At 45.0% G+C, this 70,871-nt stretch overlaps 3 protein-coding genes and 1 pseudogene across 9 annotated transcripts in view; 1 reads left to right on the top strand and 3 right to left on the bottom strand.

The window, feature by feature from the left end:
• Window positions 1-7,403: 7,403 nt before the first annotated feature.
• On the bottom strand, window positions 7,404-9,981 carry LOC131382228 (endogenous retrovirus group K member 19 Rec protein-like). Its single transcript, XM_058433109.1, has 2 exons — window positions 9,778-9,981; window positions 7,404-8,024 (listed from the first exon to the last, which is right to left on the bottom strand). The coding sequence occupies exons 1-2, from the start codon at window positions 9,979-9,981 to the stop codon at window positions 7,968-7,970; spliced, it is 261 nt and encodes an 86-aa protein (XP_058289092.1). The 3' UTR covers window positions 7,404-7,967.
• Window positions 9,982-18,797: 8,816 nt separating this feature from the next.
• Window positions 18,798-20,946, bottom strand: LOC116461270 (small ribosomal subunit protein uS5-like; annotated as a pseudogene).
• A 9,244-nt stretch (window positions 20,947-30,190) lies between these two features.
• Window positions 30,191-53,980, top strand: EIF2S2 (eukaryotic translation initiation factor 2 subunit beta). Its single transcript, XM_032142802.2, has 9 exons — window positions 30,191-30,363; window positions 37,273-37,450; window positions 39,272-39,375; window positions 44,620-44,755; window positions 45,744-45,844; window positions 46,458-46,606; window positions 49,398-49,454; window positions 52,813-52,898; window positions 53,506-53,980. The coding sequence occupies exons 1-9, from the start codon at window positions 30,349-30,351 to the stop codon at window positions 53,679-53,681; spliced, it is 1,002 nt and encodes a 333-aa protein (XP_031998693.1). The 5' UTR covers window positions 30,191-30,348; the 3' UTR covers window positions 53,682-53,980.
• A 9,203-nt stretch (window positions 53,981-63,183) lies between these two features.
• RALY (RALY heterogeneous nuclear ribonucleoprotein) overlaps window positions 63,184-70,871 on the bottom strand; it is an 89,515-nt gene continuing 81,827 nt past the window's right edge. For 4 of the 7 annotated variants that reach the window (XM_032142804.2, XM_032142803.2, XM_058432898.1 and 1 more), the window contains 6 exons: window positions 69,816-69,888; window positions 69,584-69,631; window positions 67,411-67,577; window positions 66,636-66,749; window positions 66,221-66,423; window positions 63,184-63,535 (listed from right to left, as the gene is read on the bottom strand). In XM_032142804.2, the coding sequence (XP_031998695.1) occupies window positions 63,239-63,535; window positions 66,221-66,423; window positions 66,636-66,749; window positions 67,411-67,577; window positions 69,584-69,631; window positions 69,816-69,888 (902 nt within the window). In that variant the 3' untranslated portion in view covers window positions 63,184-63,238. Of the gene's footprint in view, window positions 63,536-64,893; window positions 64,943-66,220; window positions 66,424-66,635; window positions 66,750-67,410; window positions 67,578-69,583; window positions 69,632-69,815; window positions 69,889-70,871 lie in introns of all 7 variants that reach the window. The other 3 variants (XM_032142808.2, XM_032142809.2, XM_032142805.2) reach the window with 3 other exon arrangements.

Consider the following 70,871-nt stretch of genomic DNA (forward strand, 5'->3'; position numbering starts at 1 on the left):
TAGTGTCCCACCAGCTCCAAGAAGCAGAAGAGAGGGGCAGACCCTACGCCCCTGGAGATCTAACCCTTGGTGCATTCCACCCCTATGGGAGGGGGGAACATGGCCTGCCAAAGCCCCCCTTGGGTCACAGGAAATGCAAGCTCAGCACCAGCTGCTGAAGGTAGTACCACCAAAGCCCATAAATAGACATGGAGAGAAGGTCACCTCTCTCCCCTTACCCTTGTCGTCAGTGCACTGTTGTGGACTTGACAGTGGCTGTTCCCAACAGGGCTGGGGAGCATGGGCTTAAAGAAACCACTTCTTGGGCTTCTCCAGCAGCTTCACCTTCACTGAGGATGAACACCCTGAAGGAAAGTGCTTTTTGTGATTCTCCATTGCTTCCACTCGCACGCCTCCCTGATGGCTCCTACTCTTAAACACCATCTACTGGATGGCAACTGAATTATACCACTGAACAAAAGTACATCACTACAACAAATAATCTTTGAGAAAGCCACTGCATGAACTTATCTACAACCAAGGAACCTGTACAGAGCCTTGGCACCCTGAAAACACCCAGAAATAAAGCCAATCAATCATAGTCAATGTACACCACAGTCATGCCAACAAGGGAAAAAAAGAATAAAAAGTCAAGAAGCCACCAGGTGCAGTGGCTCATGCCTATTATCCATCCTAGCACTCTGGGAGGTCGAGGCAGGTGGATCACCTGAGGTCAGGAGTTTGAGACCAGCCTGGCCAACATAGCGAAGCCCCATCTCTACTAAAAATACAAAAATTAACCAGGCATGGTGGCAGGTGCCTATAATCTCAGCTACTCGGGAGGCTGAGGCAGGAGAATTGCTTGAACTGGGGGGTGGGGGTGGGGGGCAGAGGTTGCAATGAGCTGAGATCACACCACTTCACTCCAACCTGGGCAAAAGAGCAAAACTCTGTCCCAAAAAAAAAAAATCAAGAAGCCCCATCCAAATGATAGCAAATTCAAAAAAAGGAAGTGTCAGTTCCTTCAGATGAGAAGGAACCAGGGCAAGAACTCCAGGAAAACAAAAAGCCAAAGTGTTTAGTCACCTCCAAAGGACCCCATTAGGTCTCAAGCAATGGATCCTAACAGATATAGAATTTAGAATATGAATAGCAAAGAAACTCAATGAGATAAAAGAGAAAGTTGAAATCCAACACAGGGAAGTCAGAAGAACAATTAAAGATTTGAAAGATAACACAGCTATATTAAGAATGAATGAAGCAATTTCTAGAATTAAAAATTCACTAACAGAATTTCTTTTTTTTTTTTTGAGACGGAGTCTCGCTCTGTCGCCCAGGCTGGAGTGCAGTGGCACGATCTCGGCTCACTGCAAGCTCTGCCTCCCAGGTTCATGCCATTCTCCTGCCTCAGCCTCTCCGAGTAGCTGGGACTACAGGCGCCCGCCACCACACCCAGCTAATTTTTTGTATTTTTAATAGAGACAGGGTTTCACCGTGGTCTCGATCTCCTGACCTCGTGATCCGCCCGCCTCGGCCTCCCAAAGTGCTGGGATTACAAGCGTGAGCCACCGCGCCCGGCCTCAGAATTTCAAAATATAGCTAGAAGCCTTAACAACACACTATACTAAGTAGAAGAAAGAATTTCAGAGCTCAAAGACTGGTCCTTTGAATCAACCCAGTCAGACAAAAATAAAGATAAAAAAATTTAAAAAAAAAAGAACAAAGCCATCAATAAATATGGGATTATATAAAGTGGCCAAATTTATGACTTACTGGAATTTCTGAGAGAGAAGCACAAGAAAGCAACTTGAAAAATATATTCAAGGATATAATTCAGGAAAATTTCCCCAATCTGGCTAGAGAGTTCAACATGCAGATACAAGAAATCTAGAGAATTCCTGTGAGATAGTATGCAAGATGACCATCCCCAAGGTACATAGTCATCAGACTTTCCAGGGTTAATGTGAAATAAAAAATCTTAAAGGCAACTAGAGAAAAGCATCATATTACCTATAAAGGGAAAGCCATCAGACTAACAGTGAATTTCTCAGCAAAGACTTACAAACAAAAAGAGACTGAGGGCCCATTTTTAGGAATTTTTTTTTTTAAGTAGAGACAGGATCTTGCTCTGTTGCCCAGGCTAGAGTACAGTTGTGCAATCATAGCTCACTGCAGCCTCAAACTCCTAGGCTCAAGTGATCCTCCTACGTCAGCTTCCCTAGTTGCTGGGATGATAGGTGCAAGCCACAATGCCTGGCTAATCTTTTTTAACTCTTTGTAGAGACAGGGTCTTGCTTTGTTGCCCAGACTAGTTTTGAACTCCTGGCCTCAAGCAATCCTTTTCATAAATGAAGGAGAAATAAGGTCTTTCCCAGACAAACAATTGCTATGAGAATTTGTCACCACCAGACCAGTCCTACAAGGGATGCTTAAGGGAGTTCTAATTGCAGAAACTAAAGAATAGTACTTGCTACCACAAAAGCACATAGCCCACGGACTCTATAAAGCAACTACACAATCAAGATTATAAAGCAATTAGCTAACAACACTACAATGGCAACAAAACTTAACATATCAATATTAACCTTGAAGTAAATGGTCTAAGCACTCCACTTAAAAGATATAGAGTGGTGGCCGGGTACGGTGGCTGATGCCTGTAATCCCAGCACTTTGGGAGGCCAAGGGGGTGGATCATGAGGTCAGGAGATTGAGACCATCCTGGCTAACATGGTGAAACCCTGTCTCTACTAAAAATACAAAAAATTAGACAGGCATGGTGGCATGCGCCTGTAGTCCCAGCTACTCAGAAGGCTGAGGCAGGAGAATCACTTGAACCCGGGAGCTGGAGGTTGCACTGAGCTGAGATCGTGCCATTGCACTCCAGCCTGGGCAACAAGAGCAAAACTCTGTCTCAAAAAAAAAAAAAAAAAATCTATCTATATATATATATATATATAGAGAGAGAGAGAGAGAGAGAGAGGCAAGTTGGATTAAAAAAAACAAGATCCATCCATTTCTTCTGTCTTCAAGAGATCCATCTCACATATAATGACACCCATAGGCTCAAAGCAAAGAGACAGAGAAAGATCTATCGTGCAAATGGAAATAACAAAAAAAAGCATAAGAATCGCTATTATTGTATCAGATAGAATAGACTTTAAATGAACAACAGTAAAAAAAGACAAAGAAGGGCATTACATAATGATGAAGGGTTCAATTCAACAAGAAGACCTAACTATCCTAAATATATATGCACCCAACATTGGAGCAGCCAGCTTTATAGAATAATTACTTCTAGACCTAAGAAAAGACTTAGACACACAATAATAGTAGGGGACTTCAACACACGTTTGATATTATTAGGCACATCACAAAGGCAGAAAACTAACAATTGTAATAGCAGGCACATCATATGGCAAAAGGAGGGGAGAGAGAGAGAAGGTATTTTTTTTTCCTGAGACGGAGTCTCACTCTGTCGCCCAGGCTGGAGTGCAGTGGTGTGATCTTGGCTCACTACAACTTCCACCTCCCGAGTTCAAGCAATTCTCCTGCCTCAGCCTCCCGAGTAGCTGAGATTACAGGTGCGTGCCGCCATACCCAGCTAATTTTTATATTTTTAGTAGAGACGGGTTTCACCATGTTGGCCGGGCTGGTCTCGAACTCTTGACCTCGTGATCCGCCCACCTCGGCCTCCCAAAGTGCTGGGATTACAGGCATGAGCCACCATGCCCAGCCGGCGCCACACATTTTTAAATGACCAGATGTTGTGAAGACAGCACCAAACCATGAGAGATCCACCCCCATGACCCAAACACCTCCCACCAGGCCCCACCTCCAGCATTGGGGATTACAATTCAATGTAAGATTTGGCCAGGGACAAATATCCAAACGATGTCAGTATCTTACAGGAAATATGATAATTTACACCTTATATTTTCCATCTTTCCAAATATTGTTATATCACAATATATTTTATTAAATCAATATTTCGTGTTAACCTTATTATGACTTTCCTATACTAGTGTGGTTTACTTCTGGATCAATTAGACATATTATGATCACATTTCCTTTCTCTCCTTTCTCTCTCTCTCCCCCTCTTTCTTTCTCTCTTTTTCTCTCCTCTTTCTCTCTTTGTCTTTCTTTTGATGGGATCTCTCTCACTCAGGCTGGTCTGAACTCCTGAACTCAAGTGATCCTCCTACCTCAGCCTCCTGAGCAGCTGGGGTTACATGTGCATGCCACCGTGCCCAGCTACATTTCCTTTCTTATACGATTTTTGGTTTTTCTTGGAATTAACAATTGCCTCAGTTTTTGTTTGCCAAATTTTCTGTCATTATCACTAATTCTTCCAGACTTTCCAACATAAATGTAAAAATGACTACATTATTTTCAACACAGTCAGACATGTCAGACACTCTATCAGGTTCACTGGAAACAATTCCCTAGAGCACTTCTTTCTCCAGTCTCTCTAAGTCTGCATACAGCTGTCCTCTTGGGACTTCCTTCTGCTTCCTTCCTAGGTTGATCCCACTTCCTAAAACCTATTATCTTTGTCTTTCTTTTGTACTGATACATAATATTGGTACATATTTATGGAGTACATATGATACTTTTTTACATACGTAGAATGTATAATGACCAATTCAGGGTATTTAGGATATCCATCACCTTCAACATTTACCATTTCTGTGTGTTCAGAACATTTCAAGTTGTCTCTTCTAGCTATTTTGGAATACATAATACACTGTTGTTTAATTATAGTCACTTTACTCTGCTATTACAAATCAGAACATATTCCTTCTATCTACCTGTATGTTTGTACCTATTAACCAACCTCTCTTCCTCCCCACTCACACACCCACACCCCTTTTAGCCTCTGGTAACTAACATTTTACTCTCTACTTTCATGAGATCAAATTTTATTAGGCTCCCACACAAGTGAGAATATGTCGTATTTGCCTTTCTGTGTCTAGCTTATCTCACTTAACATAATGACCTCCAATTCCATCCATGTTGCTACAAATTACATTATTTATTTATTTATTTATTTATTTTAAATTTTTTTTTTTTTTTGAGACAGGGTCTCACTCTGTCACCCAGCTAGAGTGCAGTGGCGTGATCATAGCTCACTGCAGCCTTGACCTCCCAGGCTCAAGCAATCCTCCCACTTCAGCCTTCCGAGAGTAGCTTCTGAGAGTACTTCCAAGAGTAGCTTGGACTACAGCACTCCACCACGCCCAGCTAATTTTTGAATTTTTTTGTACAGATGGGGTTTTGTCATGTTGCCCAGGCTGGTCTCAAACTTCTGAGCTCAAGTGATCCACCCACCTTGGCCTCCCAAAGTCCTGGGATTGCAGGCATGAGCCACCATTTCTGGCCTAATTCATTCTTTGCCCCCCGCCTTTTTTTGTATTTTTAGTAGAGACGGGGTTTCACCATGTTAGCCAGGATGGTCTCGATCTCCTGACCTCGTGATCTGCCCATCTCGGCTTCCCAAAGTGCTGGGATTACAGGCGTGAGCCACTGCACCTGGTCTCCCCACCTTTTTTTTGAACGGGCTGTTGCTCTGTTGCCCAGGCTGGAGTGCAGTGATGCAGTCATGGCACATGGCAGCCTTGAAATTCTAGGCTCAAGTGGTCCTCCTGACTCTGTCTCCTGAGTAGCTGGGACTAAAGGCACATGCTGCCATGCTCGGCTAATTTTTTATTTTATTTTTTGTAGAGACGAGGTCTCACTGTGTTGCCCAGGCTGGTCTCGAACTCCTGGCCTCAAACAGTCCTCCCACCTTGATCTCCTAAAGTGCTGGGATTACAGGCATGAGCCAACATGCCCAGCCTTCAGTCTTTTTTATTGCCACATAATATTCCATTATGTATATATATCACATTTTCTTTCTCAGTCATCCACTGATGCACACAAAGTTGATTCAATATCTTTGCTATTGTGAATAGTGCTGCAATAAACATATGGGTGGAGCTATCCCTTGATATACTGATTTCCTTTCCTTTGGATAAATACTTAGTAGTGAGACTGCTACATCACATGGTAGTTCTACTTTTAGTTTTTTTGAGAAATCTCCATACTGTTTTCCATAATGGCTGTACTAATTTACATTCCCACCAACAGTGTATAAGTTTCCTCTTCTCTGCATCCTGACCAGCAACTGTTTTTTTGTTTTTTTTTTAATCTTTTTCATAATAGCCATTCTAACTGGGATGAGACAATATCTCATAGTGGTTTTGATTTCCTTTTGTTTTTTTTGAGATAGAGTTTCTCTCTTGTTGCCCAGGCTGGAGTACAATGGCGCGATCTCAGCTCACTGCAACCTCTGCCTCCCGAGTTCAAGCAACTTTCCTGCCTCAGCCTCCCAAGTAGCTGGGACTATAGGCATGTACCACCACTCTGGCTAATTTTGTGTTTTTAGTAGAGATGGGGTTTCACTACGTTGGCCAGGCTGGTCTGGAACTCCTCACCTCAGGCCCACCTTGGCCTCCCAAAGCGCTGAGATTACAGGCATGAGCCACCACGCCTGGCCTTGATTTGCATTTCTATGATGATTAGTAATATTGAGCATTTTTTCATATACTAGATGGCCTTTGTATGTCTTCTTTTGAGAAATGTCTGTTCAGATCCTTTGCCCACTTTTAAAAATGGAATTGTTTTTGCTGTTGTGTTGTTTGAGTTCCATGTATATTCTGGATATTAATCCCTTATTAGATGAATGGTTTGCAAATATTTTGTACCATTCAACAGGTTATCTCTTCATTCTGTTGTTTACTTTGCTGTGCAGAAACTTTTTAGTTTAGTATAGTCCCATTTGTCTATTTTTGTTTTTGTTGCCTGTGCTTTTGAGGTCTTAGTCATAAAGTCTTTGCCTAGACCAATATCCTAGAGTGTTTCCCCATGTTTTCTTCTAGTAGTTCTATAGTTTGGAGTACATTTCAGTCTTTAATGCATTTTTGAAGGGAGCCTGCCCCTCCACGCCTGTCGGTATTTCTCGCAAGGTGGAGACGAGAGACTGAGAAAAGGAAATAAGACATAGAGACAAAGTATAGTGGAAGAAAAGTGGGCCCAGGGGACCGGCGCTCAGCAAGTGAGGACCTGCACCGGCGCTGGTCTCTGAGTTTCCCCAGTATTTATTGATCACCATCTTTACTGTCTTGATGAGGGGAATGTGGCGGGGCAATAGGGTAAAGGTGGGGAGAGGGCCAGCAGAAGAACATGTGAGCAAAGACTCTGTCATAAATAAGTTTAAGAAAAGGTGCTGTGCCTGGATGTGCACAATCGCTAGATTTATGTTTAAGCTTACATAAACACCTCAGTGCAGTATAAAGAGTAACAGAGCAGTATTGCTGCCATGATGTCTCACCTGCAGCCATAAGGTGGTTTTCTCCTATCTCAGTAAATAGAATGTATGGTCGGTTTTACGCCGAGACATCCAATCCCAGGGATGTGCAGGAGACAGATGCCTTCCTCTTATCTCAACCGCATAGAGTCCTTCCTCTTTCACTAATCCTCCTTAGCACAGACCCTTTATGGGTGTCGGGCTGGGAGGCTATAAGGTCTTTCCCTTCCCACGAGGCCATATCTCAGGCTGTCTCAGTGGGGGGAAACCTGGACAATACCCAGGCTTTCTTGGGCAGGAGTGCCTGCAGCCTTCCACAGTGCATTGTGTCCCTGGTTAATAGAGAATGGAGAATGGCGATGACTTTCACAAAGCATACTGCCTGCAAAAACATTTTTAACAAAGCACATCCTGCACAGCCCTCCCTTAAACCTTGAGTCAGTACAGCACATGTTTTTGTGAGCACAGGGTTGGCACAAGAGTTACAGATTAACAGCATCTCAAAGCAGAATAATTTTTCTTAGTACAGATCAAAATGGAGTTTCTTTTGTCTTCCTTTTTCTAGGTAGACACAGTAACAATCTGATCTCTTTTTCTTTTCCTCACACTTCCCCATTTTCTTTTGACAAAACTGCCATCATCATTATGGCCTGTTCTTGATGGTCGCTGTCTCTTCGGAGCTGCTGGGTACACCTGTAGACTAACAACAGACAGAACAGGCACACAAGGATTAATACGAAATTTACAATAGTGGAACTTCCGAGGGTTTTAACCCAAGTGACAGGGTTGAGATTTGTGAAGCCATCAGCAGCTCCCACGATTGCCTCAGTTCCTGGTACGAAATGTAAATGGGCTTTTGATACTTTGAAAATGTGCTCTTTTAATTTTAAAATGTCTAAAGTGAGATTATCTTCTCTTCCCTGTAGATGGCGTCTAACCATGTCCCAGTGATGCTCAGACTCATTATAGGCTCGGGGTGTAATACAAAAATCTGACGTATTCCAGTCACAGTGTAACTGCAAACGATTTCCAAGCTCATGAGCTTATCTCCCGTCCAAAAGACAGTTTGTCTAAGATCATTAATTGGTTTGCCAATTTTTGATCGATACCAGATTGTGAATTCCACAATCTCATAGAATTTTTTTGCCAATTGTTAACAAAGTGTACTGTCTGAACAGAAGAGTGCATGTTTAGACTGCCACAGCAGCCGTAGCTGTGACTGCAATTAATCCCATAATCACTGCAATCAAAGTAAAAATGAATCTTTTGGATCTATTTAGAACTCCTTTTAATACTTCAGTCAAAATATGGATGGATGGCGAAGCCTCCCAGGGTTGGTCCATGGACACAGGGATCCACACGCCCTCTCTTGCTCTCACTAGTAGAATACGGTGCTGCCAATTAAAAGTCTAATCAATGCAAGTAAACAATCTATAATTTTCACAGGTTATAGTTTGGGAATCTGGTTTAATAACTATGTTTGCTACAATTAGCATATAAGGGGGTTTTACACACCTTTCCAAAGGAATTGTCAGACTGGAATTTAGGTCAATGGTATAAGATGGCTTATGGTCTTTTGTTCCTATAACTTGATTTCCAGACCAAATTCCAATGTGGTGCGAGGCCATAGTAAGCCACCATAATTCTAGATGTTCAGGAGCAATGACAGGACTTATTATCTTTGGTCTTGGAGCAGAGATTACTTTTTCTCCCCATTCCCAAGGGTAGGGAGATTCTAACCTTTTGTACTTATTTTTATCTAAACCTTCTCTGAAGTCACTGTTCACAGCTGGACTCACATGTGCACTGGAACACGATTGAGTTTGTCCTGTGCAACTGTGGTAGAATTGACCTCGAGATGCCCAATCTATAATAGTTCTGAATTAATTGTTTTGTAATATCACTGCACTATCAGCCACACATTCTTCCCAAACGAAAACTTCTGGGCTTTTTGATCCTTTGAGAATTTCCTTGGGGCAAGGCTTCCCCTTAGGCCTAGATTATAATGATCTTTGATAAGAAGGGTCCTGTAAATAATTTACCTGTGGCCTGAGTGACATTCCACTTACCATGTGATAAGTAAGTCTACTGGTGGTACTGACAGTAGGTACTTCTACCAACCAATTTTGGGTTTCAGTCATTAAGCATCCTTATGCCCTCCCTAAGCAAATAGGAGGATAATGATACCCAATTGAAATATTCATCATCATTCCTTCTTCCTCGAGTTGGGCAGGGCAACGATCATCTATGGGGCCAGGTACCCATGCACTATTATTAACATACACTTCAATAGGATTATCCATCCGTGTGACTGCCCCAATAGAGGGCGGGAAAGGCACGTAGGCCTAGTAAGTATAATTATCTGCAGCTGCTCCTGCAGACATGGGGAGTCTTACCATCGTTGATACAATCATCAAAGCTGCAAGCAGCATACTCTCTGGAGTTTATGTCACCCTTGTGTTCTCCAGGCTTTTTTCGGAGAACTGTGTCCGCTTTTTAAATTGTGCCCAAGTCGGCGGCTCCGCTTTCTTGGTGGATGGCAACTTCATCTGTTCTTCTGATATCACCATTTTGTTCATCTGGCGAGTCAATGGTGCTTGACTGTGGTGTCTCCGTCTCTGCGGAGGTGATTTTCTTTGCATCTCCAATGGGTTCATTGTAGAATTTCAAATGTCTAGTTGATATCTAAACAGGAAGCTGATTTACCCCTGGTGAAACACAAACAAAACCTCTCCCCCATGTTCCCACCTTCCCTATTTCCCATGTTTTATTTTTGTTTTCTTTCCACCAAATTAGTTTTCCTTCATGTGGGCTGTTCTTTTTACCAGTAAGTTGTTGTTTTGCAGAGGTAGTAGTCTAATTTCTATAAATGTTAAAACAATTTAAAGTATAGAGTGCTAGATTAAGTTGCATCAGAGGAGTGGTATACTCCTTACTGTCTCCCCCTTCTTTTTTGTTTAACCAATTGAGTTTTGAGTGTTCTATTAGTTCTTTCAACTATGGCCTATCCTTGGGAATTACAGGGAATTCCTGTTGCATGTGTAATTTTCCACTGATTTAAGAACTTTTGGAATGTTTTACTACAGTATCCTGGCCCATTGTCAGTTTTAATTTTTGCTGGAACTCCCATGAGAGCAAAACAATATAATAAATGTCTCTTCACATGGGAAGTACTTTCTCCTGTCTCACAAGTTGCCTATATGAAATGTGAATAAGTATCAACTGTCACATGGACAAATGATAATTTTCCAAATGAAGATACATGTGTGACATCCATTTGCCATAACGCATTAGGACGTAGACCTCTGGGATTTGACTCTGGGTGCAATGTTGTATAATATTTTTTGCCTGTTTCCATGAGATATCAAATTTATTTTTTAATGCTGCTGCATTTACGTGAGTCAAAGGCATGAAGTTCTTGTGCTTTTATGAATGCAGATGATACCAGTAAGTCAGCTTGTTCATTTGCTTTAGTTAAAGACCCTGGTAAATTAGTGTGTGCTCGAATGTGAGTAATATAAAATGGGAAATTTCTTTTTCTCACAGTTTGTTGTAATAAATTGAACAGCTGGTTTAACTGATCATCCATACTATATTTGATTAGGGCTGTCTCAACATCCCTTGTAGCCTGTACTACATATGCAGAATCTGATACAATATTAATAGGCTGATTAAAACCTTGTAACACTGTAATGACTGTAACCAACTCTGCTCTTTGAGCCCAGTGATATTGAGTTTCGATGACTTGTTCTTTTGGCCCAATGTAAGCCACTTTTTCATTGCTGGAACCATCAGTAAACACTGTCAGAGCATTTTCTAAAGGTTTATGTCTGGTAATTTTAGGTAAAATCCAAGTAGTCAATTTTAAAAACTGGAAGGTTTTTGTTTTTGGGTAATGATTGTCAATAATTCCCACAAAATCAGCAAGACCAGTCTGCCATGTACAAGAATTGATAAAGCCTTGTCTAACCTGTTCCTTGTTTAAAGAACAATGATTTTGTCTGGGTCACTTCCACACAATTTTACTATTCATAACCTTGCCTGACCAATTAATATAGCTATTTGATGCAAGTACAATGTAAAAGTCTTAATTGTACTGTGAGGAAGGAATGACCACTCCACAAGATCAGTATTTTGAACAGTGATGCCTGTCAGAGAATGTGCAGTAGCAAAAATCAAAAGTTGGAGTGGGGCCAAGGGATCTAGTCTATTTACTTGTGCTGACCAAATTTCTTCTTCAACTAATTCAATTTCTTTTGCTGCCTCTGGGGTTAAGATTCTTTTACTATTTAAGTCCGGGTCCCCTTTTAAGATAGAGAACAAATTTGACATGGCATAAGTGGGAATGCCTAGAGTTGGCCGAATCCAATTAATATCTCCTAGCAATTTTTGAAAGTCATTTAACGTTTTTAATGTGTCTTTTCTTATTTCTATTTTTTGTGGTTTAATTTTTCTGTTCTTTACCTGCATCTGTGTTAACTGGGATTGGCGGCCCTATTTTTTCGGATCTATTGTTGTACCCCATCAATCCACCAGGTCTTAAATTGTAAAAATTGAGAAGGTGAGAGTGATAATTTGGCCAAAATTTCCCAGTCATAAGGAATAAGTCTATTTCCATGAGCAATGGAATCTAATAATGTTCTCACATAAGCAGAATTGAGTCCATACTGTTTTAATCCCTCTCTCATGTCTTTTAGCATTTTTATAGAAAAGGACTCATATCTGGCATCAGCTTGGGGAGGACCCTTCCCAGGTAGTATGGGCTCTAATATTACTAGAAATTAAAACGCCTCAGTCTCTCTCCTTGTTTTCTTGCCTTCTCAATAATTTCATGTAAGCACAAGCCTGTCCACTAGGTGGTGGTGTAGGATTAAGTCTCATAGTGGGCGGCTGAGGCTATAGCGTCGTGCGTGCCCTGTGGTGCTGGAAACCTTCCTGGCTGTCCATACTTATTTTCTGGGGGCGGCCGATACTGAAGTTCGGCTGGCGGCCAGTATTGGTAGGGTACCGGCGGTTGGGTCTTACTTTCTACTGGCTGATATTGTGAATACTGTGTCTGGATTGGCATTGCTGTGATAGAGACTCTATCCTTTTCTATCTGATATTCTCTTGGGGTTTGTACTTGTCTAACCTGCATTTGAGGTTGTAATGTTATGGGCATCTGAACTGCGGAAGGAGGAGTTGGCCATCATGGTTTAGACTCTGATGGCCCCAATAGTTCTAGACCCTTTCCTCCCAATTTTGATGGTTCATAATCTATTACCTCCTGTAATTGACTGTAGTCAACATTTTCCATTGACCGAGCCATTACAGACTCAGACTCTTCTACGCTTTTTTTTGTTTGTTTGTTGTTTTTTTTTTTTTTTTGATACGGAGTCTCGCTCTATCGCCCAGGCTGGAGTGCAGTGGCGCCGTCTTGGCTCACTGCAAGCTCTGCCTCCCGGGTTCACGCCATTCTCCTGCCTCAGCCTCCCGAGTAGCTGGGACTACAGGCGCCTGCCACCACGCCTGGCTAATTTTTTGTATTTTTTAGTAGAGACGGGGTTTCACCGTGTTAGCCAGGATGGTCTCGATCTCCTGACCTTGTGATCCATCCACCTCGGCCTCCCAGAGTGCTGGGATTACAAGCGTGAGCCCCCTCGCCCAGCCAGACTCTTCTACCTTTTTATACTGTGAACTTTCCGTTACTTTCTCGAATTCTGTCCCTGCCTCTTCTTCGCAATCTATTACACAGCTTTCAGGGGCATCAGAAACTGAAACGCTATCTTCTTCTGTTTGAAACGATTCTAAAGCTATTTTAATAATGGCCCAATCATTCCATACTGTAAGTGGGATGATTTTATCCTCCCTATTTGCTTGTTTTAATTCTTTGCCAATTTTTTTCCAGTCTTTTAGATCTAAAGTTCCCTGTTCTGGAAACCATGGGCAGAATTGTTCTATTGTTCGAAATAGCGTGATTAGATCTTCTGTAGAGGCTCTAACTCCCCCTCTTCTTAAATTAACTTTAATAAAGCTGAGATAAGAGGCATATTTGCTTTCCGTTTGACCCATTCTTACCCTGGGTTTCTCCGAGTGCACAAGCTTACCGCAAGGCTGACCGTGGAAGTCTTCGGGAATCTCTCATCGATTTGTCTTCAATGATCACGCTCTAGCGTATCTCACCTTAGAGAAAGGAACCCACATTGGGCACCAGATAAAGAGGGCCTGCCCCTCCACGCCTGTGGGTATTTCTTGCAAGGTGGAGACGAGAGACTGAGAAAAGGAAATAAGACATAGAGACAAAGTATAGCGGAAGAAAAGTGGGCCCAGGGGACCGGCGCTCAGCAAGTGAGGACCTGCACCGGCGCTGGTCTCTGAGTTTCCCCAGTATTTATTGATCACCATCTTTACTGTCTTGGTGAGGGGAATGTGGCGGGGCTATAGGCTAAAGGTGGGGAGAGGGCCAGCAGAAGAACATGTGAGCAAAGACTCTGTCATAAATAAGTTTAAGAAAAGGTGCTGTGCCTGGATGTGCACAATCGCTAGATTTATGTTTCACCTTACATAAACACCTCAGTGCAGTGTTGAGTAACAGAGCAGTATTGCTGCCATGATATCTCACCTCCAGCCATAAGGCAGTTTTCTCCTATCTCAGTAAATAGAACGTACGGTCGGGTTTTACACCGAGACATTCCATTCCCAGGGATGTGCAGGAGACAGATGCCTTCCTCTTATCTCAACCGCATAGAGTCCTTCCTCTTTCACTAATCCTCCTTAGCGCAGACCCTTTATGGGTGTCGGGCTGGGGGGCTATAAGGTCTTTCCCTTCCCACGAGGCCATATCTCAGGCTGTCTCAGTGGGGGGAAACCTGGACAATACCCTGGCTTTCTTGGGCAGAGGTCCCTGCGGCCTTCCACAGTGCATTGTGTCCCTGGTTAATAGAGAATGGAGAATGGCGATGACTTTCACAAAGCCTACTGCCTGCAAACACATTTTTTTTTTTTTTTTTTTTTTTTTGAGAGGGAGTCTTGCTCTGTCACCCAGGCTGGAGTGCAGTGGCTTGATCTCGGCTCACTGCAAGCTCTGCCTCCCGGGTTCATGACATTCTCCTGCCTCAGCTTCCCAAGTAGCTGGGACTACAGGCGCCCACCACCACGCCTGGCTAATCTTTTGTATTTTTAGTACAGACGGGGTTTCACCATATTAGCCAAGATGGTCTCGATCTCCTGACCTCATGATCTGCCCGCCTCGGCCTCCCAAAGTGCTGGGATTACAGGCGTGAGCCACTGCACCTCGCTGCAAAAACATTTTTAACAAAGCACATCCTGCACAGCCCTAAATCACTTAAACCTTGAGTCAATACAGCACACGTTTTTGTGAGCACAAGGTTGGGACAAGAGTTACAGATTAACAGCATCTCAAAGCAGAACAATTTTTCTTAGTACAGATCAAAATGGAGTTTCTTTTGTCTTCCTTTTTCTAGATCTGATCTCTCTTTCTTTTCCCTACACATTTTGAGTTGATTTTTTGCATATAGTAAGAGACAGGAGTTTAGTTTCATTCTTCTGGATATGGATATCCAGTTTTCCCAACAACATTTTTCCCCAGTGTGTGTGCTTGGTACCTTTGTCAAAAATCAACTGGCTGTACGTGGATTTATTTCTGGGTTCTCTTTTTGTTCTCTTGGTCTGTGTTTTTATATCAATACCATGCTGTTTTGGTTATTAGAGCCTTGCAATATATTTTAAAGTCAGGCGGTGTGATGCCTCTAGCTTTGTTCTTTTTGCTTATGATTGCTTTGACTATTTGGACTTTTTGTTCCATACAAATTTTAGGATTTTTTTTTTTCTGTCTTTCTTGTTTTACTAGAGCATATCCTCCAGTGGTTTCCTAAGAAAAGTTATGTGGGGATGAAGGGTAAATTTCTGATCCTTGCATGCCTAAAAATATACTTATTTATTCCTCATACATGACTGATAATATGGCTTAGTATAGGAGTTCTAGATTGAAAACGTAGTTTCTCTCAGAATTTTGAAAGCCTCCCTATATCGTCTTCTAGCCACTAATGTTACTACTGACAAATATGCTATTCCTATTACCTGCTCTTTCATAAGTAACCCGTTGCACTTTCCCTGCCCCCTCCTCACCTCCTATCACCAAGATTTTTGATTTTCTCTTTATCCTTTGTGTTAAAAAATTTCATGATGATGTGCCATGATGTTTTTCCTTTGTTTTGTTTTCTTTCATTATGCTGGGCACTCAGCAGGCTCTGCCACTCTGGAAACTCATAGTTTCTTTGATAATTTTCTTCCATTTCTTCTGTATTTCCAGAACTCCTGTTAATCTAATGGTCGACTTTATGGATTCATCCTCTAATTATCTTTTCTCTTTTATTTTTCCATTTGTATTTCTGTTCTACTTTCTGAGAGATTTCCTCAACTTTATATATAAAGACATATAAATTATTTTTCTATTATTATTATTATTTGAGAACAGGTCTTGCTGTATTGCCCAGGCTGGAGTGCAGTGGCATGATCATAGCTCACTGCAGCCTCCATCTCCTGGGCTTGAGCAACCCCCCTGACTCAGCCTCCTAAGTAGCTGGGACCACATGCATGACCCACCACAGCTGGCTAATTTTTTTCTTTTTTTAATTAATTAATTAATTAATTAATTTTTTTTTTTTTGAGATGGAGTCTCGCTCTTTGCCCAGGCTGGAGTGCAGTGGTGTGATCTCAGCTTACTGCAAGCTCTGCCTCCTGGGTTCGTGTCATTCTCCCGCCTCAGCCTCCCTAGTAGCTGGGACTACACGTGTCCGCCATCATGCCCGGCTAATTTTTTGTATTTTTAGTACAGATGGGGTTTCACCGTGTTAGCCAGGATGGCCTCAATCTCCTGACCTCGTGATCTGCCCGCCTCGGCCTCCCAAAGTGCTGGGATTACAGGCGTGAGCCACTGCACCAAGCCTAATTTTTCTTTTAAAAAAAAAGTTTAAGCCGGGCGCAGTGGCTAACGCTTGTAATCCCAGTACTTTGGGAGGCTGAGGCGGGCGGATCATGAGGTCAGGAGATCGAGACCACGGTGAAACCCCGTCTCTACTAAAAATACAAAAAATTAGCCGGGCGTGGTGGCGGGCGCCTGTAGTCCCAGCTACTCGGAGAGGCTGAGGCAGGAGAATGGCGTGAACCCGGGAGGCGGAGCTTGCAGTGAGCCGAGATTGCGCCACTGCACTCCAGCCTGGGCGACAGAGCGAGACTCCGTCTCAAAAAAAAAAAAAAAAAAAAAAAAAAAGTTTAGCAGAGAAGAGGTCTATCTATATTGCCCAGGTTGGTCTCGAAATCCTGGCTTTAAACAATCCTTCTACCTTGGCCTCTCAAAGTGCTGGGATTACAGGCATGAGCCATAATGCCCAGCCAATTTTTCTATTATATTTTTAATTCCCCAGAGCTGTTACTCATTCTGTTTTTTTTTTCTTTTTGGAGCATTTTATCTTTGCTTTATGGATGCAGTATTTTCTACTATCTCTCATAGACTGCTTATTGTTTTTTAAAAATATTTTTCTGTTCTCTTCAGTGTCTGTTCCCTTTGAGTTTCTTTTTTTTCTATTTGAAGCTGTCTTTCCTGGTGAAAGTTTATCTTAAATATCTGGTGACCCTTTGTTGTCTCTTCTTTTTCCGGGGGTCTCGGTCATGCAATTCCGCCTCCGGTTCAGCCTTTCCTGCCTCAGCCTCTGTAGTGGGATACACCCCACCTTTTATTCACCGTGATCTCGATCTCCTGACCTCGTGATTCGCCCGCCTCGGCCTCCCAAAGTGCTGGGATTACAAGCGTGAGCCACCGCGCCCGGCCTGTTGTCTCTTCATATTTAAGAGTGAGTCACTAAGTATTTGGAAGCTCTGTGTTAACAGGAAGTTTATCTGTAGGATGATAAAGTGGGTACCTAGGTGTTTTGTTGGGGGACCTCAAATATCAGTATGTATAGATCTTTCCTCTGGGGTTAATTAATTAAAATTAATTCCCTGATATCTTGCCTGGAGAATACAAGCCTTGCTGTCAGCATTCCTGGAGTAAATTTCAGCAGGAGGACTGAGTGCGCTTCACCATTCAGCATGTAGACAATTCATCTAATCTCTGTTTTCAGTCTGAAATCCTCCTACCTTAGCCTCCCTGCTATTATCTTTAGCTGTGCCTGGTATCTCAGTGTCTGGAACTTCTCTACCTCAATTTTGTCCCAGGGGCTGCTAGGGAGATGAAAGGATAGTTGTCTAAGTGAGTGGGATGGAGAAAAAGACCTGGCAGTTTCACTTCCTATAAAGGCTTTCAGCCAAACCCTTTCTTTTCTGCCTCTCACATCACCTCTGATCTGCTCTGTCCCAGTCCTGACATTCTAGTGTTCTGCAATACGAATCTGTTTGTCCCTTGTTAGTCTAACCCTCAGCAAACATTTAGAATTGTTTTCTCAGCTCAATTATGGTTTTCCATCTTCCAAAAATGTGTTGATATCCTTAATCTGCTATTGATTTCTTTCTTATTCTCTTTGTCTGTAGACTGGTAACCCTAAAAATGTTAACTCACTGTCACTTCAGTGATTTGGGGAGTGAACAGGGATAAACATGTGTTTAATCTGTCCAAGCATAAACAGAAGTGCAAGACTGTCCAGATGTCCACTCTTTGCTCCTATTAAAAAGAGTTAGAACCAGAAAATTCGTAGATATGGCTGGGCGAGGTGGCTCACGCCTGTAATCCAGCACTTTGGGAGGCCAAGGCGAGTGGATCATGAGATCAGGAGTTCAAGATCAGCCTGGCCAAGATGGTGTAACCCCATCTCTACTAAAAATACAAAAATTAGCCGGGCACGGTGGCAGGCACCTGTAATCCCTCCCAGCTACTTGGGAGGCTGAGGCAGGAGAATCGCTTGAAGCTGGGAGACAGAGGTTGCAGTGAGTCAAGATTGCACCACTGCACTCCAGCCTGGGCGACAGACTAAGACTCCGTCTCAAAAAAAAAAAAAAAAAAAAAAGAAAAAAGAAAATTCATAGATAAAATATAGATAAAATTCTAGTCTCATAGGCCAATGTGGAAAAAGCAGGAGTCTGAGAGCTGCAGTACATGTGTCCAAGCTCTATTATTATCATTTACTGGTCTGAAGCTAGGTAAGCTAAATTTTCTGACCATCTGTTTCCTCATCTGTAAAGTGGTGATAATCATCCCTAGATAGTCTATCTTACTTGTAATGATGAAGTAAAATAATTGATATAAATATATAAACATCAAATATATGTCATTTATCATAAACTCTACTACCAGTAGGCATAGTTAAATATATTTTCAGAGGCACTGTAACATAGTAGAAAGAATATGGGCTTCAGATTCACACAGACTTGGGCTCGAATTTCATCTCTGTTACTCACTGTGTTATGTTGCGTAAGTGACTTACATTCTCTGAGCCTTTGTTAACCTGTTTATAAAATGGGTATAATATTTTTAACCTGACAAGGCTGTTCTTGAGTATTAAATGAGATAATGCATGTAACATCTATAGGGCCTGACAGTAAGTACTCAACAGATAGTAATTCTTCCATGTTGGCCCCTAATTTGAGACCAGCTTTTTTTTTTTTTTTCAGGCTTAATTCATTTTGTTTTTCTTGTATAAAAACCCTATGTTGTAGCCACGGCTGGAGCCTGGGTCCTCTGCATGGAGACTGTGGTGTGGGTCTTGACGAGGTGGTCAGTGAATTCCTCCCAGGGAGACTTGGTGAATATAGTCTCCTTCCAGAGGTCGAGGGTCAGGTAGCTGTAGGTCTTAGAAATGGTGTCGAAGGTGGCCTTGGCAAAGTTGCCAGGGTGGCAGTGCAGCCCCTGGCTGAGGCGTAGCAGTCATCAATACCAGCCATCATGTGGAGCTTCTTGGGCACAGGTGCGGAGACGATGCCAGTGCCCCTGGGTTCAGGGATGAGGCGCACCAGCACAGAGCGCAACGGCCTGTGACCTTGCAAGGGACGGTGTGGGCTTGCCCATCTTGTTCCCCCAGTAGCCTCTGCGCATGGGGACAATGGAGTGCTTGGTCAGGATGACAGCCCCGCGGATGGCAGTAGCCGCCTCCTTGGAGCACTTAACGCCCAGACCGATGTGGCCATTGTAGTCCCTGATGGCAACAAACGCCTTGAACCTGGTGCGTTGGCCGGCGCGGGTCTGCTTCTGCACCGGCATAATCTTCAAACCCTCTTCCTTGAGAGAGGACCCCAGGAAAAAGTCAATGGTCTCAGATTCCTTGATGGGCAGGGAGAAGAGACATCCTCCAGGTACTTGATCTTCAAGTCCTTGACCAGGTGGCCCAGCTTGGTGACGGGCATCTACTCCTTATCCTCGGCCTTGCCTCTGCGAGCTCCACGGCCTCGGCTCCTGACCAGTCCACGGCCGTGACCCCGGCTCCGGATGCCACTGCCGAAACCTCTGCAGAAGCCACTGCGGTTCCCCATCCCTCCCAGGGCTGCAGGGGCCTCCGCCCCACCCCCGCACCCCCCGCCCTGCCGCCCCCTGCACCGGCATCATCCGCCATTTGGGGATTTGTTGAAGAAGAGCTTTTTTATACTAACATGAAAATCTTGAGCTTGTATTTCATTAGTTCATGCTAAACTACATTGATAATTAGCATCTTAGATCATCAATAGTCCTCATAAGAGTTTATTTATTTGCTGTTTTCCCAGGACCAAATTATAAGGTGAATAGCCCAAATTAAAAGGATTCCTCATACAAGACCTTTGAAGTCAACTGGCTATTGCTGAGGCATCTTTAGCATTTCATTATGAAATAAGATGTGAAACTTGTAACAAATATCAAGAGATCAGAGGCTCTGGAATACTGGGAATAACTACAACTCAAAAAATTATTTTAAACGTTTGTTTTTTTTGTTTTTATTTGATCCTCATACAAATCCAGACTCCACAGTCTTTTTTATCCTGTTTAAAGATGAATTAACAGAAGCAATGAGTAAAGAAGCTTCCTTTACTCAACTTCCTTGAGTACTTCCTCGAGTTTCAAGGAAGTACTTCTTTACTCATTGCTTGAGTTTCAAGGAAGTCTCAAATTCCTTGAGACTCATCTATCTGTGGAAAACAACCAAGAACTCCAACCTTGCTCTTTTGTCTCCCAGTTTAGTGCTCTGTTTTTTTTTTTTTTAGACGGAGTCTCGCTCTGTCGCCCAGGCTGGAGTGCAGTGGCGCAATCTCGGCTCACTGCAAGCTCTGCCTCCCGGGTTCATGCCATTCTCCTGCCTCAGCCTCCCCAGTAGCTGGGACTACAGGCGCCTGCCACCACGCCCGGCTAATTTTTTGTATTTTCAGTAGAGATGGGGTTTCACCATGTTAGCCAGGATGGGCTCGATCTTCTGACCTCGTGATCCACCTGCCTCGGCCTCCCAAAGTGCTGGGATTACAGGCGTGGGCCACCGCGCCCGACTAGTGCTCTCTTTTTAAAAAATATGGTAAAATACAAATACCATAAAATTTATCATTTCAAGCATTTTTAAGTACATTCACATTGTTGTACAACCAATTTCCAGAACTCTTTCCATCTTGCAAAACTGGAACTCTGTACCCATTAGACAACAACTCTCTCTTCCCCCCTCTCTCCCTAGCCCCTAGCAACCGCCATTCTACTTTCTGTTTCTATGAATTTGACTATTCTAGGTACCTCAAATAAATGGATAACACAGTATTCATCTTTTTGTGGCTTGCTTATTTCACTAAGCATAATGTTCTTAAGGTTCATCCATATTGTGGCATGTATCAGAATTTCCTTCCTTTTTAAGGCTGAATGATATTCTATTGTATGTACACACCATATTTTGATTACCCATTCATCCACTGATGGACACCCGGGGTGCTTCCCAGGTATGAATAATGCTGCTGTGAACATGGACATAAAAATATCTCTTTGAGACACTGCTTTCAGTTTTTTTTTGTTTTTTTTTTTTCTGAGATGGAGCTTCGCTCTTGTTGCCCAGGCTGGAGTGTGATGGCACGATCTCGGCTCACTGCAACCTCTGCCTCCTGGGCTCAAGCGTTTCTCCTGCCTCAGCCTCCTGAGTAGCTGGGATTACAGGCGCCCGCCACCATGTCCAGCTAATTTTTTGTATTTTTAGTAGAGATGGGGTTTTACCATGTTGACCACGGCTGGTCTCGAACTCCTGACCTCAGGTGATCCGCCTGCGTCAGCCTCCCAAAGTGCTGGGATTACAGGTGTGAGCTACCACATCCAGCCCTTTCAGGTTTTTTTTTGTTTTTTTTAATTTTTTTTTTAAATATACGTAGTAATTGAATTGTTAGATTATATGGTAATTCTGTTTAAAAATGTATGAGGAACCACCATACTCTTTTCCATAGGGGCTGCATCATTTTACAGTCTTGCCAACATACACACGGGTTCCAGTTTTTCCACATCTTGATAATATGTGTCATTTTCTGGAGGTTTTTTTTTTTTTAATTAATAGCAGTTCTACTGGGTGTAAGGTAGGATCTCACTATGGTTTTCTTAAGAGTTTTGAAGTCTTCTGTACAGATGGCAAGATACTAAATAACCTTGGATAACATCATTAAAAAACATTCATATTCTTTTTTTTAATTGATTTTTTTTTTTTTTTTTTTTTGAGACGGAGTCTTGCTCTTTCACCCAGGCTGGAGTGCAGTGGCGCTATCTTGGCTCACTGCAGGCTCCGCCCCCCAGGGTTCACGCCATTCTCCTGCCTCAGCCTCCCGCGTAGCTGGGACTACAGGCCGCCTGCCACCTCGCCCAGCTAATTTTTTGTATTTTTAGTAGAAACGGGGTTTCACCGTGTTAGCCAGGATGGTCTTGATCTCCTGACCTTGTGATCCGCCCGCCTCGGCCTCCCAAAGTGCTGGGATTACAGGCGTGAGCCACCGTGCCCGGCCTAATTGATTTTTTTTAAGAGACAGGGTCTTGCTCTGTCACCCAGGGTGGAGTGCAGTGGTGTGATCATAACTCACTGCAGCCTCGAACTCCTGAGCTCAAGGGATCCTCTTGCCTCAGCCTCTTGATTAGCTGGGGCCACTGGCACATGCCACCATGCCTGGCTAATTTAAAAAAAATTTTTTTTTGTAGAGACAGGGTCTCACTATGCTGTCCAGGCTGGTCTCAAACTCCTGGCCTCAAGCAATCCTCCTACTGTGGCCTCCCAAAGTGTTGGGATTACAGACATGAGCCACTGCACCCAGCCTCAACAAATGTTTACTGAGCTCCTAATAGGTGCTATGCACTGTGCTGGGTACTGGGGTTATAAGTCTCTTAAGAGCAAGGGAGAAAGATGGGCAATGAATAGTGACCAAGGTGCTGAGTGTATACAAGGTACACTTAATTACTCCTTACTGAAAGCCTGCTAATCTTTCAAGAAGACTATCAGGTGCTTTTATGGCTCATGCCTGTAATCCCAGCACACTGGGAGGCCAAGGTGGGAGAATCACTTGAGGCCAGGACTTTGAGACCAGCTGGGGCAACACAGTGAGACCCCATCTCTACAATTTTTTTTTAATTAGCTGGGTGTGGAGGTACGTGCCTGTAGTCCTAGCTACTTGAGAGGATGAGGCAGGAGGATTGCCTGAGCCCAGGAGTTTGAGGCTGCAGTGAGCCATGATCATGCCACTGCACTCCAGCCTAGGTGACAAAGTGAGACCCTGTCTCAAAAAAGCAAAAACAAAAACTGATCACCTCCTTTTATAGTGAATCATAAAAGGAGTATGTAAAACATATTTATTTCCTATGTTCACATCCAATTATTCCAAACAGAATACAGCTGGGAGGTTTCCCATCCTCTCTGGGAAGGAGGCGACATTCAAGAAGTGAAGACTGGTGCAAGTTAGTAATTAGCACTTATACCTATCACCCCATATGGGTGCCTGCATTCACAAACATGTGCTAGGTTTTGGGAAAGCAAAGAAATATGAGTAAGGTACAGATCCTACCCTCCAGGATCTCAAGGACAGCTACAACATAATATAAGAGCTGTAATAGAAAAAAGACAAGTAGAGAGAAAGGAATCATTTTTTTCCCTCATAGAGAAATCAAAGGCTTCTTTAAAAAAGTAAAATCTAGATCTGGATCTTAAAGGATGACAGGAGTTCATCAGATTCCGGGAACAGGAGGGAAGGACATTCTAGAGAGGGAATAGCATGGAAAAAATGAAACGGCACAGCATGTTTATGAAATATTAAATGATTTAGTATGACTGAAACAGCATATACAATGGAGAATGGTAAGAAGGGTAGACAGTAGCATGGTGAGGGGGGCTTTGAGGCAGACTGTGGAAATCTATTCTTCTGAAGGTAACAGAGAATTAACTGATTTTTAGGCAAGGGAGCAGCTTGATTAGTTTTTTTTTTTTTTTTTTAGAGAGGGTCTCTCGGTCTTGCGCCCCGGCTGGCGGTGGCGGGGCGCAATCTCGGCTCACTGCAAGCTCTGCCTCCCGGGTTCACGCCATTCTCCTGCCTCAGCCTCTCCGAGTAGCTGGGACTACAGGCGCCCGCCACCACGCCCGGCTAATTTTTTGTATTTTTAGTAGAGACGGGGTTTCACCGTGGTCTCGATCTCCTGACCTCGTGATCCGCCCGCCTCGGCCTCCCAAAGTGCTGGGATTACAAGCGTGAGCCACCGCGCCCGGCCGATTAGTTTTTTTTTCCCCCACCCCAGGAAACTCGATGGGCTAGATGGAGGATGAACTGGAGTTATAAGAGAACCAAGAAAAAGATACGGGAGAAGGAGGTCAGGGACTAACCAAATAAGATCTCAAAGACCCTTGTTTTGTTCCACAGCAGTCATGAGGATGACTTGTTGTGAAAAATACCCAGAGCTTTTTATCTGTTACAGAGACAGGGTCTCACTATACTGCCCAGGCTGCTCTCAAACTCCTGAGTTCAAGTGATCCTCCTGCCTCAGCCTCCCAAAGTGCTGGGATTACAGGCGTGAGCCACCATGCCCAGCCATTCAAAGACTCTTGGAGTAGAGCACCAGAGCTCAGGAACTCATGTATTTGGCCTCCAAAACCAGAAATCTGATTTTCCTAAAGCATGTATCATAGAACAGATACTTGAGGATTGATTCACAATAACCAAATTCATAAGAGATTGCGGTATAAAGGATAATTCTAATTTACTAATGTACATTCATTCATTCATCAAATACTTGTAAAGAACCTACTTTGTGCGAAGCATTATTCTAAGGAACTAGGGACACAGCTGTCATTAACAATATCCTATCCTCACAGTTACAGTCTCTGTGGAATATAACATAGAATGTGTTTCCAGTGAGTAAAATATTTGTTTGCTGTCCAGAGCATTTCCTTCCCAGTGCAAAGGAACCAAGGATTTTAAGTCAGTAATGAAAATGTTATTTGGCAAATGATCTTCTGATCATTTGAAAAAAGAGATGGTATTAAGACCCATTTCATTCAGGCCACAGGTAAGGCCTGAGCTTATCTTCACTCTAGAACAAGTATACCTCTCTAATGACTAGCTTTTAACCATGTTCTTTGGATTCATAATTTCTCTATCCTGAACATTGCTGAATAGAATAAGCCATCCTGGCTTATTCTTCTCCTTCTGGGTTCCAAGTAAACCATTTCAATTCTAACATATTCTTTCAGACATATTATAATACAATTGAGCTTAATTATGTTAACTTCGGTCATTTTTACTATATATGATGAAATAAAGGCTCCAACCTCAACTATTTCATTGTAAGCAATGTAATTTTGGGGACTAATGGGTTTTCAACCATTAATTCAACGAATATTTATCAAATATTTATTTATTATTTTTTTGAGACGGAGTCTCGCTCTGTTGCCCAGGCTGGAATGCAGTGGCTCGATCTCTGCTTACTGCAACCTCCACCTCCTGGATTTAAGCAATTCTCCTGCCTCAGCCTCCCGAGTAGCTGGGATTACAGGTGCCCACCACCATGCCCGGCTAATTTTTGTATTTTTAGTAGAGACAGGGTTTCACCACGTTGGCCAGGCTGGTCACGAACTCCTGAACTCAGGTGATCTGCCCACTTCAGCCTCCCAAAGTGCTGGGATTACAGGCATAAGCCACCGCGCCCGGCCACCAAATATTTATTAAGTGCCTATGATCAGCCAGGCACTCTGCTAGGTGCTGGGAATATCAGAGTTAACAAGACAAATTTCTGTACTATGTTCGAGAAATTTGCATACATTCTAGTAGTGAAGTGAGATTAAGAAAATTACAAGTATACAACAGACAAATTAAACAAATTGTGGCAAATGTTATGAAGGAACAAGAGAAAAGTTGCAGTATCCCAAAACTGATGACAATCACCTGGACCAGGCTAGTGGCATTTTTAGTAGAGACGGGGTTTCACCGTGTTAGCCAGGATGGTCTCGATCTCCTGACCTTGTGATCCATCCACTTCGGCCTCCCAAAGTGCTGGGATTACAAGCGTGAGCCCCCGCGCCCAGCCAGACTCTTCTACCTTTTTATACTGTGAACTTTCCGTTACTTTCTCGAATTCTGTCCCTGCCTCTTCTTCACAATCTATTACACAGCTTTCAGGGGCATCAGAAACTGAAACGCTATCTTCTTCTGTTTGAAACGATTCTAAAGCTATTTTAATAATGGCCCAATCATTCCATACTGTAAGTGGTCAGGAGTATTTGCCAAACACAGTAGCATTTCCCAAAGAGGGAGTGAAGGTACAATGAGGTCTCATTAAGACTTTCTTGGCTGGGTGTGGTGGCTCACGCTTATAATCCCAGCACTTTAGGAGGCTAAGGCGGGCAGATCACGAAGTCAGGAGATCGAGACCATCCTGGCTAACACAGTGAAACCCCATCTCTACTAAAAATACAAAAACAATTAGCCAGGCGTGGTGGCGGGCGCCTGTAGTTCCAGCTACTCAGGAGGCTGAGGCAGGAGAATGGCGTGAACCCAGGGGGTGGAGCTTGCAGTGAGCCGAGATCGAGCCACTGCACTCCAGCCTGGGCGACAGAGCAAGACTCTGTCTCAAAAAAAAAAAGACTTTCTTAGTTTTCTTAGTGTCTTCGTTAGTGTGAACTAACTAACTTCCTTGGTGTGATCTGAGTAACTTAAGTTAGTGTGAACTAACTTCCTTGGTGTGATCTGAGTAACTTATTTTTTAATTAAAAAAAATTTTTTTTTTTTTTGTAGAGATGGATCTATGTTGCCCAGGCTGGTCTCAAACTCCTGAGCTTGAGTGATCCTCCCACCTCGGCCTCCCAAAGTGCTGGGATTACAGGTGTGAGCTACCAGGTCTGGCCCACAGATCATTTCATAAGCTCCTTTTCTTCACCTCTATCACTTGTCTTCGTTTTTCCATTTCATTTATTTTTCCTTTATCTGTCATTTTCATAGTTGAACAGGCTTTTCCAAAACTTAGGCCACACTGTTTCCCTCTCTTCTCTTCAAGGCCTCCCACTTAAAATGATTTGGGGACTGTCATGTACCAGATGTTTCTCTCTCAAAGATCCAAAAATTGATGTACACCAGTGGTTCTCAAACAGGGGTGATTCTGTCTCTCCCAGGGGATATTTGGGAGTGTCTGGAGACATTTTTGGTTGTCACAACTAGGGGGAGGGTGTCACTGGCATTTATTATATAGAGGCTGGGATGCTGCTAAACATCTTACAATGCACAGAACAACATCCCACAACAAAGAATTATCTGGCCTGACAAAGAATTGTCTGCCAATATGTCAATAATGCTGCCATTGAGTAACTCTGGTATGCACAAATACCAGTAGCTGAAAATGACTGACGTTTGGTGGCACCAGTCCAGGCTCCTTAGGGATTCAGATTCTCAAGGTGGTAAAGTGGCAGCCACTGGTATCAGATTGTCTGGACTTGGATTCCCAGGTTACCTGTTTTGCTGGCTGTATATGGCTTCTGACTAATTATTCAGTGCCACAAAAGCAGTTTCCTCATCTGGAAAAAGGGGCTAATAAACCATCCATCTCACTAAGATGTAAGCTCCTTGGAGGCAAGGAATTGCCATGCTTACATTAGGGACTAGTATCCCGTAGAGAGTACTAGGTGTCTGTGGATTATCTCACACAGTTGTTGAGACCTAAAGCAGCAAATATGATTAAGTAATGTGGAACACAGTGAAAAGAGATGCAGCCTATGATAGCAGGAAGCCGGCTGGCACTATTAACTAGGATGTGCTGCCTGGTTGAACACTAACAATTTCAGAACACCAACATCAGACAAGGCCATTCTGTGACCACGGTGGGTCCAAACAAAAACATGATGTCTGAATATAAATGAACAAAAATAAACATTGTGCCAACCACAAAAAAATGACCAGATATAAGGCCGGGCATGGTGGCTCATGCCTGTAATCCCAGCACTTTGGGAGGCCAAGGTGGGCGGATCACCTGAGGTCGGTAGTTCGAGACCAGCCTGATCAACATGGAGAAACCCCGTCTCTTCTAAAAACACAAAATTAGCTGGGTGTGGTGGTACATGCCTGTAATCCTAGCTACTTGGGAGACTGAGGCAGGAGAATCGCTTGAACCCAGGAGGTGAGGTTGCGGTGAGTCGAGATCATGCCATTGTACTCCAGCCTGGGCAACAAGAGCGAAATTCCATCTCAAAAAACAAAACAAAACAAAACAAAAAAACCAGATATGCTCCTATCTCCTATCTCTATCTTTTTTTTTTTTTTTTTTTTTTTGAGACAGAGTCTCGCTCTGTCGCCCAGGCTGGAGTGCAGCAGTGTGATCTCCGCTCACTGCAATCTCTGCCTCCCGAGTTCAAGTGATTCTCCTGTCTCAGCCACCTGAGTAGCTGGGATTACAGGAGCATGCCACCATGCTCCGCTAATTTTTGTATTTTTAGTAGAGATGGGGTTTCACCATGTTGGTCAGGCTGGTCTCGAACTCCTGATCTCGTGATCTGCCCGCCTCGCCTCCCAAAGTGCTGGGATTACAGGTGTGAGCCACCGCGCCCAGCCTTTTTTATTATTACCATTATTTTGAGATGGAGTCTAGCTCTGTCGCCAGGCTAGAGTGCAGTGGCTTGATCTTGGCTCACTGCCACCTCCGCCTCCCGGGTTCAAGCGACTCTCCTGCCTCAGCCTCCTGAGTAGCTGGGACTACAGGCGCACACCACCACGACTAGCTAATTTTTGTATTTTAGTAGAGACGAGTGTTCCCCATGTTGGTGAGGACGGTCTTGATCTCTTGACCTCCTGATTCACCCGCCTAGGCTTCTCAAAGTGCTGGGATTACAGGCGTGAACCACCGTGCCAGGCCAGTTCTACTTTCCTATTATGTAAGAATTATAGGCCGGGTGTGGTGGCTCACGCCTGTAATTCCAGCTACTCGGGAGGCTGAGGCAGGAGAATCGCTTGAATTCGGGAGGCAGAGCTTTTTTTTTTTTTTTTTTTAACCAATTGCAGCTTTAGCCTTGCTTAGTTCTACCTTCCCTCTTTCCCTCCTTCCTTCCTTCCCTCCCTCCCTCCCTCCTGCTTTCTTTCTTTCTCTTCTTTTTGAGACGGAGTCTCACTCTGTCGCCCAGGCTGGAGTGCAGTGGCGCAAACTCGGTTCACTGCAACCTCTGCCCCCCGAATTCAAGCGATTCTCCTGCCTCAGTCTCCAGAGTAGCTGAGATTATGGGCGCCTACCGTTACACGCGGCAAATTTCTGTATTTTTAGGAGGGACAAGGTTTCGCCATGTTGGCCAGGTTGGTCTTGAACTCCTGACCTCAGGTGATCCTCCCGCCTTGGCCTCCCAAAGTGCTGGGATTATAGGCGTGAGCCACCACGCCCGGCCAGTTCTACTTTCTTATTATGTAAGAATTATAGGCCAGGCGAGGTGGCTCACGCCTGTAATTCCAGCTACTCGGGAGGCTGAGGCAGGAGAATCGCTTGAATTCGGGAGGCAGAGCTTGCAGTGAACCGAGATCGCGCCACTGCACTCCAGCCTGGGCAACAGAACGAGTCTCAAAAAAAAAAAAAATTACTAAATTACCCAATCATAGAATTACCCCCACCTCCTGACTGCATCTAATCCAGAGAGAAGCTCTGCTTCCTTAAACCCTGCCCAAACCCTGTAAATTCTTTCCAACACCCTCTTCCCAAGACGTCCCGGTGTTTCCCACGGCGTACTGCCCTACTTGCAAGACCATAAACCCCACTTTGTCCAACTACAGGAGTGTTCTCGATGGTCTTTGGCTGGAGGGCACTGCCGCAGTGAGAGCTCCCTAAAGGGTCGCTGCTGTTGTTAGGTCTCAAGGGAAGTTGCGTGGCGCACCCAGAGCGTTCAATCAGATTTCATAAACAAGTATTTTGAGGCTTCCCGATAGCTGCCTCTTGCGTGGTTGTTTCTCCTCAGGAGATGTTATCTCTCCTGGGAGAAGAGCGGGAAGATACTTCGGTTTCTGACCTCCCAAGCAGAAAACCAGCCGTCAAATTTCTTACGAAGTAAAAACCCTTAGCGAGGTGAGCGCCTCTAGCTCCAACTCAGAATTTCTCAAACACCATGACGCCCCGGGGTCCTGTGGGAAACTAAAGCTCCAGCGGGTTCATATGACTCAGTGTCTAACCTACTACCCTAACCCAGGAGGAAGGGACCTCAATTCACTCTACAAGCAGCGCAAAAGAACGCTCCAAAAGGCTGAGGCAATATCAACAACCGAATCTTCTTCCGGCTGCAGCTCGCTCAAACGCCGCGCACAGGTTGCTGGGCGGCTACAGAGCAAGCACAACCCTCTTATAAGTGGACTGCAAGTCCCGGCATGCCTGGCGATGCGGCGTCGCCTGGTAACTCGCGCCACACGAAGCGCGCTAGGTTGGCTCTTCTGCGCGCCTGCGCCTTGGCGAGCTCTGCGCAGGCGCATTTCCAACGCTTGGAGGAGAGGGCGGGGTGTAGTTCCCCTTCGCTGATGCAAGAGCCTAGTGCGGTGGTGGGAGAGGTATCGGCAGGGGCAGCGCTACCGCCGGGGCCTGGGGCTGACCCGTCTGACATCCCGTCCGTGGCGAGCCCACTCGAGCCGCAGCCATGTCTGGGGACGAGGTGAGGATCTGAGCCCCGCGTTAGGGCTAAGGATTGAGGCGAGAAGCCGAACCCACTCCAGTGTGGGAGAACGGGCCTGCGGCCTAGCAGCCGGCCGCCGCCATGTGGGGCAGCCGCGCCTAGGCGGCCCGGAGCGGTAGAGCCGGCAAGGACTCTGGATCCGCAGGCTTGGCCGCAGCCCGCTTTCCTCAGGGCGGCGGTGCCCCTGCCGTGGTTGGCGTTTCCGGAATGGAGAGCACACGTTGAGTCGCCCTCCCGGAAGGGGCTCGAATGCCCGCTTAATAACCCCGAACGAGACTGGGGCTAGCGATCCCTGCATTCCTTTCTGCTGGGCACTGCCGCCCCAGCTCGCCTCACTGGGTGCCAGGGGTGCCGCGACGAGCCTCTCTTGGCTTGGTATAACGCCCTCGTTAAAACTTTCTAGGCTGTCTTGTCGGGGCCGGTATCCCGCCCTTGTTTGCCTTCCTAGCATTGTTTTTTAAAAAGACGAGGGGGTGATGGGGTTAGAACGAGAGAAAAAGATTCTGCAGCCTCAGGAAGTGACTGACCTTCCCGGAAAGTTTCCGGGCGAGCCCCCGAGCTTCCCTTAACAGAGGGCTACCAGCAACGTGAGCGGGAAGTCCGGGCTGTGAAGTTGGCTGTATCTTTTTCTACCGTGGTACTTGGATCTCAGTGAATTTCCTCAAATCCCTTTACCTCAGATTTATCCTGGTTGATATAACATCTAACGACTTAAAATGAAGTTCACGTTAAGTACTCCCAGTAGGTATTGCTTAACATTGGGGGAAGGCCCCGTAAGGTGTTGAGAATTTCCTCAGGCAATAGGAAGCCTTGATCACAAGGGCAAAGGAATAGTCGAGAAAGGCCAGTAAATGTGCTCACAGGAAGTAGAATAATCTCCAGTTTGGTTAGCGTTAAGGGGTGAACACTTGCCAAGCAGGTAATGACTAGTTCATGGAGGGCTGTGAAGACGAAGTTAAGGAATTTGGAATGTATTCTGGACGGGATTCCAGTCTCTTACTTGGTTCTCACGACAGTCCTGTAAAATAGGTCTATTGTTGTGCCCATTTTAGAGATGAAAAATTTGAGTGTTACAGAGTTGTATAATGCCCATGATCAAATACTAAGTGGCTGAACCAGTGGAATTCCAGATTGACTAGGATCTTAATGGCTTAGAGAAACTGAAAGTTTGTATATGGTCCTTGGCGGTTATAGACATTGCTCTAGGCTGCTGTATTTCAAAAGTTCTGAGAGTGGCAGTGTTTCACCCTTGTTTTGTTTCTACTCAATTTTCAAACTTCTCATAACCTTTGGCAAATAGAGTACTTAAGTGTGCAAGATTCCATGGGGTGTTATTCTGTGTATGGGTCAACTAGTTGACACAGAAGGTAGAAAGAAATAGGACCGGCCGGGCACGGTGGCTCAAGCCTGTAATCCCAGCACTTTGGGAGGCTGAGGCGGGCGGATCACGAGGTCAGGAGATCGAGACCATCCTGGCTAACACGGTGAAACCCCGTCTCTACTAAAAATACAAAAAATTAGCCGGGCGTGTTGGCGGGCGCCTGTAGTCCCAGCTACTCGGGAGGCTGAGGCAGGAGAATGGCGTGAACCCGGGAGGCGGAGCTTGCAGTGAGCCGAGATCGCGCCACTGCACTCCAGCCTGGGCGACAGAGCGAGACTCTGTCTCAAAAAAAAAAAAAAAACAGAAATAGGACCATCAACATAGTGACTTGGAGGGTTAGAGGGATCATTTTTAGCAGTGGGATTAGGTTTTGAAAGAAGTGGAATATGAATGCATTACTACTGGATGAACAGAATTTTGTGAAGCAAAGATGGTAGAACCAGCATTTCGGCATAGGACTTTGGAAGCCAATAAAGTATTAGTTTGGCCACTTAGGGGTGCCAGTCCAACTGCATTTTACAGGAAACCAGGGCCGAGGGAGATTAACTTGTCCAAGATCATGCAGAAAGTTAGTAGGACTAGAACCCTGTTCTTTGGCTTCCATTCTGCCAGGTAGAAGTTAGGAGTAGAGAGAGGTATGAAGAATAGGGTATAGGGCCTGGTTCCTGTAGTGCTGTTGACTAGGTAAGTATTTTTAGGCCATTCCTTTGGCTACTGGCTACTGTACAGACTTGTGAGGATCAGGTGAAACTCTACTTGAAAATGATTTATAAACTGCCAAGGACTTTCCCAGAGTGGAAGTAATCCTGCCTGGTGGTCAGGCTAGACAATTAAAGAGGCTACTATTAAAAAGTAATTTTCTGTTTTATTCATATTTCTGTTTTTTTCTTTCTTTTTTTTTTTTTTGAGATGGAATTTCACACTGTCGCTGGGCTGGAGTGCAGTGGCGTGATCTCGGCTCACCGCAACCTCCGCCTCCTGGGTTCAAGCAATTCTCCTGCCTCAGCCTCCCGAGTAGCTGGGATTACAGGCGCCCGCCACCATGCCCAGCTAATTTTTTTTTTTTTTTTTTGTATTTTTAGTAGAGACGGGGTTTCACTATGTTGGTCTTGAACTCCTGACCTTCTGATTCGCCTGCCTCAGCCTCCTGAAGTGCTGGGATTACAGGCGTGAACCACCATGCCCAGCCTTCTGTTTTTGGTGTGTTTTTTTTATGTATAATTGAAATAAACTGCACACATTTATTTTTAAACCTGGTAATTAAGCCAAAAACTCGCCAGAACATAACCATTTTCAACCGAGAAGAACTATGATTTTTGTTTGTTTGTTTGTTTGTTTTGCTTTTTTTAGAGACAGGGTCTCGCTCTTGTTTCCCAGGCTGGAGTGCGGTGGCACAATCATAGGTCACTGCGGCCTCTCACCTGGGCTCAGGGGATCCTCCTGCCTCAGCCTCGAAAGTAGCTGGGACTACACGCGCATGCTCTTGCACCCACTAATTTTTTAATTTTTGTAGAAATGAGGTCTTGCTTTGTTGCCCAAGCTAGTCTTGAACTCCTGGCCTCAAACAGTCTTCCTGCCTCAGTCTCCCAACATGGAACTATGATCTTTAAAAAGCAGAATCCTAGAAATATGGCTGCTACCTGGTAAGGGAAAAGAAAAATCCCCTAATCAATAGGCATTCGGTATTTTTCAGACCATTTGTTAAAAGCACCTTCAATATTTAATACTTGCCTGCTTACTACTAGGTCCCATTCACAAGGAGTCAGAACATTGGGTTTTCATAAAATATGGGAAGGTGTTTTTGCAAAAAGAAGCTTTAAATTAAAAAAAAAAAGTTTTTGATTCAAAATGGGATGTGTGTTGTGTGAAGTTTATGAAACACAAAAGAATACAAAGAAAAACAGCAGAATCTAAGCCAGGCGTGGTGGCATTCACATGTAGTCTCAGCTACTCAGGAGGCTGAGGCCAGGAGTTCGAGGCTGCAATGCACTATAATTACAATTGAGAGTAGTCACTACATTTCAGCCTGGGCAACAAAGTGAGACTCCCGTCCCTAAAAAAAAAAAAAAAGTCCCACAATCCTATCACACAGAATGGCAGCACTTAGCATTTGTTCTGGTCACCTTTGGAAGGAACTTTTAGATCAATGTCTTGCTTCTCTGTGGGTTCTTTTGTGACTCACACCTGCTTCTGGGTATAGTATGACTATAAAGTTGATTTCTTGGGTAAGGTATGATCTATGAGAAGAGGCTTCTAATTTGATGAGCATTTCAGCGTAATTTTAGCTGGTATACCTTTTCTTTGCCCTCTCCAACCAAACGTGAGAAGTTGAAAATAGAAAATTTATGCTTTTGAAGGCTTTGTTGTGAACCTAAAATATAACTCACGTGATCTGTAGTTTTCCATAAGTGCACTGTCAACAGCTATTTGCTTTTCAAATCCAAACTAGTCTCATAAAAGAAAACCAATTTGGAGTGTAGTCAGCCTATAATTTGGAAGCTAGAGATGAAAGTCTTAAAAAGCCATGATTTTAGTCAAGACTAATAACATGGCCTCATTCTCTGGGGAGGTCTGCTTTGGGTGCTGCTTAGGGATCCCTGGTCCTTATTTGTAAACTGTACTTTGCAGGATGGTATGAATAAAATAAGGCAATGAGTATGTATGTTAAGTATCCAGACAGTAATTGAGAGAGATGTTAATTATTTCAGTTTATGATTCCTGCATGTTTATTATCCTTTACAAGGCTACAACCAAACTGTTTAGCTGTAGACCATAAGGTTTTTCAGGGGATAAAAAGGCACTTGTGAGGCTGTCTTCTAGTGATATCAGGATCCTTTCCATCTTTAGTCTGTCTTGATGAATAATGGTTAAAAGGCAGTTAATAGTCTAGGGAACTTGATGCTTGAAAAAATGCAATAAATGGATTGTAATCCCTTCCAGAACTAAATTTATAGTGTCTAGAGTTTTGTCTGTCTTTTTGCCAAGTCTCCCTATTTCTAGAATGAAGATGAAATGTAGCTACTTCCCTGTATTATCGCTGTACTCCTTGCAGGGTGACCCAGGGCTCAATAGTGGGTCAGCAGTGGGGGACTCTTTCCTCTTTGCTCTTCTATCTTGGTAGGGACACTTCTTTAAGTTGGCCAGATAATGTTCTTCAGACTGACTGCATTTCAGATTTAATTATTTATACAATTGGATCCTTGTTAAGGGAGAAGAGACTAACTTTGAAAATGCTTTGCAAATACCATACTTCTCTACTGGGCAAGGACAGTAACTATATTACCTTATTACAGACTGTAGCTTGGTTTCAGTCTAGTTTCATTAATGATCTTGGGACATAAATAAGTTTATGTTGGAATCAATTTTGGGAAGCATTTGAGTGTTTTATATGTTTGGGAAATTAGAGCACCTGAGTTGATGAAATTTCAGTGATAGGAATCAAGAGAAAACCATGCTTTGTGAATGGTAAAGTATTGTATAAATTACAATTACTAATATTTATCGAGTACTTATGTGCCAGGCACTATGGCAAGTGTTTTACATTTACATCTTTAACCCTCCTAGTAACCTTGTGTGGTTTGTTGTCATTCTGCCACTTGTTTCCATTTTACAGATGAGCCGTGGAATAACACAGGTACAAGCCAGAGTCAGAATTTGAATCGAGTCAGATGGGCTCCAGACTTGTGCTTTTAAACACTTTACTATTGCGCTGTCCACAGCAGATCACTAGGCAAAATGCTGAATTTAAGCATGGTATTAATAGAATATGGAGAGAGATTGGTAAGGGGTTCAGGAAAAAAAATACTTGGGATTTGAATCAGGTTCTATTTGACTTTAAGACCCTGCACTTTCTTTTTTTCTTTTTCTTTTTCTTTTTTTTCCGAGACCAAGTCTTGCTCTGTCACCCAGGCTGGAGTGCAGTGGCACGATCTCGGCTCACTGCAAGCTCTACCACCCGGGTTCACACCATTCTCCTGCCTCAGCCTCCCGAGTAGCTAGGACTACAGGCACCTGCCACCTTCTGCTAATTTTTAATATTTTTAGTAGAGACGGGGTTTTACCATGTTAGCCAGGATGGTCTTGATCTCCTGACCTCGTGATCCGCCCTCCTCGGCCTCCCAAAGTACTGGGATTACAGGCGTGAGCCACCGCGCCCGGCCTCCTGCACTTTCTACTCTATCAGGTGTCTGCCCTGTATGTTGTTTAAACTCTTATGTCTAGATAACTTTTCTTTCTTCAAGTGATCAATGCAAGCAGATAGTCTACAAATTATAAATTAGTTTTTCACCTATTCTATAGTGGACATTTAGATAAAAATAAGAGAATTTTTGGCAAGGCATGGTCCTCACACCTGTAATCCTAACACTGGGAGGCTGAAGCTGGTGGATCATTTGAGCCCAGGAGTTCGAGACCAGCTTGGGGAGCATGATGAAATCCCATCAATACTAAAAATACAAAAAATAGCTGGGTGTGGTGGTGCACTCCTGTGATTCCAGCTACTCAGGAAATTGAGGTGGGAGGATGGTGTGAGTCTGGGAGGTCAAGGTTGGATTCAGCTGAGATCATGCCACTGCACTCCAACCTGGGCAGCAGAGCCAGACCCTGTTTCATTTAAAAAAAAAAAAAAAAAAGAACCTTTAATGTTAAACAAAAAGCAGAGTGAAATGTTTTATAGAGGTTTCTCTTACTCAGAGATTTGCTATATGAAGAGTTGCTGATGGATTTCCTTGAAGATTTGTAGTTAAAAAAAAGTTTGTTTTTTTAATCAGGTCAAAAGTCTCTCAAGTCTCTGTGTAGCAGCCCCAAGTTACCAACCTTGAATAAAACATTGATACCCCTGGCCAGGTGCGGTGGCTTACACCTGTAATTCCATTGCTTTGTGTGGCCGAGGTGGGAGGATTGTTTGCGCCTGGCAGTTTGTGACCACCTGGGACAACAGAGGGAGACCGCGTCTCTACAAAATAATTAGCTGGGCGTGGTAGCACATGCTTGTGGTCCCAGCTACTTAGGCAGCTAAGATGGTAGGATCACTTGAGTCCAGAAGGTTGAGGTTGCAGTGAGCTGTGATCATGCCACTGCACTCCATCCTGGGCGACAGTGAGACCCTGTCTCAAAGAAAAAACAATACAAAAAAATTTACACCCTGCTGAGGTATTGTTTTCCTATATCTATAAAGTGAGGGGCAATAGCATAGATTGTTGCCAGAGTCCCTTCCCTAAATTCCATGATTCATTCAAACGTCCAAATTTGCTCATGAAACTGAAAGTGAAGTATCTGTGATACTTTACAAATTGAAAGATGTGTACGTGTTTCAGTTCCCCTGATTTAAGAGTAACAAGAAGGTTGGGTGGACAATTTATTTTATTTTTTGGTAAACTCCCCTTTGGTGTTTTAATGTATCACATACTCTTTTAAGAGTATGCCTTTTGAGGATAAAGCATATTTGGAATGTGAGCATCATTAAAAACAATCATTGGGTCCCTTTTTGTTTTTTGTCTTTTAAACAGATGATTTTTGATCCTACTATGAGCAAGAAGAAAAAGAAGAAGAAGAAGCCTTTTATGTTAGATGAGGAAGGGGATACCCAAACAGAGGAAACCCAGCCTTCAGAAACAAAAGAAGTGGAGCCAGAGCCAACTGAGGACAAAGATTTGGAAGCTGATGAAGAGGACACTAGGAAAAAAGGTGAGTGGTTGATGTGAGAGAGTTACTGTTGTCCTAGAAGCCCTGGTTCTATGAGCGTTTTGGCTTTTGTATATGCAGCGACCTCTCAGCCTGAGAAGGCTGTTCCAGTGAAGTCAAGGCCATCAGTGGTCTGTATGCAGTGGACCTTTTTAGATTTCTGATAGGCTTGTCGCAGGGACGTTCCCATTTAATTCACAAGTTGCAAAGATGATGAAACCTTGCCGTTCCAGAGCTGGTTTCCCAGTTTAACCCATCAGGTCTTTTCTCTGACTTTTTAATGGTAGTTGTATTTGAATGTGGGCAGAAAGAAATAGTACTAAGATAGGCAGTTTTGTGTCTTAGCAAGTCTGAAAATGTGTATGAGAGATGAAAATTATAGCCTAAAGTATTTGGGGTTAGACAACAGCTTTAGTTACTTACCCCTGTGCTATAACATAGACATAATTTGACTATTAGAGAGAAATGATTCTATAAACATTATTTGTGTCTGTTGAATATAACACTGTGCCAGGATAGAGAAAACTGACATTCACTGAGCATCTGCCCTGTGCTAAGTGTCTTCTACATGTTTAAAACAAACTTGGAAAGTAACTCATTCCTGTCGTAATAAGATAAAATGGATTTGTAAATAGTTTCTTGAAAAACCTTGTAGCAGAGGGATCCTAAAATATTTCTAGTTTATAACATGGCAGGTCAAATGGAAAACTTGTTGAACAGAACCTATTATTACTCATTAATGGTAGGTAAAATTTCACTGATAACTAGTATTTACTGCACAGCTTTATTTTAATGAATGTGAATAATTTGTTAGGCCTTTTGATGATTCATTGATTCAATAAAATGTTGAGCTAGACAGTAGAATTTAGGTGAACAAGGCATAGACTCTTAGTATTGAGTAGGGAGATAGATAAGCAAGCTGGTAATAAGTACCTCAGTTGGGGTAAGCAGAAGATACTATCCAAGCACTCTGGGGATACCTAACCCAGTTGTGGGGAAAGATGGATAAGCTTAGAGAAGGCTTTGGTGGAAGTAATTTAACCAAGATCCTGCGAGATGGAGGTAAGAGGACCCATGGGAAGGTTTGGAGGTGAGAGACCTCACGTACATTGCACTAGGAACTGAAAGTAGGTTAGTAGGGTTAGAACCAGGGATTGAAGTGAGGAAGTGAGGACGGCAAGAAGCAGAAGTGGGAGATAAAGTTGGAGAGTTGGAAATTGTGTTAGAGCTCTGACTTTGTCTTGGGAACCATGAAGAGTGATATGGTCAGATTACTAAGTAAATATTCTCAACATGGTCCCCTAACCAGATTTTTCCTATAGATCTTTGAGATGACCTACCATTTCGTTTTTCAGAACCATAACTTTTGTGGCCGGGCGCGGTGGCTCACGCCTGTAATCCCAGCACTTTGGGAGGCTGAGGCAGGCGGGTCATGAAGTCAGGAGAGCAAGACCATCCTGGCTAACGTGGTGAAGCCCTGTCTCTACTTAAAAAAATACAAAAAATTAGCTGGGCGTGGTGGCACATGCGTGTAGTCCTAGCTACTCGGGAGGCTGAGGCAGGAGAACCGCTTGAACCTGGGAGGCAGAGGTTGCAGTGAGCCGAGATTGCGCCACTGCACTCCAGCCTAGGCGACAGAGCAAGACTCCATCTCAAAAAAAAAAAAAAAAAAAAAGAACCATAACTTTTGTGATTGTGGAGGGACTAATTAATACTCAGTCAATCTTTTCTGGTGACTTGATTAATTGCTGAACTATGTTTGTGTAACTCATAATTTGATGCTTTGCCTTTTAGTTGTTAATAATTATGCCTTGGTCTTTTTAGATGCTTCTGATGATCTAGATGACTTGAACTTCTTTAATCAAAAGAAAAAGAAGAAAAAAACTAAAAAGATATTTGATATTGATGAAGCTGAAGAAGGTGTAAAGGTAGTATTGCTTTCTTGTTGAAGGTAAAATTTGACCTCTTGTAAGGTTGCTAATGGCTGATGTTTCCCTCTCTTTGACTCATCTCTTACTAGCTTTGTTTGCTTTTGTGATTAGCACTTAATTGCCACTGGTAGCGTCATTTTCTTGGGAGTGTGTCTGACTAGGTATCTTAAAGGGACTGTGGTTCAAGGAATTTAAACTTAGGTCTTACATGTTGTATTGTATGCCATTAAGATGATCACAAAATGTCCCTTGTCCTTAACTATACTGAGATTTTTGGCTGTGGAGAACTATTTCTTTTTTTTTTTTTTTTTTTTTTTTTTTTGAGACAGAGTCTCGCTGTCGCCCAGGCTGGAGTGCAGTGGCGCGATCTTGGCTCACTGCAGGCTCCGCCCCCCCGGGGTTCACGCCATTCTCCTGCCTCAGCCTCCAGAGTAGCTGGGACTACAGGCGCCTGCCACCTCGCCCGGCTAATTTTTTGTATTTTTTTAGTAGAGACGGGGTTTCACTGTGTTAGCCAGGATGGTCTTGATCTCCTGACCTCATGATCCGCCCGCCTCGGCCTCCCAAAGTGCTGGGATTACAGGCGTGAGCCACCGCGCCCGGCCGGAGAACTATTTCTATGAGTGAGAAATCCTTTTGAGCAAATATTCCTTTGGTTTCTTAAACTTTTGGTAAGATATTGAATATACACAAATTCATACGTGTACCTCTGAGCAGCAAAGAATGAACCACAGTGGTGGTTGGTAGCTGATGACAATGTGGCCTGTAGGCAAACCAGAGCACTCAGGCTAGTTTTACGGAGTTCTCTGATCTTGTGGATACTTGAGACCCTGTGAGTCTTATTACTGAATTGATTTCTAATACAAATATCTCAAAATTCTTTTGGACAGGGAGTAACAGGTGGGCAGGAAGGTGAATAGGAGGGAGGGTGGGTGGATGGATGAAAGGGGAAGGAGCTGAAGATCTGTTTTCCTCCCTAGAGTTACCATTTTAAAGACCTTGCCTAGGAATCACTTTAGCAGAATCCACACATCTATTTCTAAAACCCAAGATAATAGCAGTACACACACTCACTCACATAGAGTACACGCACACACAACAGCAAACATACACCAAATATCTCGTGCCCTCTACTCAAAATTTTCTTTGATAAGTAGTTTGTTTGCTCAAACTCAAGTGAATAAAGTATATCCCACATGTAGCAGGAAATGTATACAGTAATTCATTGAGTTTTAGAAATAATGTCATAATTTTATGGCAGTTAATTCAGTAAATAAGTATGAGTGATTACAGCAAGTCAAGCATTTGAAGCATTGTGTGGTAATTGCTAGAGTACTGAAATGAGTAAGATATTTTTCCTGTTTGCAGATATTTTGGTTCAAGGATAATTTAGAATCCTTGAGAACAAGCTGGTTTTATCTGGATTCATCTTGTTCTCTCCCTGTTTGGGGATTCTCTTTTCCTTCTACTATAGGGAAATTGAGAAAAATGCTCAGATTATAATGAGAAATGGGATTTAAATATCCTGGGTAACAGGGCGACACGTAGAGATGTGCTATAGAAAGTTTTGGTTAACAAGGCTTTGTTGGTTGATTCCTCCAGTAGCTTTTATTGGGAGATTAGCTCTAAATAAGTGCTGGAATACTGTTTTTGAAGTCATAACATAAGAGGATGTTAGAGGTATCCTGGTCATCAGGCAAGGCATGGACATTCACTTGAAGGGTTTTTGAGATCCTGGGCTACTCTCCCACCTGAATTTTCAGACCATCGAAGGGCTTTTGAAAAGCCTTGAAAAATACTTTGCAGACTGGGCGTGCTGTCTCATGCCTGTAATCTCAGCACTTTGGGAGGCTGAGGTGGGCAGATCACCTGAGGTCAGGAGTTCAAGACCAATCTGGCCAACATGGTGAAACCCCATTTCTACTAAAAATACAAAAATTAGCTGGGTGTGGTGGTGCACACCTGTAGTCCCAGCTACTTAGGAGGCTGAGGCAGGAGAATCGCTTGAACCCAGCAGGTAGAGGTTGCGGTAAGCTGAGATAGTGCCACTGCACTCCTGCCTGGGCGACAGAGCGAGACTCTGTCTCAAAAAAAAAAAAAAAAAAAATTCTTTTTGCCATTCTCCACCTTCTGCTGTGTCTTGGTGTCATGGAAGTAGATCTTACTGGGATAAAATAATAATAGTATAGCACTAGAAGTTGGCTAGTATATGCTAACTTATATTCAGCATTTCTAAGTTCTTATTTATTGACTTAGAGACTAGGTGAGTGAGTATCTGGTGTCCTGTTTGTATGGTATGTAGCTAATACCATGGGCAGATTTATTTATTTATTTTTTTGAGACAAAGTCTCACTCTGTCGCCCAGGCTAGAGTGCAGTGGCGCGATCTCGGTTCACTGCACCCTCCGTCTCCTGGGCTCAGGCATCCCTCAGCCTCCCGAATAGCTGGGTTTACAGGCACCCGCCACCACGCTAGGCTAATTTTTGTATTTTTAGTAGAGAGGGGGTTTCACCATGTTGGCCAGGCTGGTCTCAAACTCCCGATCTCAGGTGATCTGCCTGCCTTGGCCTCCCAAAGTGCTGGGATGACAGGTGTGAGCCACTGCGCCCGGCTGGCAGATCGGTCTTGATAGCCACATGTGGCTGGCAGATTGGTCTTGATAGCCACATGTGGCTGGCAGATCGGTCTTGATAGCCACATGTGGCTGGCAGATTGGTCTTGATAGCCACATGTGGCACTAAGACTACACAGCTGGATTTGGGATCCCGAATCTGAGCTTTATTTACTCCCAGCTATTCCAACTTTTCTGCTGGTAAGATTTCTGACATGACTGTAGCCATTGTCCCAGTTCAGGATGTAGGCACACACAAAATCGATATTAATTAATGAGTAAGGTTGACAGCACAGTTCAGGATAGGGAGCTGGATAAGCTGGTAAAGGAAGGAGAAATCAGAAAGCTGGAAACTGAGACTGGCCTTTTCTGCCCTTCTGGGATGTTTATGACTCATTTCTAGGTTTTAATATGCCCTGTTTACATCCATGCCTCTGGCAACTAATCTTGGGGTCAAGCTTTACTTTGTTTCCATTCCATTCTATCACTTGATCCTAATTCCCCATGGCTTCTGCCTTTCCCTCTTTGATAATGTCATCTATTGGAGTGATGCCCAAAGACCACGCCACAGACTGGTGCCAGGCTGACTGGTATAATAAAAAATAAATATTTGTTCTTTATGTTCTTGGCTCACAACTGCTAAAATCCTTGGAATCTCCAAAGTGATAACAGGGTCTTTGGTATGGTAATGAGATTTCTGAAATGACTGTAGCCATTGTCCCAGTTCAAGATGTAGGCACACACAAAATAGATATTAATTAATGAGTAAGGGAGCAGGGATCCCTTATCTGGGGATCCCTAGATAGCTTTAGGATGGGGGCTGGTCATCAGAAGGACAAAGCTATGATTTTAGAGGGTTGGAACTTTCAGTGGTCCTCTTGCCACCTCCAGAGAGGGAAGGTCTGGAGATTGAGCTCAGTCACCAGTGGTAATAATGTACTCAGTTGGCCGGGTGTAGTGGCTCACACCTGTAATCCCAGCACTTTGGGAGGCCTGGGCAGGTGGATCACCTGAGGTCAGGAGTTTGAGACCAGCCTGGCCAGTATGGTAAAACCCCGTTTCTACTAAAAATACAAAAATTAGCTAGGTGTGGTGGCGTGTGCCTCCAGTCCCAGCTACTCAGGAGGCTGAGGTAGAAGAACCACTTGAACCCGAGAGGCGGAGGTTGCAGTAAGCCAAGATCACGCCACTGCACTCCAGCCTGGGTTACAGAGTGAGACTCCGTCTCAAAATAATAATAATAATAATAAATAAATAATGTAATCAGTTGGTCATGCCTTTGTAATGAAACCCCTAGACATGGGTTCGGAGAGCTAACATGCTGGTGAGCACAGCAAGGTGCTAGGAGGGTGGTGTCCCTGGCATGGCAGCTCCACGCCTGCCTTTCTTGCCACCCCTCAGCTCCCACCCCCATACCTTGTCCTATGCATTGCTTATGTTTGGCTGTTTGTGAGTTGTATCCTTTATAATAAATTGGCAGTAGTAAGTACTTTCCTAAGTTCTATGAGTCGTTTTGGCAAATTATTGACTCTTGGTGGCGAATGTGGGAACTTCCGAGTTTATAGCCATGTTGGACAGAGAAGCAGGCAGCATGGGGACCCAATACGTGGTGACTAGCATCTGAAGTGAAGGCAGTCTTGAGGAACTGAGCCCTTAAACCTGTGAAATCTGATGATAACTCTGGATAGTGTGTGTCTGAATTAAACTGGAGGACACCTAATTGGCATTGGAGGGTTGATGTGGAAAAAGACATATTTGGTGTCACCCGGAAAAATCTTTCCCAATGACTGTATCAAAATCACTTAAAAACTTCTTTAAAATACTCCTGAACCCTGTTCCTGCTGAAGATCGTCAATCTGATTTAAACTTTTAAATTTTCTCAAGTGATTCTTTTTTTTTTTTTTTTTTGAGACAGAGTTTCCCTCTTGTTGCCCAGGCTGGAGTGCAGTGGCACGATCTCAACTCACTGCAACCTCTGCTTCCTGGGTTCAAGCGATTCCTCTCAAGTAGCTGGGATTACAGGTGCCCGCCACCACACCCAACTAATTTTTGTATCTTTAGTAGAGATGGGGTTTTACCATGTTGGCCAGGATGGTCTTGAACTCCTGACCTCAGGGATCCACCTGCCTCGATGTCCCAAAGTGCTGGGATTATAGGCGTGAGCCACGGCGCCTGGCCTCTGCTGTGATTCTGACAGTAGTCTGGTTTGGAAACAAGGACAATAATTATAAGATCCTAAGGCTGAAGAATAAAGAGATGGATGAGGGGGAAAGATCCCACAAGTGTCTTGAAGAATTCACAATTCAAATGGCAGAGTCTCTGTGAGCCAGTTTGGTTCTTCTCTGACAGGCGTTTCTTATCTGTAACTTCAATTTTGAATATGTGATCTTTTTCCCCTGCCAAAATAATGTCAGCCCACGTCATTTTTAAAAAAGAACAGGCTGGGTGTGGTGGCTCATGCCTGTAATCCCAGCATTTTGGGAGGCCAGGGCAGGAGGATCTCTTGAGGCCAGGAGTTTGAGACTAGCCTGAGCAACAAAGCCAGACTTCATCTCAACAGAAAATGTAATAAAATAAATAAAAAAGAATAGTCCCAGTATCAAATGTTCAGACTCATCTCACTTTCTTAGGATCTTAAGATTGAAAGTGATGTTCAAGAACCAACTGAACCAGAGGATGACCTTGACATTATGCTTGGCAATAAAAAGAAGAAAAAGAAGAATGTTAAGTTCCCAGATGAGGATGAAATACTAGAGAAAGATGAAGGTAATGCTGAGGACTCAGCAGCACATTTAGAGGTTACTCAAGCCTTTGGCCCTGATCTCCTTGATGGGGGTGGGGGGTGCTTTTAAAATTTTTTTCTTGCCCTTTATTTCTACTGCCTAATAATGGAAGCTGAAAGGAAACAGTGTCTGGCTTGATAATGGCAGTTAAAGAATTTGTCAACTGTGATTACATTAAAAACATACTGATTCAGGCTTGGGAAAATTACTATAACCGAATTTTTTTTTTTTTTTTTTTGAGACGGAGTCTCACTCTTGTCGCCCAAGCTGGAGTGCAATGGCACGATCTTGGCTCACCGCAACCTCCGCCTACTGGGTTCAAGCAATTCTCCCGCCTCAGCCTCCCGAGTAGCTGGGATTATAGGCATTCGCCACCACTCCTGGCTAATTTTGTATGTTTAGTAGAGATGGGGGTTTCTCCATGTTGGTCAGGCAGGTCTCGAACTCCCAACCTCAGGTGATCCGCCCGCCTCGGCCTCCCAAAGTGCTGGGGATTACAGGCGTGAGCCACAGCGCCCGGCCCCGATTTTTTAATAAAAATTTTTTTTTTAAAGTTCTGTTTACAGTTTTATTAGTTTCTCAGTGCTATAGGGTCTTTAGAGAACTTCTGTCAGTAGATGAGTTTTATGGATGTTGATGTTTCTTAAGTGCTCAAAACAGTTGGACTCTTCTTCCTCTAATTATTCCGATGCATTATTTTATCTTCGGTTTGTTAAATTAAGAAATATTTCAGTATGTTATCGACTCCTAATTAGAGAGGTCTCTATTAAGGGCCTTTTGAAAGTCATAACATCCCTGTTTCTAAGGAAAAGGGTTGTGAACTTTGGTTTCTTTATGCTTAAGGCTGTTGTGAATGCAGCTGTGGAAGGGAAGACAAATGTCTTTGAAACTTTTCATTTCTCTAGACCCAGCCCCACTTTTGTATTGTAGTAGGGCCCACCCCTCATTCTTAAAATCTTTTTTATCTATAGCTCTAGAAGATGAAGACAACAAAAAAGATGATGGTATCTCATTCAGTAATCAGACAGGCCCTGCTTGGGCAGGCTCAGAAAGAGACTACACATACGAGGAGGTAAGACAAAATCTGTTGTGAAAAGGGGCTAAGCTATTCACTAGTGCTCAAAGAAAAGCAAGATAAATCCTCTTGGAAGGGCCATTGAAGTAATGACTGATGGTGGAACAGATGCAGAAGTCACACAGCCAGTGCACAGCAACTCCTGGTGTGCACCCGTGGGGCAGCCTGCCCAGAGTGCAGCAGTCATTGTAGTACTATTCACTGTCCCCACCTGAATTTGTGGACTGCTGAGGGCATGCAGCCCTCTAGGAATTAGGAGGGCGGTGGTGAGAGTAGCTAATTTAGGGCCAGGGTAGTCTGGAGTTTTTTAGTTTGGGCTTTCCTGAATCTTACTTTTCCATGTATCATGTACTTTCCCACAGAAACAACAGAATGAGTAGTTGTTCATTCATTCATTTCACTTTGGACAAGGAGTTGCTGAGCATCTATAATGAACTAAATGCTGATTGGGGATGAACCTCTGCCCTCAAGGAGCTCCCAGACTTGTAGTTATGCATGTGTATATTTAATCAGAAGTGAAGTATTTGCTGTTAAGCAACGTGACTCAAAGGGGAACTTTATACCCCTGCAGTTACTAAGTGTATTCATGAATACCACTTTATTTTTATAGCTGCTGAATCGAGTGTTCAACATCATGAGGGAAAAGAATCCAGATATGGTTGCTGGGGAGAAAAGGAAATTTGTCATGAAACCTCCACAGGTCGTCCGAGTAGGAACCAAGAAAACTTCTTTTGTCAACTTTACAGATATCTGTAAACTGTAAGTTGGTTAATGGAGTACCTTCATCCCAAATACCAGATTCTCATTGCAGTTTTAAGAATGTTAAATGCCCTTATTGTCGACTTTATTATAGATGGAAAGAATACACAGGTGTAGGGGTTGAGGGAGTTCACAGTTCAAGCCTGTCATTTTCTTCAATTCATAAGTCTCAGGGCTATTTTATTTTATTAAAGATAGGGTCTTGCTTTGTCGCCCAGGCTGGAATGCAGTGGAGTGGTCATGGCTCACTGCAGCCTCAATCTCCTGGGCTTCAGCAGTTCTCCTGCCTCAGCCTGCTAAGTAGCTGAGACCACAGGTGCACACCACCGTGCCTGACCAATTAAAAAAAAAAAATTTTTTTTTTTTTTTGTAGAAACGTGGTCTTGCTGTGTTGCCCAGGAGGGCTTGTTTTTTTTTTTTTTTTTGAGATGGAGTCTCGCTCTCTCGCCCAGGCTGGAGTGCAGCGGCGCAATCTCGGCTCACTGCAAGCTCCGCCTCCCCGGGTTCACACCATTCTCCTGCCTCAGCCTCCCGAGTAGCTGGGACTACAGGCGCCCGCCACCACACCCGGCTAATTTTTTGTATTTTTAGTAGAGACGGCATTTCACCGTTTTAGCCAGGATGGTCTCGATCTCCTGACCTCGTGATCTGCCCGCCTCGGCCTCCCAAGTGCTGGGATTACAGGTGTGAGCCACCGTGCCCGGCCAGGAGGGCTTGTTTTATTAGTGCATTCAGAGGTGAGAGAAATCAACTCATGCTGACCCACTGAGGATGGATCCTACTAGATGTACTGAAGAGTGAGGAGGCTCAATGTAGTCCTCACACAGGAGACTTGGAGCCCAGGGAGTGGAAAGGCTCCCTTTCTTTAGCTAAAGAAAATGGAAAATCATCTGCAAAGTCCACCATTAAGAGGTAGATAACTGCTGGGCGGGGTAGCTCACGCCTGTAATCCCACCACTTTGGGAGGCCGAGGTGGGTGGATCACAAGGTCAAGAGTTTAAGACTAGGCTGGCCAACATAGTGAAACCCCTCTCTACTAAAAAATACAAAAAATAAGCCAGGCGTGGTGGCACGTGCCTGTAATCCCAGCTACGCAGGAGGCTGAGGCAGGAGAATCGCTTGAACCTGGGAGGCAGAGGTTGCAGTGAGCTGAGATTGTGCCATTGCACTACAGCCTAGGCAATAGTGTGAGACTGTCTCAAAAAAAAAAAGAGAGGTAGATAACTTATCATAGTTTAATATTTTTATGTTTAGCCAGTTTTATGTACATATTTTAAAAATAAATTGCTATCATACTGGTTTTTAACCTTTTTCTCAATACATTGTGAAAGTTTTACTCATGTCATTAGTCTGAATAAGTGTTTTAAATAGCTACACAACATATTTTAACAGTTCCATAAGTTGGACATGGCTGCTCCCAGGTTTTTATTATCAGAGGCAAAACTTCACCGAACATCTTTATACACGTATCTTTGCAGTAGCTCAGAATAGAATCTTTAGGCAAGATGAAATTGCTGAGTTAAAAGGAATGGATATTTTTATGGCAAACATTAGCACATTGCTTTCTAGCAAGGTCGTGCCAGTTCATACTCCCGCTAGCAATGTAGGAGCTTACCTATTTTATTATATCTTTACCAGTTCTCACCCATTGCATTTTGGGGAAAAATAGCTTAAAAATTGTTGTAGTTAGCACCTGCTTGTTGGAACAAGTTCAAACAGTGCCACAGTATAGATTTAAAAAATGAAATGAAAATATTGAATGGCATTGCTCTATATTTTTTATTTTATATGTGTGTGTACATTTTTTTTTTTATATTGAGATTTCTAAAAGTAGAATACACCCTTGAATGGATTTATTTAACCACTCCTCTAGTTGGTGAATATTTAAGATGTTTCCATTTTTCTGTTATGCTACCATGGAACCCTTCTAGACATACACTTTCTTTTAGTGAAAATTTTAAACAGGAAATATATATGGATTAACATATATATATATTTATTAGCCTGTTTGATAACATCCAAGTATCCATCACCTAGGTTTGGTATATGTTGAACTTTTGACACATTTGCTTCAGATTTTTTTTACTTCTTTAAAAAGAAGATTTTATGCTATTTTATGACAGTCTCAAAAACAAAAGAAAAAAGGTGGTTTTATAGTTATAATTAAGGCCACCTTTGTATCTTTTCCTGGCCCCCTTTTCCTTCCCAGAGGAAGTTGTTATTCTCTAAAGTCGGTGTTTATGTTTTCCATCCTTGTTTCTAGATGCTTACTCATATGTATGTAGTCACAAAATGTAATATGGTCTTATGGGCATTGAAGTGTAAACAAGTGGTATCTGGCTCAGCTCATACCTGTAATCCTGGCACTTTGGGAAGCTGAGACAGGAGGATCATTTGAGGCCATGAGTTCCATACCAGTCTGGGCAACATAGTGAGACCCCATCTCTACACAGAAACTAAAGAATTAGACAGGCATGGTGGCACACACCTGTAGTCCTAGCTACTTGGGAGGCTGAGATGGGAGGATGGCTTGAGCTCAGGAGTTTGAGGTTACAGTGAGCTATGAACATCAGTGCACTCCAGCCTGGGCAATACAACAAGACCCTGTCTCTTAACAATAAAAAAAAGTGGTGTCATATACTGTATCTTTATTTTGAAGTTTAAATAAACGATGCAGTGAAATTTACCTAATAGCTAAATAATCACAGATCAAAACAATGAACAGATTTTTTAGAAGTTTGGTGAGATTTCCATGAGAGATAAGGTTTATATATTTTGATTTTCTTTTTAGATTACATCGTCAGCCCAAACATCTCCTTGCATTTTTGTTGGCTGAATTGGGTACAAGGTAAGAAACTATATACATTTACATACAGTACTGCTGCACATTTCATAAGAATCTTTCTTGAAAAGGTATATGTAACACACTTAGAGAAAACATTCACCTGATTATTAGAGAAACTTTTAGGCCAGTGGAGGAGTGAAATCACTTCATTTCTGTGGGAGAGCTTGGCTGCTTAGGAATAGGGCACAGAGTTGACATCTGAACAGGCCTGCTGGTGTACCAATGAGAGGACCACAGAACTGCCATGTTTAGACTTTCCTGTTACTAATTGAAACTCTTGAGTCTTTTTATGGAGCAAATATTAGATTTTTAGAGGAATCAGTTTTCTTAAAGTCAGACTTTTTTTTCCTAAATTGGTAACAGGCTGTTGAAGAAATACAGCTAGTAAATTGATGAGTGGCACTGGAGAAACCATTGAAACAGGGATCTGTGATGAAATAGGTACTTACCTGTCTTCAGGGCTCACCTTTTGAAGGCACTGAGCAAGTCATTCCCATACAGGAAGGCCAAGATCTCACGGAGCCCATGCCAATAAGTTTGACTACTATCTGGAAGCCTAATGTTCCTTTAAAAATAAGTAATGTAGAGTAGGTCATGATAATGATGACTAATGCATATTGAGCACCTCTTGTGTGCCAAGTGCTTTTTTGGGTGCCATCTCAATCTTCACAATAGTTCTATGAAGTAGAAAGTAATATTCCTATCTTCACATTTGGAAACAGGTTCAGTAAAGTGAAATTGTAGTTGGTCACATAGCTAGTTAGTGGCACAGTCAAGATAGATACAATCAGGTCTGTCTGTCCCTGCAGCTTGATCACCTCACAGGCTTGACACCTGTGCCTCACTGGCAGTACAGAGATAATTAAGGTGTTCTCTTCCTACTGTCTTTAAACTGTTGTTGGGATTTGCTACACTTGGTGTGGGGTTAAGGAGTAATTTACTTGACCGTGGTGGATACGTAGGCTCTGTTGTAGAAGAATTGTGGGTGGTTTTGTTTGTTTGTTTTTTTTTTTTTTTTTTGAGACAGTCTCGCTCTGTCACCCAGGCTGGAATGCAGTGGCCCGATCTTGGCTTACTGCAAGCTCCGCCTTCCGGGTTCACGCCATTCTCCTGCCTCAGCCTGTCGAGTAGCTGGGACTACAGGCGCCCGCCACCACGCCTGGCTAATTTTTTGTATTTTTAGTAGAGACAGGGTTTCACCGTGTTAGCCAGGATGGTCTCGATCTCCTGACCTTGTGATCCGCCCGCCTCGGCCTCCCAAAGTGCTGGGATTACAGGCGTGAGCCACTGCGCCCGGAGTGCTTTAAATATAAATTTGTTACCATCGTTGTTTATTTGTAACTTGCACAAACTAATGAAGGAGCAAAAGCTAATGTTGTTTTTTTCTATTGTTAGAATAATCTAGAGATTTTTAGAGGTGGGATAAACTATTATAACAAGTTGTGGCTAGTAAACTTATGGTCAGTGGGTTAAATGGGTTTTTGAGAAAATTCCATTTCTTTTGACAGTGAATGAAAAAGAATTTCTGCATCAAGCATTGGAATCACTGTAGCCTGGAGATTAAGGGTTACAATCTGTGGAGGAGGAAATTTAACCCTGCCTGACTGAATTTTGTTGTTTCACTTTATGACTTATAATTTTGAATGAATGATAATATCTAGCCTAGAGCTTTGCTTTCTCAAAAGTGCCTGCCAACAGTTCCTATCAAACAGTTTATCATTAAGTACCGTTGACAGTTTGTGGCTTGTGAGTCAACTATCCTTTTTTTTCTTGAAACAGCTTTATTGAGATAACAGCTTACAAATTTAAAGTATATAATCCAGGGGAGTCCCACTCGGACGTCCGTCTCTCTCGCAAGAGAGAGAGAGCTATTCTTTCTCTTTCTTTTGCCTATTAAACCTCCACCCTTGGACACCCCCCCAAAAATATATATATAAAAATAAAATAGGCCAGGCGCGGTGGCTCACGCTTGTAATCCCGGCACTTTGGGAGGCCGAGGCGGGCAGATCACGAGGTCAGGAGATCGAGACCACAGTGAAACCCCATCTCTACTAAAAATACAAAAAATTAGCCAGGCGTGGTGGCGGGCGCCTGTAGTCCCAGCTACTCGGAGAGGCTGAGGCAGGAGAATGGCGTGAACCCGGGAGGCGGAGCTTGCAGTGAGCCGAGACTGCGCCACTGCACTCCAGCCTGGGCGATAGAGTGAGACTCCGTCTCAAAAAAAAATAAATAAATAAATAAAAATAAAATAAAATATACAATCCAATGGGTTTTTTTTTTTTTTTGAGATTGAGTCGTGCTCTGTCGCCCAGGCTGGAGTGCAGTGGCACAGATCTTGGCTCACTGCAACCTCTGCCTCCCAGGTTCAAGCAATTCTCCTGTCTCGGCCTCCCCAGTAGCTGGGACTATAGGCGCACACCACCATGCCTGGCTAATTTTTTTGTATTTGTAGTAGAGACGGGGTTTCACCATATTGGTCAGGCTGGTGATCAACTCACCTCGGCCTCCCAAAGTGCTGGGATTACAGGCGTGAGCCACCACACCTGGCCTCAATGGTTTTTCATATGATCACATTAAAATTAATATGTATAACTGCTACCACAATCAATTTTAGTATATTTTTATCAACTATACTTTTAACCATGCCTGAATCAAAATATTTGGTGCTTAGAATTTTAAAAAACAAATGTAGCCCCTTTCATGTTTTTATATTTCTAGCTCTCTCCTTTGCCTTGCTTTGTACATGGTATGATGCAGTAAAAGATTTTTTCCTTTGTTGGATGGACTGTCACACACAATGAAGGAATCAGTTTGTTTTAGACTTAAAATCAATTATAAATCTGATTGTTATCACTGGAGAGTTAATTGGATTTGATGTTGTATGGGTACATCATTAGACGCAAACTATTTAATTAAAAATAAATTTTGAGGCTGGGCGTGGTGGCCTACACCTGTAATCCCAGCAGTTTGGGAGGCCATAGTGGGAGGATCACTTGAGTCCAGTAGTTTGAGACCAGCCTGGGCAACATAGGGAGACTCCTCCATCTCTACCAAAAAAAAAAAAAAAATTAGCAGGGCCCAGTGGGGAGTGCCTGTAGTCCTAGTAGGCTTAGGTGGGAGGATTGCTTGAGCCTGGGAGATTGAAGGTGCAGTGAGCCATGATCGCACCACTGCACTCCCGTCTGGGTGACAGAGTGAGACCTGTCTCATAAATAAATAATTTTGGGAAACCAAGTAGTATAGCACCAGTCCTAGAGTTTATCCTATGCTACTGAATATATTTTAAATTTTAAAGGTGCTGGAATTTGATTCCTTTAGGAAAAAACAATAATAATGGAGATATTTTTGTTTTCTTTCATAGTGGTTCTATAGATGGTAATAACCAACTTGTAATCAAAGGAAGATTCCAACAGAAACAGATAGAAAATGTCTTGAGAAGATATATCAGTAAGTGTGTAATTAATTTCATTTGATCACCCTGAAATGTTCTCATCAGGCTGCAGTGTTGTAGGAAGAGCCATTTGATTGCAGTGAGCTGGGAAAAGCTGGCCTTAAAAAGATCAGAGACAAAATGATAGTGAAAGGGAGGTGGCTCTTGACTACTAACTAGGGGTATAGAGAAGGATTTGGATTTTTAAAGAAAGTCCAGCTGATTGAAGCTGCTGGTTGATTGTAGGGCTAAAGGCCAAGTCAGAGAAACTTGCCTGTGATTCAGGCCTGGCCTTGGCCCCTTTTGTTCCTAGTTATTTAAAATTGGCATGTCTGTTAACATGTTTGAGTGGCTCTCCTCTAGACAGAAACGAGAATACGCAAGCTGGCAGGCTTCCTTGAATCCTGGGGCATTGAGTATCAGCCCATGTTTAGTGCCGGAAGTGCCACAGTGGACAGCTTGTGTTTTCTTACCCCTTGAATAGCTGAGCTTCCCTGGTCTGGGTGCCCAGGTAAATTTATCAGCCTGGGCTTGTGGAGTTCTTTGTAGATGTATTTAAGAAGGCAGAAACTTCTCTACCTCACTGTGGCTACCAGCTAATTCTGTGTGTTGCTTTATTTGCAGAGGAATATGTCACTTGTCACACATGCCGATCACCGGACACAATCCTGCAGAAGGACACGCGACTCTATTTCCTACAGTGCGAAACTTGTCATTCTAGATGTTCTGTTGCCAGTATCAAAACCGGCTTCCAGGCTGTCACGGGCAAGCGAGCACAGCTCCGTGCCAAAGCTAACTAATTTGCTAATCACTGATTTTGCAAAGCTTGTTGTGGAGATGTGGCTGGACAGGTTTGCCATCAGAGTGGATATACCGTTGTATTAAAAACAAGAAAAAAGCTGCCAAGATTTGGCGAGTGGTTGGTTGGTCTGAAGTCCTTGCAAGACGCTGATGCTCAAGCTGTTGACATACTCATTGCCTACTTTAACACCTGTCAGAGAAACATGATATGGGGTAAGGAGGTGCTTTTTTAAAATCGTTCATAGACTTCTGTAAAATGCAAGATAAATTAAAGTTATTATAACAGTGATTCTTTCAATTTGGTTTGTCCTTCAGTTTTCTTTTCTATAAATGTGCTTGGTGAAATCAGCAAGAAACCAACCATATAAAAACAGTGTGTGCCGGGCTCTGACTGAGAAACTGGCATGTGTTTCATCTGGGCAGCCATTTCTCTTCTCTGCTTCTCTTGAGATACATAGTTAAAGTAGACACGGCCTCCCACGCGAGTGTAGTGGGACCTTGAGACTTAGGAGGATTGCCTGTTTTCAGTGTCCAGGGAATGACTCCATAGATTTGAATTCTTTTCCGTATGTGAGGATGGTTGCTACCACCTCACCGCCAAGTCCTCCCCCAGCTGTTACCACATGAGGGAATACAAGGTGCTAGGTACCCTCCTTCCTCGTTGGCCACTAAGAGGTCTTAGAAACATAGCCTGTAAATGTGTCTTGTAACTGGCACACTAAGAAAGATCCTAGTTGAGCATCTCTGTTGGTGAGGAAGCGGTATGTGTGCAGTTCAGGAAACTCCTCCAAGAAGAGGAGTCCAAACGGATGCCAGAGGAAGCTTTCCGTTTTCCTAGCCAACTTGTGTTCTGGGTTTGAAAAAGACCCACCACAGATGCTTTTCTATTTTCTGATTTAAAAGTCGCTTTTGAATATGACCATGAGAAACCAAGAAATGCTGCTTGTGTGGTGCTCTGCTTCCTGAGGATTTGGCTGGAAGGGGATTCTCCACTGGCACATGGGAGAAGGCCATCTTCTGTGTCTGTGCTGTAATCTGCCTTGTTCTCACTTGCTGAGGATAAGGGCATACACGCTGCTCCTCGCTTTCTTGTTGCCAGACTTCGTACTAAGCAGCCCAGGAGCAGTCGCTCAGACCCAAATGTCTTGACTGTGTTGTTTTTAATCAATCACTGTGACCCTTAAAGTACAGGCCAAGTGTTGTCAAACACCTTGGCTAAAACAGTGGAGGGTGGTGGGTAAAGCAATAGAGGGTGCTTTCCCTCAACCCACACACTGGCTGAACTGCCACGATGAACCCAACTGCTGTTTATGCCCCCATTTTCCTTTTTTTGTATCTACACCCACACGATTCCCAATGTTGGATATTTCTACATGAATAAAGCAAGGATCAGTGCCTCTTGTGTAATTAACGCTCCATTGCTTTTGTGTATGTATGTGTGTTTGGTTTATTTCTTTACTTAGTGGGACCCTTCAGGAGAAAGAATGATACTCTTCAGTTTGGTGACAGGTTGATAAATAGTTAGACTGGTGATTTCAACTCGTTTTTAACTTCATTCTTGAAGCAGATTCTCGGGACTGATGCAGCCTCTGTAAGAGTCCAGTTGAGATAATTGACTAAATTGGATTGAAAACCCATGAAAAATAATGGGTTGCCCAATGTTACTCAGACACAGTAGCATCAGCCTCTTCTGTCTCTACTGTCTCTCACCAAACATAGCTCAGCTGAAGGAACCTTGCAATGTGGTGACAAAGCAAAGGCAGTCAAGAGCTTCTGATCAAGAGCCACTTTCTAGTTTTGGAAGGGAATCAGACATTTCCAAAGTGTCTTAGGAAACAACGTTGAGGACTGTTCCTAATTATGAAAAGGAAAAGGAGGGGGTTCCATGGTAAAGAAAAGTCAGAGTAGGCTGGGCGTGGTGGTGAGGCCGAGGTGGGCGGATCACAAGGTCAGCAGTTCACGACCAGCCTGGCCAACATGGTGAAACCCTACTAAAAAAAAAAAAAAAAAAAAAATTAGCTGGGCATGGTGGCTGGCGCCTATAATCCCAGCTACTTGGGAGGCTGAGGCGGGAGAATTGCTTGAACCCAGGAGGCGGAGGTTGCAGTGAGGCGAGACCCTGCCACTGCACTCCAGCCTGGGCAACAGAGCAAGTCTGTCTCAAAGAAAAAAAGTCAAGAGTAAGTAAGTGGGTTTCATAACTGCCTGACAGGTCTTGAATATGGTGATGTGCATTTTCTTTTGTTTTTTTGAGATGGAGTCTCACTCTGTCACCCAGGCTGGAGTGCAGTGGCAAGATCTAGGGTCACTGCAACCTCCGCCTCCTGGGTTCAAGTGATTCTCCTGCCTCAGCCTCCCGAGTAGCCAGGATTACAGGCACCCGCCACCTCACCAGCTAATTTTTGTGTTTTTAATGGAGACGGGGTTTCACCATGTTGGCTGGGCTGGTCTCAAACTCCTGACCTCAAGCAATCTGCCCACCTTGGCTTCCCAAAGTGCTGGGATTACAGGCGTGAGCCCCACCGTGCCTGGCCAGTGCTGTGCGTTTTCATCAGCATATAGAAAACATGCAGTTGTAGCTCTACTTTTTAGAAAACCTTGATTCCATGCCCCTCGCTCCCACCTACAGGAAAAGTTTGAAAAGCTTTTCCCAAGGTGTCTACCTGGCTCACTCCCACACTTCCTTGGGTCCCTGCCCACTATAAAGACGGTTTCTCCAGCACACCATAATGTTGTTAAGTGTTGAGAGCAGACACTTTTCTTTTGTTCACTCATTTATCCCCAATACTGAGAGCAGGCAATGCCTAGAAAGTTGTAGGTGATACGTATTTGAATGCGTTTCTTTAAAGGGAGTATAAAATATGCAGAATTTTGTACACCTCTCCCCTCACCTGACAAACATAGGATAGGTTTTGCAGAAAAAGTGCTGGGCTGGACAGTCTGGAAGAAGTGCTGCTGTGGTATGTGAGGTCCCAGCTCTGCACCTGGCTCCCCCTTCCAGATCTTTGCCCTGACAATACTGAGGCTTCGCAATTGAACAGAACATTAAATTTTGCAATGTGTTCTTAGAAGCTGGGCTTTGTAGCAGGTGAGGTGGTCTTTTTTAATTGGGAAGATGAGATTATAATTTAAAATGTTAAATTCCCATAATCCTACCATCATATAACTTTTTAGTATCCAGACCATTTTTCCAAGTTATTACAGGCTTCATAATTTTAAAAGACTACGTAAGAATCCATCCATATTATGCCATAGTTTGTTAAGTCAGTACCCTAATGGCAAGTGCTTGCTAATTCTTGATAATGCTGAGCATGGGCTTTGAACAGTCCACAATGGCAGTCCCCCAATGCCACTGATTATTATCCTGTATTCTCAGCTATAAAGTGGGAAAATGTCCACTTTAAAGAGGTAATGGTAAGATAGTATGTTTAACCCAGGACTGCCTGGCACATAGAACTATTTTCCTTTTATTGGGCTGAATTTCCAGGATGGAATTTCAGGATCAGGATTTCCTGAGCTCAGGAATTCAAGACCAGCCTGGGCAACATGGTGAAACCCCATCTGTACCAAAAATACAAAAAAATTAGGCAGGTGTGGTGGCACATGCCTACTCAGGAGGCTGGGGTGGGAGGATTGCTTGAGCCTGAGAGACAGATGTTGCAGTGAGCCGAGATTGTGCCACTGCACTCCAACCTGGGTGAGACCCTGATCTCAAAATATATATATGCATGTGTGTGTGTGTATGTATGTAATAATATAATAGATGGTAAGATCTGTGATGGAAGTAGCACGTGGGAGGGCAGTTCTAATTCAGGCCAGGAAGGTGTCTTTGAGCAGGCAACTTCTGAGCTGTTATAAAGGATAACAAGGGTTTAGCCAGTGGGGGAAGACAGACAGCATTCGAGGTAGAGATAACAGCATGTGTAAAGGCACAAGCCGACAGCACAGGTCTTTCCACAATTTATTCCACGTGACTTGAGACGTGGAGGAGGCAGATTGCGGGAGGGGAGGTGTTGAGGAGGGGTCAGTCATATCTCGGATGTCTTTGTCATGCTAAGGAGTGTGGATCTCAATGGGATGGTGATAAAGCGGATAGGATAGCCGAGTAGGAAGAGCAGCAGGGAGACTAATTAGAGGTTACTGCAAAAGTCCAAGTAAGACACAGAAAGGACCTAAGATCGCCAGGGAAAAATTAACACAGAGGGAAAAATTAATGGAGCAGTGGAGAAGGTTGACACAGGCAAGTGGGGGCTGGACAGGTCCTTGTGGACATCCAAGTACAGTTATTAATGGGCATCTGTACCTACTCCCCTGGTGTTCTTGGGAGGAAAATGAGTTAGAGGTGAAGATTATGGAGCCAGGAGTGGAGTCTGAAGCCACAGATGAAGTCATCTAGGGAGTGAGTACAGAGAAAAGAGGGTAGAGAGATGCAGGCATATGGGGAAGAGTCAGCAAGAGACGGAGTCTTGCTCTGTCGCCCAGGCTGGAGTGCAGTGGCGCGATCTCAGCTCACTGCAAGCTCCATCTCCCAGCAAGCTCCATCTCCCAGCTTCACGCCATCCTCCTGCCTCAGCCTCCCAAGTAGCTGGGACTACAGGTGCCTGCCATCACGCCCGGTTTTTTTTTTGTATTTTTAGTAGAGATGGGGTTTTGCTGTGTTAGCCAGGATGGTCTCGATCTCCTGACCTCGTGATCCGCCCGCCTCGGCCTCCCAAAATGTTGGGATTATAGGTGTGAGCCACCGCGCCCGGCAACAAAACCTATACTCTCAACCTAGCCCCCTGAGAAGCACCGCAAGCTACTGAACCTCTGTGGGCCTGTGTCCTGTTTATCTACTGATACAACAAATCACTCCAAAAGTTAGCATCTTCAAACAACATTTTATTATCTCTCATGGTGCCGGGCTTTGAATGTGATCAGTGAGGCAGTTCTTACTTTGTTCTCAGACGGTGGCTGGGCTGGAGTCATCTTGAAGCCTTCCTCATTCATGTCTGACATTTGATACTGCTGTCAGCTGAACATGTGCATGTGGCCTCTCTGTGTGGCCTGGGCTGCTTCACAGCATGGTGGTTGGGCCCCAACAGCTAGAGTCCCAAGAGATAATAAGTGGAAGCTGCTAGTGCTTCAGTCCAGGACTGGGAGACTGGCAGAGCACCACCACCATCATATGCTATTGATCGGTCACAGAGTTTAGATAAAGGCGAGGATAGGAGAGATGCCACCTTTACTTGGGACTATGCTTTTAAACCTCATCTACAAAATCTATAGAATAGGCATAACCACACAGTGGACACCTGCTGTTTTGTTAACCAAGCTTTGTCCTCCTTTTGGGGATTCTCTCCTCTGTCCCTCTACCCTCACAGGCCCTATGGCCATGCTCTACCACTTCTTGGAACCTGCCCGAAAACCAGATTTTCTCCCCTTGAGTTGGAGTCTCGCTTTGTCACTCAAGCTGGAGTGCAGCGGCAGGATCATGGCTCACTGCAGCACTAACCTCCTAGGTGCAAAGATCCTCCCACTGTAGTCCCCCAAGTAGCGGGGACTACAGGCACGTGTCACCATGCCTGGCTAACGGGATTCTCGATGGCAGCTTTTGAACCCAAGTCCCCATGTCTGAAGATCCCTGGACTTTACAATTTGTGAGCCAATAAACTTCCTCCCACTAAGCAGGACTGAATTCGGTTTCTGTAACTGGTAATCAAAAGTCCTTACTATACCTACTGAGGGTGGTTGTGGAGATTAAGTAAATGTAAAATGTGCTTTTTTACAGCAGGTGTTCAGGAAATGGTTTACTGTTACGGAGGAAGTTTATTATGAACAATCTGGCTACTGGTGGAGGGATTTCGATTTGCCTAAAACCTCAATGAATCAATGATCTGGTTGGGATGAAAACCAAGGATGCCTGGCTCAGAATCTTTTGCCCTGCTTTGCCTTCTCTATTTCTGTGGTCTTGTCAGACAGGCCTACTGCATATAACATCCTATGGGGCAGGTTATGACCTTACAGGTCAACCTGGCCGGGGATGGCAAATACCTGACACTCACGTGCCCACGCTTGAATTCCATGCCCATAAGAGAAACTGCCAAACTATCATGTCACTATTTCCAAACAGTCTAAAAATTGCTGCAGATCCTCAAAAGGCACTCCAGGCAGCCGCTACTAAAAGTTCTGAGTTGGCAAGTGAAATGAGACCTGAGGTAGATTTTTAAAATACGGCCATATTTTGAAGCTCCTCCTGTTAAGAATTTGGGCTTAGCCATGTGACTTACTTTGGCCAAAAGATACAACATAGCAATATCCTCAAAAGCACTTGCATACTGGGCTTGTCTTCTCTTGCGGTTTTTGGAACTCAGCCATGATGTCTAGAATCCTGGGTCAGCCTGCTAGATGCTGGGACATGTGGCCCAGTTGCCCAGCCAACCACCTGACAGGCAGGTGAGGCCATCTGAGACCAGCTAGTCCCCAGCTGATCTGCCAGCTCACTTCAGCCACACGAGGGCCCAGATGAGATAAGAACCACCACACTGAACACAGCCCAAACTGCCAAGCCACTCACTCAGGAGCTAATGTTTATTAAAGCTACTAAATTTGGGGGTGGTTTGTTATACAACAGTCAGTAACTGAACAAAGGCCCATTTACTATCCCTGATCTAGATCAACCTCTCATTTTACAGCTGAGGAAACTGAGACCTAGAAAGGAAAAAGACTTGCCCAGGGTCATCAACTTGGCTGGCAGCAACAGGGGGAAAGTCCCAGGCCTCTTAGCTCACAATCCAGTGTACCCACTGGCTGCTCTATTCTTTCAAGATGGCTGTGAGGATCACAAATGAGGCTTCCAATCTGAAAACATCTAAAGACTGGTCCTTTAGGCAGAATCCGGTACCACATTTATCACCATCTCCTTCTGGAGTTTTCAGATGTTAGAAAAATGACAACTGTTGCGCAGCGGAATGGATGTTTTTGCTGCCCCGACTCAGAGGAAGGGCACGTGTATGCACTGTGTTAGAAGCCAACCTCCCACCTGAGGGCCTGGCTGTGTGCTTTCCCAGGGGCTGGAGCATCCAGGGGCTTTTCTGGAGTTCCAGGATGGGACTCTCATTCTCCCTGTCCAGCATATGACCTGGTGCCAGCATGACTAGGCAAGGCCTGATGGGCCGAGGTGAGTAGAGCTGATGCCTGCTACCCTTGAAGGTTATCTTCCCTGCTTTTCTCACGGTCCTCCAAGACTGGCATACTAAGGAAGCCTATGGTCACAAGCTCATGATCAACCTGACCCTCAAGCTCTGAAACGTTGAGTTCCTCAGTAAAGCACGCTTGGGTAGGACCTGCAGCAGGCATATAGCACTAGGCTCTGGGGGCAGTGCCTAGTGCTATTATGCCCTCAGTGTGAGGTTCATTCAGCTCTAAATCCCATTCTTTGGACTTTGCCCAAGTTCCAGTCCAGGCTAGCGGCTGTCCCCCATGTTTCACAGATGGGGACACCAAGAGCTAAGGGCAGTAATGACTTGCCAGGGTATTGAAATGGGTCTGTTATAGCTGGCTCTCGCCTTCTGGGCAAAGAAAGATGTGGGTACATGGATGGGTGAAGTATGTTCCACTGAGCGCTCTTCAGGGGGATGAGGCACTCCTTGCAGACCTAGCCCCTTCCTCTGTACACCCTCTTCAGCTCTCCAAATAGAAGCCTTTTGATTTGACTAAGCTGGGCCAAGGCCCAGCCCAATTCCAAGGGGCCTGTTTCTCACCCCAAGCCTGGATCTCATGGCCTTAGGGCCTCAGCCTCCACCATGGGCTCTTAACAAACCTCTACTCTCTCCCTGCTGCCCAGGGTCCATGGCAGGCAAATGTATGGGGACCGTGATCCCCCTGGTGCAGCTAATACTCAGGCAATGGCCAAGCAAGGATTGGCGCCTTTGGCTCAGGTATGAGGCCAGAACTATGGCCACCTTGGGGCTGGCATAGTCAGGCCCCAGCAGAGCTTGGGAATATCAAAGCACAGAGCTACACTGGGGCCTCAGAGTGCTCGCCTGCCCAGGATGACAGGCAGGAGGGCTGCTCAGTGAGAGAGACATGGGACAACAAAGACTTCCCAGTGGAGTTTGAACACTGCCCAAAGCCTCCACCCTCTACCAAAACCTGAAGCCAAAGCCCAGGGGGAAGCTTCCTTGGAGGCTGTAGACCCGGTTGGTTTGAAAAGGGGAGTTTTCAATAAGGATTCCAGCAGATCTGCAAACTTTGAGCAATATGTAAAGATGGAGGGAAAACCTAAAGCCCTTTTTGATGATGGGACTGAATTTTTCTGTGTTGGGGGGAGGCTTCCAGAGGAGAGAACAAGCAATTAAAGAGCAGTCGGAGGGTCTGGGAGACTTCTCAGAGGTGGCGACACCACAGCAGCAGCTTCGTCCTGAGCGGCTATTTCCCAGGTAGAGAAAGTAGGAGCAGGAGGAGTACATGCCAGGCCTGGAACAAAGCCTATTTCTGGGTGCTGCCCTCCCACAGCTCCATACCAACGAGACTAGCCTAAGTGGCCACATATGAATCCCACAGCTCACTGGACCAGGGTGGGTACTTGTAACCTATGATTGATTAGGAAAAAAAAATTGCAGTGGCAGTCAATTCTCTCTTGGGAATTTGAACATGGGGAAAATTGATCCATTCATTGTGGGGAATGAAGGGGGAAGGAGGTGACATTAGCAGTACACAATGAGTGTGTATAAGCAGCACACGTTTGAAGGAACCCGGCTGATTGTTAGAGAACAAATGTCTAGACGGGTGGCCCAAGACAGGGGCAGACAGGCTGCGTGTCTGCTGATGCAAACTTCCTACTGATTGCTGTCACTGGAGTACAGCTCTATTCCTTGCTACCAAACCTGCCTGGAGTGTGAAGAACTTGTGTGTTTTGTGAGGCTGAGATGTAGGGTTTGTGTCAGGGGTAGGAAAGGGGTGGTGACAAGAAACAGGAGAGGCTGGAGTAAGCAGGATCTTACACCCCACATTCAGGAGGTACGGTTTTGTCCTGATGATGAAGAGTCAGTAAAGGGATTTTAGGCAGGGAAGGGACACGTTTCAGAAAGACTGCGTGGCTGCTGGGAGATGGCACCGGGCAGAAGAAGGAAATTGGGAGGCTGGTGGGAGGACAACGTCCAAGTGAAAAACTATAGTGTCCTAAGCCAGAAGAGAGAAGGTAGAGACTGGCAGACTCTAGAATCCTTTTAAGAGCTGGGAAAGACCAGACTTAGAAGCTGGGGAAAGAGATAAGGTCTTGACCTACTATGGGGTAAACCAAGTGGGTCACAACTGCTTGACACTTCAGCCAGCAAGATGCTCATGGGCCAGCATATCCAACCCTCCCCAGTGGCCCAGCCCCACTGGCCATTTTAATCACCACCGAGGACACTAAGGTCCAGATGGATCAGTATTAGGCACCCTAGACCAGCTTTTTGGTTGGCAGAGGGGCCGGGATATCTTCATGAGAAAACACAAACCATCCCATCTCAGAACAGGTTGGGATCCAATCTCTTTATTGTCAGGGTCCCCTCCCTGTGGCCCCCCGCCAAACCTATAGAAAAAACCCAAGCCTGGGAGTGTCCTGGGGAGGGGAGGCAGTGTGGGGAAACCCCTGTACTCTACCCTCTGGCCTGGGCAGTGCAGACAGGGAGGGCTCATGGGGAAGGAGTAGGCCAGTAACTCCACCTGCAGAGGACATGGCACTGGCTGGGATGCGTTGGGGGAGGAGGCACCTGCTGCCAGCTTTCCTCTGGTACCCGCTGGGGGGTGGCATCCAGGGTTGGGTGCCCAGCTTGAGGCCTGGGGCAGCGATGCCCTTCACCTGCTGGTGGCCATTGCTCCTGTCAGGCTGAGAAAGAGAGAGAGACAAAGAAGAGACTAAGGCTGAGAGGAAGAGACCCTGGTGCTGATAAAACGGGTAGGGAAGAAAGGGTGGAATGATGTCTGGAGACAGAGATATTCTTGCACTCTGGCTGTGGCCTCATAATTTCCTGGCCATGTAACCTTGGGCAAGTCTCACCCGCTCTCTGAACCTCCATTTCCTCACCTGAGCCCATGTAACTCACCTGTGAACTATTTTAACAAGCTTTGGAAAGCACCAGGCACAAAGTGTACCAGGATGGCTGGATATGGAGGTTTGTTTGCATCCCAGGCAAAACAAACCAAGAAGTTCCAAAAGAAGACTGCATATGTAGAATTTTCTACAGCTCTTCTGGAAGCCTTTGCTGGTGGGATATCTTACTACAGCATAAATGTGTCATCTATGCAGACACCTCCCTGGGAACACTAGTGTTCGAGACCTTCCTCCACCCAAGCCACCCCAAGGGAATGGGTCAGAGAGTAGTAGGCAGAGCTAGGTGTGGCCTGGCTTTCCTTTAAGGTAGGGCAGAGTAGATGGTAAACAGCGGCCAGAGAGTGGGCTTTGAAGCCACACACCACTGGGCTGAAATCCAGGCTCCACCAATTACTACCTTATCTCCCTGCACCCTTTAGTGTCTGTTTCCACATCTATTATATTGGTACAATCATCAGCTTGTGGGACTGAAGATGAACTCGGAGAAAGCAGGTGCAGCTCCTGTCACACAGGGCATTTCCTCCCCATGAAAGAATCAAATCCCAGCCCCTAAGCCTGACACATACAGCCCTTCACAATCATCACCCTCTGATGATAAGCAGAGTCCTCTACCAACTAGGGGGGCACTGCAGCCACGGAGGCTCTTGGCCTCACCACATACCAAGGACTGTCACAGCTCTGTATGGCTAAGGCCATTCCCCTGGTGTGGAACATTGCTTCCTCAATCACTAGCAGGTTCAGCTACACATCATCTCTTCCATGATCTGGCCTTGCTCTATTGTTATCCTGCTCACACTAGGTGTTATATGTAATGGCTTATGTCTTCCTCTACCAGACTAGGAGCTCCTCAAGGGCAGAGACAGGCAACATGGCTGAGTGTGCTGAGGGAAGGAACCCTTGCTAGGTGGGCCCAGCTGGCCCATCTACAGCAGCTGCTTCCTCAGCATGGCAAGCCCCAGGCATAAAGGGGTGTGATGGGATGGCTAGATATGGAGGGGACTTCATTCTTGGGCATAGTCAGTGCTACCTGGCCAGGTATGCTTCATGACACTTCCTGCCCAATCCAAGGAAAAGGCACAACCTCCACTTCACTGCTTCCCCACCCTCTGCCCATCAGGACAGGACCCCTGTACCTGCTTACTGCAAGGCCCCATCATCCGCGTCTGTGTCCTGGCTGTGTTCCTGATAGGGAGGAGGTAAGAGAGACCACACATCACTCATTGCCAGCTCTGAGTCCTGCCCTGAGCCATTTGTCCAGAAAAACTTCAGGGTCCAGAGAGCATCTAGAGGACACAGTCAGAAGAGGCAGGAACAGCCAAGGGGAATGACTATGGGACCAGCCAACAACGCTGGCTTGGGAACTTGGGAGGGTGGTCTGAGGACCCCACACGGGCCAGTGAAGGGTGTTCTGGGAGTGGCAGGAGCCCCATTTCTGTGCAGAGAGCCTGCACTGGAGAAGGCTGAAAGCTTTATAGACTGGTGAGCTCCCCATTTCTGGGGGCATCCAAGTCTTTGTTAGGGCCTTTATGGACACTGCTATGCCTGAGAAAATAAGACAAAGGATCGGGCTACACTCAAAGGAGAGATGAGCTAGCCTAAGGCAGACCTCCTAACTGTCATGGCCATGAGCCCATCTATTCTCACGATAGAACTCAGCAGTGCTGAAAAGGAGAAAGCTGCAGATCCAGCAAGTCAGTCTGGACTCCAACCCTGGTTCAGTCCCTACGAGCTGATGCCCTGAGCACACCACTCAGCCTTTCTGAGCCTCGGTTTCCTCACAGGGTAAAATGTGGTAACAGAATACTCTGCATAGTACAGGGCTCTTGTTAAGGTTATGTGAAGTTAGAGAGTATGGTCTAGGTCTTGGTGCTCAATGAGAGCTCATTAAGTAAATGAGCAGCAAGTGCACAACCCATATCCCACAGACTCAGAGTTTGGTCTACCCTCCCACTCAGCATAAGCTCCTTGTCAAATGGCCTGCCAGCCTCAGCCTGAATAGTTCTAGTAATAGGCGGGGAGCTCACCCCCTTATGAGACAGCTTTTGCTTCATGCTTGAGCAGCAATGGCTTTTAGAAAATCCTCATGTGAAGGTGACACCCACCTCCTTGGCTGTGGCCTCCACAAGCCACCCCAGCCCTGCTCTGAAGCTCTGCAGGCCGTGTGCGCTCCCTTATGTCCGAATCTCCCCTTCTCCAACTCAAGTGGAAACCGGAGGCCAGAATGTGCCTGCACTTGGGGGAGGTCTGCCCTAGGCCTCAGTGGGACTTCTGATGGTGTCTGAGATAGGCAAGTGCCCCCTGCTCATTCTTCCCTCTTTCCCCCAGGACCAGAAACCCTGGGAAGGAGAGAACAGGGAGTTCACAGTGGGGGCAACCAGCTCAGGCTGCCCATTCCCCTGTTGGCCTCCTGAGAGTAGGAGCGCAGTCAAGTCCCAGTCGTGCCCCTGGCCAGGCCCTCACCAGCTCTTCCTCGCTGTGTGTCAGCAGCCCCTCCTCATCGCCATCATCTCGGGTCCGTGCTTCTCCCTGCGGCAGGCCTGCCTCAGAAGTTGTGTTCTCTTGGGGGGCTGGTGGCCGGCTGCCGCCAGTGCCACCACCACTGCTGCCGCCGCCGCCGCCACCACCGCCGCTGGCGCCACCTCCATCACCCTTCTTCTTGCCATCTTGAGGGGAAGGGGTGGAGGAGGGGAGAATAAAACTCAGCCTGGGGCAGCTGTCTAGGGCAGCACCTTAGCGGAAGCTGGCCTCAGCATGGTGAGTGCAGGTGGTTTGGGATCTGCAGGGCCACCCTAGCTCCTCTCTCCCATGTACTATTTCCCCATGCTCTGCCCTGTGCCCTGGTCATGGAGGTGGGTGAGAATCCTCAGAGGCTGACCTGGATTGGCCTTTTGCTCCGCAGCGATCTGCTCCAAGCGGGTCAGCAGGGCGTCGATATTGGACTTGATCTGTGTCAGCTCCGTCTTGATGGCCTGCAGCTCACTGCTCTTTACTGGGAGTGGAGGGGGGACAGGGCTGTCACCTAGGGGGCTGGAGGCTTGACACTAGCACAAAACCTCAGCCCTGTTCTTTCAACCAGGAAAGCAGTTATGTTTTTTATTTTTTATTTTTTTTCCCTGCTCAGGAAAAAGGTCTCCTCCTCAGACTACCTGGTGTCCATCCCTACAGTGACAGCACACAATTCTGAACCTGGCTATCTTTTCTCCTGATCTCTCAACTCTGAAAGGGACCAAAGACAGACAGGAGCACAGGTGTGTATGTGTGGTGTGCTCTTCTGTGTGCACCTGAGCAAGAACATGTGTCTTTTGCAATCTGAATTCCTGGGTGCTTAGTTAAGCAGTATGTGTGTACCAGAGTGAATGTGGAGTAATGGGCCTGTGTAGACCTGTCCTTATCCTTACTAGAGAAAAGATGGCACCATTTCTTCACTGGGCCCCATATCCAGCTGGACTCTCTGTGCCCAACCCAACCCCTCCTCCTAAAACATCAGCTGTTTCGTCTTAGAAATGCATGAAAATACTTGGCTGTGTTAGAGCAGAAGAACTGTCGAAGATTTGTTCTTTTATCTATTTTCCAATGTAAAAAAAAGTGATTCTATTATTTTGCTAATGATAAAAATGCAAATTACTTAGGAATATGATATAGTCACTCACACTTGATCTTGGCTGAGCTGGTGGTGATGGCTGTGGAGCGGGCAAAGAGCTTGACAGGTACGTTAGTTTTGACACGCCGGACCAAAGGGACTGTGACCCGGGGTCGCTTCACAGGGACCGCCCTGGGCACTGGCACGGGCGACAGACGGCCCCGGTAGTCGAAGAGCCTGTGAGGGCAGATGGGCCAGAGGCTGCAGCATGGTTTGTGGCCACCAGGGGGGTATTGCAGCTCCAGCTACAAACGTGTGTGGCTGGTGAGGGGCTGGGAGGCCTGCACTACACACCTCTGCTGGCTCCTAGCAAGCCCTGGGGTGAAGAGGAAGGGCTTTCCGGACCCTGATGGCTGTTGGGATCCTCACTACCTCACTACAACCTCTCCAACCATCCAGGCCCAGTAAGGGCAGGCAAGGGAGCAGGTGTTAGTAGTTATACCCCATTCAAAAGAGGAGACATCCCTAGGTCCCCTGGCACCCAGGCCTGCTCTATTACATGACCTGGCTTTTGCTTGGTCAACTGCCATCCCAACCTCTGCTCAGAGTTTGCAAATCTCAAAGCAGCACAAATCCCCAGCTAGAAATAGAGAGGTACAAGAGTGGGGGTCAACTGAGCCTACCTGAGCCTCAGTTTCCCCATATGCCAAATGAGGATGGCTAGCCACATTCAGTGTCCACCCAAGGGCAAAGCATGAAAGAATTCGGTTAAAAACACACTTTTAGAACGTGTAATAGATGAAAGGTCAGGGTACTGAGACCCTCAACTCACGAGCCCATGACCTCAGAGGCATAAGACTGAACTCTAAGCCCTTTCCTTACTTGACCTCCTTAATCACCACACCCTTCATGCTCCATTCCAGAGCAAAGGCCAGGGGCTTGGTAGAGTATCAAGGTTGGGCAGCTCAATCAGAACCCCCCCAGGGCTCCCAGGCTGTGCACTGCCCCCAACCAAAGTCATCTCCAAGCCCTCTGCAGGCGGGCTTCCTTTCCAGCTGACCAGGCAGAAACTCAGTAGGCTGAGAAGCGGTCTCTCTGACATCTGTTGCTACTACCTTTTTCAGGGAATCGCAGCCCAGGGGGTAAACTTTGGGTCAATTTTCCTGACAACGGCCAGGAAACCTGCCATCGCTGGGCAAAAGCCCCATTCTTTGGGGCTCCTTTGTTCAGGGAGCCCCTCCCTGGAGGTGGTGATGGCTGCAGATGGAAAGTCTCTGGGAATGGATCGGATCCCAGACCCTGCATTTCTGCCCCCAAGGGGAGGGGACGGCTCTGGCCTTGGTCAGAATCACTGAACCACAGAATCCCAGAGCTGGAGGAGCCTGGAGAGATCACTTGGTGCAAGCCCATTTCACAAACTGGGAAGGGAATTTGCCCAAGATCACATAATCCATTCAGTGGCAGAGCTGAGATTAGCATCTAAATCTTCTGACCCCCAGGCTAAGACACTTTCCACTACACCACACTCTCCTGAAACCACTCACAGGGGCGGGGTGGGGATGGGGGTGGACGACTGATGCTCAGAGAGGCACTGTTCTTCTTGGGCTGCCTGAGGTGGGCTAAGCTGGACAGAGGGAGAGAAGCAGGGAGGAGGAGACATTTGAGTTAGTGTCTACCATGATTTCTACTCAAGAATGTGGCTAGTGCTGTTGTAGTGGGAGCCCACAGCCTGCGGGCTGGAGTCTGGGTAGGGCTTGGGAGTGCAGGGTAGGCCACAGGCCGCCAGGGACTAATTAGACTTCCAAATGGCTGCTGGCCTCTTGTCTCTAAATATAAACCCAAGAGGCTTAGACTGAGCTCTGGGGTTCCTACCAGCTGCTTGGGCACCTCACAGAGGGAAGGGCTCAAACTCCCTGCAACCAGCGCTGTACCCTGTTGTGTATTCCAACTGGCCACATTTATATAGCTCTTGCCTATACGGTCTCCTTGAGCCTCACCCAAGGACAAGAAGGAAAAAGGGCAGTTAGCATGGTAGACAGTGTTGTATGGTGGTAGGAGCTCTGGCCTGGGCACCTGCAGAACAAGACCCCAGTCTCAGCTCTGCCACTGACTGGTGGAGCAACCCCTGGCAAACCTCTGGGCTTTGGTTCTCATTTGGAGAACTCAGTGGGCTGCACCAACAATCTCTCAGGACCCTTCCAGCTTGGCTGTTTCACGCCTGGGCACGCCCCTCCCCTGCTCACCTGTCGTAGAAGTCGTCCCGGTAGTAATCATAGTCAAAGATGTAGCCACTGGGGAAACAAAGGGGAGAGGGCTGGAGCTTAGGGACGGCCACTCAGCCCACTTTCCACAGGCCCTCATCTCCAAACACCTCCCCAAGTTCTAGACTCAGCACACTGTCACACCAGCATTTACTCCCTCTGTGGAAAGAGAGAGTCATCCCACCCAGACAGACAGACAGTCAGACAGCCCCACCTGTATATGGCAGATGCTGCTCTCTTTAGCCCCTTGGGTCTGTCAGGCTTAGGCTCTCCAGCCATGTTGATGTCTGTGTGGAGGGAGAAGGCAGAGTTGGAATGCTAGCATGACAGTAGTGTGCCCACACACATCACCCTCATGCACACACACAGCAATTCATGTGCTTACATGGCATACACATGGATTCTGCTCACTGATGGTGCCAACAAAGGTCTTCATATATCTAATCTTCAAACATTAGATTCATATCCAGGTATCACATGGATATGCCTGTTTACATGTCCATACACTTTCAGATCCATCCATGCATGCTCATAAACATGTCATCCCCTCCGCCCCACCACACACACACGTCGAGTATTCCTATATGCATTCTCAAATACACTCACGTAAATGCGTAACACATCAGGTACATGGGAACACATACATAGAGCCACCCTCACACACACATTCACATATCCAGGTAAGAAACTCACACACAGGTAACGTGTACTCTCAAGTACACTCAGTATAGACAACTACCCACATGCAAATGAGCCAATGCACATTCACATGGATGTTCTACCAAACACCTTCATGCCTAGAATAGTCCTTACTACATGAAAAGGTCTCAATAAATACCTGGTAAATGAATATATGCATATCTGCTGACACATTCAAATATATTCTCTCTCTCACACACACACTACACCTATACATACAAAGGTATGAGTCCACATATCTCCACATGTTCAGTCAATCCATATACTTCTTGTTCAGGAAAAAACACATATAGATACCCCTTTTCAAACATACACATATACACAGGAGTAAATGCACATGCATGAACACTGTACATACTTCAAGAGAGACCACTAGCATAGTCATATCACATGGACATGACACCAAAGCCAAGCGTATTCACACTGTCTTTGTGCTCTCAGGCCCTCCTGCTCGCTCTCAGAAAGGGTTCTAACCTAAGTCATCTGTACCCGGTGTAACAGGCTGTTCTAGGCCACTCTGTTCTCTTTCTCTGGAGAATCTGCATTTTAACTGGAACTGTAAAGCCTGTCA

The sequence above is a fragment of the Hylobates moloch genome, unplaced genomic scaffold, assembly GCF_009828535.3.
Source record: "Hylobates moloch isolate HMO894 unplaced genomic scaffold, HMol_V3 SCAFFOLD_21, whole genome shotgun sequence".
NCBI lineage: Eukaryota > Metazoa > Chordata > Mammalia > Primates > Hylobatidae > Hylobates > Hylobates moloch.

Coding starts and splice junctions, on each gene's coding strand:
- LOC131382228 (XM_058433109.1), bottom strand. CDS start 9,981: ATGAACCCATTGGAGATGCAAAGAAAATCACCTCCGCAGAGACGGAGA. Junction 8,025..9,777: donor AAAGCCTGGAGAACACAAGG/GTGACATAAACT, acceptor GTCTGTTGTTAG/TCTACAGGTGTACCCAGCAG.
- EIF2S2 (XM_032142802.2), top strand. Junction 39,376..44,619: donor AAGCTGAAGAAGGTGTAAAG/GTAGTATTGCTT, acceptor TCACTTTCTTAG/GATCTTAAGATTGAAAGTGA. Junction 49,455..52,812: donor TTGGCTGAATTGGGTACAAG/GTAAGAAACTAT, acceptor TTTCTTTCATAG/TGGTTCTATAGATGGTAATA.